The 72,089-nt window shown below is 38.4% G+C and overlaps 3 protein-coding genes across 3 annotated transcripts; 1 reads left to right on the forward strand and 2 right to left on the reverse strand.

Moving 5' to 3' along the window:
- Positions 1–15,623: 15,623 nt before the first annotated feature.
- On the reverse strand, positions 15,624–16,562 carry LOC133261098 (olfactory receptor 9G4). The gene has a single exon (XM_061439663.1). It carries the CDS (start codon positions 16,560–16,562, stop codon positions 15,624–15,626), a length of 939 nt encoding a protein of 312 aa, XP_061295647.1.
- A 14,194-nt stretch (positions 16,563–30,756) lies between these two features.
- LOC133261099 (olfactory receptor 9G19-like) lies at positions 30,757–53,833 on the reverse strand. Its single transcript, XM_061439664.1, has 3 exons — positions 53,514–53,833; positions 33,162–33,288; positions 30,757–31,662 (listed from the first exon to the last, which is right to left on the reverse strand). Exons 1-3 carry the CDS (start codon positions 53,831–53,833, stop codon positions 30,757–30,759), a joined length of 1,353 nt encoding a protein of 450 aa, XP_061295648.1.
- Positions 53,834–70,194: 16,361 nt separating this feature from the next.
- On the forward strand, positions 70,195–71,064 carry LOC133261479 (olfactory receptor 8K3-like). The gene has a single exon (XM_061439957.1). It carries the CDS (start codon positions 70,195–70,197, stop codon positions 71,062–71,064), a length of 870 nt encoding a protein of 289 aa, XP_061295941.1.
- The last annotated feature ends 1,025 nt before the right edge of the window (positions 71,065–72,089 follow it).

Below are 72,089 nucleotides of genomic sequence, written 5' to 3' on the forward strand. Positions count from 1 at the left end.
TTCTCCCCCAGGTCACCTCTATCTCCTCCCTCCCCTTCTCTTCTCTACCCAACTCTATAAATCTGTTTGGGTATTCAGTGCTGTGGATAACATTTAGGAAATGGATTACTGGCAAGATCTGTCTCTCTCCTTTTGACTCCCCCTCTTCTCCTCTTGGTCACCTCTATCTCCTTCCTCCCTCTTCTCTTCTCCATGTTACTCTGTGAACCTCTCTCAGTGTCCCTCACTGTGGAGAATCTTTTCACCATTAACCTAGATGTTTTATCATTGGTGCTGTATGGATGGAGAAGTCTTGAGACAACTGTAAGAATAAGACTGAAAGCCAGAGGCAGGAGGCTTAAATCCAAAACTTGAGAACTCCAGAAAACCCCTGACTCCAAGGAACATTAATAAACAAGAGCTCATCCAAAAGCCTCCAAACACTGAAACCAAGCTCCACCCAAGAGCCAACAAGTTTCAGAGCAAGACATACCAAACTAACTCTCCAACAACGCAGGAACATAACCCTGAGCATTAAGATACAAGCAGCCAAAAGTCACACACACCTCAAAACTCACTCCTGGACACTTCATTGCACTCCAGAGAGAATAGATCCCTCTCCACCCACAAGAACACTGACACAAATGTCCCTAACCAGAAAACCTTGACAAGCCACTCATCCAACCCCACCCACAGGGAGGAACCTCCACAATAAAAAGGAACCACAAACTTCCAACATACATAAAGGCCACCCCAAAAACAGCAATCTAAACATAATAAAAATATTATTCAGCAGGAAAAGGAACATGATAAATGCTCACCAAACCAAACAAAAGAGGAGGAGATAGGGAGTCTACCTGAAAAAGAATTCAGAATAATGATAGTAAAAATGATCCAAAATCTTGAAAACAAAATGGAGTTGCAGATAAATAATCTAGAGACAAGGATTGAGAAGATGCAAGAAATGTTTAACAACGACCTAGAAGAAATAAAAAAGAGTCAATCAATAATGAATAATGGAATAAATGAGATCAAAACACTCTGGAGGGAACCAACAGTAGAATAACTGAGTCAGAAGATAGGATAAGTGAAGTGGAAGATAGAGTGATGGAAATAAATGAAGCAGAGAGAAAAAAGAAGAAAAGAATTAAAAGAAATGAGGACAACCTCAGAGACTTCTGGGACAATGTCAAATGCCCCAACATTCTAATCATAGGCATTCCAGAAGAAGAAGACAAAAATAAAGGCCATGAGAAAATATTTGAGATAATAGTTGAAAACTTTCTAAAATGGGGAAGGAAATAGCAACCCAAGTCCAAGAAACCCAGAGAGTCCCAAACAGGATAAACCTAAAGCGAAACACCCCAAGACATGTATTAATCAAATTGACAAAGATCAAACACAAAGAACAAATATTAAAAGCAGCAAGGGAAAAGCAGCAAATAACACACAAGGGGATTTCCATAAGGATAACAAGTGATTTTTCAATGGAAGCTCTTAAGGCCAGAAGGGAATGGCAGGACATACTTAAAGTGATGAAAGAGAAAAACCTACAACCCAGATTACTGCACCCAGCAAGGATCTCATTCAAATATGGAGAAATCAAAAGCTTTATAGACAAGCAAAAGCTGAGAGAATACAGTACCACCAAACCAGCTCTTCAACAAATGCAAAAGAATCTTCTCTAGACAGGAAACACACAAAAGGTTTGTAAACTCGAATCAAAAACAACAAAGTAAATGGCAACGGGATCATCCTCATCAATAATTACCTTAAATGTAAATAGGTTGAATGCCCAAACCAAAAGACAAAGATTGGCTGAATGGACACAAAAACAAGACCCTTATATATGCTGTCTAAAAAAGACCCACTTCAAACCTAGGGAAATATACAAAATGAAAGTGAAGGGCTGGAAAAACATATTTAATGTAAATGGAGACCAAAAGAAAGCAGGAATAGCAATACTCATATCAGATAAAATAGACCTTGAAATAAAGGCCTTGAAAAGAGACAAAGAAGGACACTACATAATGATCAAAGGATCAATCCAAGAAGAAGACATAACAATTATAAATATATATCCACCCAACATAGAAACACCGCAATATGTAAGGCAAATGCTAACAAGAATGAAAAGGGAAATTAACAGTAACACAATCATATTGGGAGATTTTAATACCCCACTCACACCTATGGATAGATCAGTCAAACAAAAAATTAGCAAGGAATCACAAACTTTAAATGATACAATGGACCAGTTAGACCTAATTGATATCTATAGGACATTTACCACAAAACAATGAATTTCACCTTTTTCTCAAGTGCACACGGAACATTCTTCAGGATAGATCACATCCTGGGTCATAAATCTAGCCTTGGTAAATAAAAAAAAAGAAAGAAAGAAATCATTCCAAGCATTTTTTCTGATAACAATGTGGTAAGATTAGATGTCCACTACAGGGAAAAAAAATAAAAAATAAAAATACAAACATATGGAAGCTAAACAACACACTTCTTAATAACCAAAAAATCTCAGAAGAAATCAAAAAATAAATCAAAATATGCATAGAAACGAATGAAAATGAAAACACAACAACACAAAACCTATGCAATTCAGTAAAAGCAGTGCTAAGGGGAAGGTTCATAGCAATACAAGCTTACCTCAAGAAACAAGAGAAAAATCAAATAAATAACCTAACTCTACACCTAACACAACTAGAAAAAGAAGAATTGAAGAATCCCAGGGTTAATAGAAGGAAAAAAAATCATAAAAATTAGGGTAGAAATAAATGAAAAAGAAAGGAGACCATAGAAAAAATCAACAAAACTAAAAGCTGGTTCTTTGAGAAGATAAATAAAATAGACAAACCATTAGCCAGACTCATTAAGAAAAAATGGGAGAAGAATCAAATGAACAAAATTAGAAATTAAAATGGAGAAATTACAACAGACAACACAGAAATACAAAGGATCATAAGAGACTACTGTCAGCAACTATATGCCAATAAAATAGACAACTTGGAAGAAATGGACAAATTCTTAGAAAAGTATAACTTTCCAAAACTGAACCAGAAAGATTGAAGATCTTAACAGACTAGTCACAAGCACAAAAAAGAAACTGTTATCAGAAAATTTCCAACAAAAGCCCAGGACCAGACGGATTCACAGCTGAATCCTATCAAAATTTTAGAGAGGAGCTAACACCTATCCTACTTAAACTCTTCCAGAAAATTGCAGAGGAAGATAAACTTCCAAACTCATTCTATGAGGGCATCATCACCCTAATACCAAATCCAAACAAAGATGCCACAAAAAAAGAAAACTACAGGTCAATATCACTGATGAACATAGATGCAAAAATCCTTAACAAAATTCTAGCAAACAGAATCCAACAACATATTTAAAAGATTATACATCTTGAGCAAGTGGGCTTTATCCCAGGAGTGCAAGGATTCTTCAACATTTGCAAATCAATCAATGTGATACACCACAGTAACAAATTGAAAGATAAAAACCAAATAGATGCAGAGAAAGCCTTTGACAAAATTCAACATCCATTTATGAGAAAACCCTCCAGAAAGCAGGCATAGAAGTAACATACCTCAACCTAATAAAAGCCATATATGATAAACCCACAGCAAACATTATCCTCAATAATGAAAAATTGAAACCATTTCCCCTAAAGTCAGGAACAAGACAAGGGTGCCCACTCTCACCACTACTATTCAACATATTTTTGGAAGTTTTAGCCACAGCAATCAGAGCAGAAAAAGAAATAAAAGGAATCCAAATTGGAAAAGAAGAAGTAAAACATTTACTGTTTGCAGATGACATGATCCTCTACATAGAAAATCCTAAAGACTCCACCAGAAAATTACTAGAGCTAATCAATGAATACAGTAAATTTGCAGGATATAAAATAAACACACAGAAACCCCTTGCATTCCTATACAGTAATAATGAGAGAACAGAAACAGAAATTAAGGAAACAACTCTATTCACCATTGCAATGAAAACAACAAAATACTTAAGAATAAATCTACCTCATTTATTTGGGAGAATGGCATTGAAATATGTATAATATCATATATGAAACGAGTTGCCAGTCCAGGTTCAATGCTCGATACTGGATGCTTGGGGCTGGTGCACTGAGACGACCCAGAGGAATGGTATAGGGAGGGAGGAGAGAGAAGGGTTCAGGATGGGGAACACATGTATACCTGTGGCAGATCCATTTTGATATATGGCAAAACTGATACAATATTGTAAAGTTAAATAAAATAAAGTAAAAGAATAAATCTACCTCAGCAGTGGCCACAGGACTGGAAAAGGTCAGTTTTCATTCCAATCCCAAAGAAAGGCAATGCCAAAGAATGCTCAAACTACCACACAATTGCACTCATCTCACATGCTAGTAAAGTAATGCTCAAAATTCTCCAAGCCAGGCTTCAGCAACACGTGAACTGTGAACTTCCAGATGTTCAAGCTGGTTTTAGAAAAGGCAGAGGAACCAGAGATCAAATTGCCAACATCTGATGGGTCATGGAAAAAACAAGGTAGTTCCAGAAAAACATTTATTTCTGCTTTATTGACTATGCCAAAGCCTTTGACTGTGTGGATCACAATAAACTGTGGAAAATTCTGAAAGAGATGGGAATATTGGACCACTTGATCTGCCTCTTGAGAAACCTATATGCAGGTCAGGAAGCAACAGTTAGAACTGGACATGGAACAACAGACTGGTTCCAAATAGGAAAAGGAGGACGTCAAGTCTGTATATTGCCACCCTGCTTATTTAACTTATATGCAAAGTACATTATGAGAAACGCTGGGCTGGAAGAAGCACAAGCTGTAATTAAGATTGCCAGGAGAAATATCAATAACCTCAGATATGCAGATGACACCACCCTTATGGCAGAAAGTGAAGAAGGACTAAACAGCCTCTTGGTGAAAGTGAAACAGGAGAGTGAAAAAGTTGGCTTAAAGCTCAACATTCAGAAAACTAAGATCATGGCATCTGGTCCCATTACTTCATGGCAAATAGATGGGAAACAGTGGTTGACTTTATTTTTTGGAGCTCCAAAATCACTGCAGATGGTGACTGCAGCCATGAAATTTAAAGATGTTTACTCCTTGGAAGGAAAGTTATGACCAACATAGACAGCATATTCAAAAGCAGAGACATTACTTTGCCAACCAAGGCCCATTTTTCCAGTGGTCATGTATGGATGTGAAAGTTGGACTATAAAGAAAGTTGAGCATGGAAGGATTGATGCTTTTGAACTACTGTGTTGGAGAAGACTCTTGAGAGACCCTTGGACTGCAAGGAGATCCAACCAGTCCATCCTAAAGGAGATAAGTCCTGGGTGTTCATTGAAAAGACTGATGTTGAAGCTGAAACTCCAACACTTTGGCCACCTGATGTGAAGAGCTGATTCATTGGGAAATCCCTGATGCTGGAAAAGGTTTAGGGCAGGAGAAGAAGGGGACGACAGAGGGTGAGATGGTTGGATGCCATCACCGACTCAATGGACAAGGGTTTCAGTGGAATACAGGAGTTGGTGATGGACAGGGAGGCCTGGCGTGCTGCAGTTCCTGTGATCTCAAAGAGTCGGACATGACTGAGTGACTGAACTGAAATCTACCTAAAGAAACAAAAGACTTATATATAGAAAAGTATAAAACACTGACGAAAGAAATCAAAGACGAAACAAATAGATGGAGAAATATACCATGTTCATAGATTGGAAGAATCAATATAGTGAAAATGAGTATATCACCCAAAGCAATCTATAGATTCAATGCAATCCCTATCAAGCTACCAATGGTATTTTTCACAGAACTAGAACAAATAATTTCACAATTTGTATGGAAATACAAAAAAACTCAAAAAGCCAAAGCAATCTTGAGAAAGAAGAATGGAACTGGAGGATTCAACCTGCCTGACTTCAACTATATTACAAGCTACAGTCATCAAGACAGTATGGTACTGGCACAAAAACAGAAAAATAGATCAATGGAACAAAATTGGAAGCCCAGAGATTAATCCATACATCTATGGAAACCTTATCTTTGACAAAGGGAGCAAGACTATACAATGGAGAAAAGATAAGCTCTTTAAGAAATGGTGCTGGGAAAACTTGTCAACAACCCCTCGTAAAAGAATGAAACTAGAACACTTTCTAATGCCATACACAAAAATAAACTCAAAATGGATTACAGATCTGAACATAAGACCAGAAACTATAAAACTCCTAGAGGGATACATAGGCAAACAGTCTTTGACATAAGTCACAGCAGGATCCTCTATGACCCACCTCCCAGAGTAATGGAAATAAATGCAAAAATAAACAAATGGGGCCTAATTAAAATTAAAAGCTTTTGCACACTGAAGGAAACTATAAGCAAGGTGAAAAGACAGCCTTCAGAATGGGAGAAAATAATAGCAAACGAAGCAACTGACAAATAATTAATCTTAAAAATATACAAGTAACTCCTGCAGCTCAATTCCAGAAAAATGAATGACCCAATCAAAAAATGGACCAAAGAACTAAACAGACATTTCTCCAAAGAAGACATACAGATGGCTAACAAACACATGAAAAGATGCTCACCATCACTCATTGCCAGAGAAATGCAAATCAAAACCACAATGAGGTACCATCTCATGCCAGTCACAATGGATAGTATCCAAAAGTCTACAAACAATAAATGTTGGAGAGGGCACGGAGAAAAGGGAACCCTCTTACACTGTTGGTGGGAATGCAAACTAGTACAGCCACTATGGAGAACAGTGTGGAGATTCCTTTAAAAAAAAATGGAAATAGAACTGCCATAGGACCCAGCAATCCCACTGCTGGGCATACACACCGAGGAAACCAGAACTGAAAGAGACACATGTACCCCAATGTTCATCACAGCACTGTTTACTATAGCTAGGACATGGAAGCAATCTAGATGTCCATCGGCAGATGAATGGATAAGAAAGCAGTGGTACATATACACAATGGAATATTGTTCAGCTATTAAAAAGAATGAATTTTAATCAGTTCTAATGAGGTGGATGAAACTGGAGCCTATTATACAGAGTGAAGTAAGTCAGAAAGAAAAACACCAATACAGTCTATTAACACATATATATGGAATTTAGAAAGATGGTAACAATGACCCTGTATATGAGATAGCAAAAGAGACACAGATGTAAAGAACAGACTTTTGGACTCTATAAGAGAAAGCGAGGGTGGGATGATTTGGGAGAATAGCATTGAATCATGTATATTATCATATGTGAAATAGATCACCAGTCCAGGTTCGATGCATGAAACAGGGTGTTCAGGGCTTGTGCTTTGGGATAACCATGAGGGAGGTGGGAGGGGCGTTCAAGATGGGGAACACATGTCCACCTATGGCTGATTCATGTTAATGTATGGTAAAAACCACTACAATATTTTAAAGTAATTAGCCTCCAATTAAAATAAATTTGAAAAAAGAAGAAAAGCTTCTGTTCAAGGGAAACATTTCCCTGTTCAGTTTTACTGACAGGCACCCAAGGCAAAAGAGATTCCATGTTGGGGCTAATAATTTATTTCAAGTCTTTCCACTCAATTTTTCTGGGATACAAAAATTCTTTAAAAAACAAAAGAGTCTATTTAAAAATTTAAGAGGCAAGATTGTTACTCATGAGAAGAAAGGTGTATTTGAGTATTACGAAATAAAAGGTTAAAGGGGGTTTTCATCATTTTTTGTCTTTATATTTCAGCATGACTTAATTCCTTTTAGTAGCAAGCAGGCATGAATTACCATATTACCTATGTCAATAAAAAATTAGTGAGTCTGAGAAAGAAATGGAAAATTTTATTCAAGCCAAATTGAGAACTATAACATCTCAGAAAACTCTGAGAAGCCTTCTGCACTTTAGAAGTCAGGTTGTTGTTATTTGTTGTTCAGTTGCTAAATTGTGTTCAACTCTTTGCAACCCCATTAGCTACAGCAAGAAGTTAAGGCACAGTTATAGAAGTTTTTTGATACAGAGGGATGTACATTAAATAATGGATTATTGACAGGTTGAAAAAAGTGAAAGTCACTCAGTCGTGTCCAACTCTTTGTGACCCCATGGACTGTATAGTCCATGGGATTCTCCAGGCCAGAATATTGGAGTGGGTACTCTTTCCCTTCTCCAGGGGATCGTCGGAACCCAGGGACTGAGCCCAGGTCTCCCGCGTTGCAGGTAGATTCTTTACCAACTGAGCAATCAGGGAAGCCCATTGACAGGTTACACAATCCAAATCTAAATATGCCCATGGCCCCTTACAAGATCAAGAAGCAAGGTTTTCTTTTAAGGAGCTGTTGACGCTGGGAGAGGGTTGGTCTTTACGATTGAGCACGTGTTTCTGTTGACGGGTCAATTCGTAATGCTGATACACGATGCACAGCACAGAGGAGCGAGGAGACCAGAGGACATCAGAACTCTTTTTTTATCTCTAAATTTTTCTTGTGTCATCATAAAATATGAATTTTATTTCACATATATGAAATAGAACTTTAAAAAGATTTAATGTGGTTTTGCAAGTGTTTATAAATATATTGTATATAAATATTGACATTTATAATATACTTAAAACTTCTGCATTTTTATATTACCATTTATCCATATGTGAACTGTCAAACAATATATTCTGAACTGAGCTTAGTAGGGAAAGTTATCTTTCTTTTTTTTTATTTTTTTTTCTTTAATAGAAAATTATTTAATTAGTATACATAGTTATCTTTCTTGAAGAATTTTTACCAAATGTGTATGAAAGCAACAGCATCTGTTTATAGAGGTATGTGCTCAACAAGAAGCACTTTGCGGGGATTTCCCTGATTTCCCAGTTGTTAAGACTTTGTCTTCCAATGCAGAGGGTGTGGGTTCAATCCCTGGTGAGATAGCTAAGATCCCACACACCACATGGCCAAAAAAACAAAACATAAAACAGAAGCAATATTGCAACAAGTTCAGTAAAGATTTTAAAAAGAGTCCACATCAAAAGAAAACAAGCTCTTTAAAACAGAAAGAAAAGAGGACAAAGTAAATGTAAAGGAGACCAAGTGTCATTATTTCCCTGAGTGCTCAACACTATTTCCTTCCCTTTAAAGCTTCATCAGAAAGTATCAGAAAACACTGACTCTCTGTAAAAATAAATGAATAAAGGGTAAAATTCCCAGGCTACTTCATTGTGATTTCTAAAATCCCACAAAAATGCAATTATCTTCTTTTTTCTTTAATGGAAGGTCTTTGGGGAAGCATCATGAGTTAATGGATTATTACAATGCTTAATATTCCCTTTCAGTGTGATAGCTATTGAAGCTTTTTTTCCTTCATTTCTCCCTTCTGTCTTTCTTTTTGTCCTTTTTCTATGAACAGATATCATGGTACTCTAGAATCTGTCAGGAGGACCAGGTTCTTGACAGAGTTGTGCTTTACCTATGTGACTTTGAGCACATCAGGTTTCCACTATAGTTGCTAGTTCCTTCATCTGACAAGGAACAGAGCCCATTCACCTCTAAGGTGGTTTTTATATATAACATCTCTGTAAGTAAAAAAAAAATATGTGCATACGTGTGTCTTGACCCTCAGCAATTGGTAGCTAACTGTTCAGACAAACCATGACAGAAAAACATCCACTTAAGCCATTCTTTCTAGGGTGAGAGTGACAGCTATGCACTGCAACCTGGCATACTCTAGTGTTTTGGAGTCCAATCCCACAGCAGCTTCTCTTGCCATCACCCATAGCATACTGATGGTAGCTCCTGCCGAGCTTTACAAGGGTGCTAATGACTCCCTAAACAATGTGTTTCTTCAGTTCAGTTCAGTTCAGTCGTTCAGACGTGTCTGACTCTGAGACGCCATGGACTGCAGCACGCCAGGCCTCCCTGTCATCCCCAACTCCCGGAGTTTACTCATATGCATGTCCACTGAGTCGGTGATGCCATCCAACCATCTCATCCTCTGTCATCCCCTTCTCCTCCTGCCTTCAATCTTTCCCAGCATCGGGGTCTTTTCAAATGAGTCAACTCTTTGCATGAGGTGGCCAAAGTATTGGAGTTTCAGCTTCAGCATCAGACCTTCCAATGAATACCTTGGAAAAGTAAATGTTCTCGAAGCCCTTGGAGAAGCCAGGTGAGAGGTGAGGAGGGTGGCCTTTAGGCAGCAGTGGAGTAGATCACATCTAATAGGTTATTTACAATATTTCTGTCATCCATCTTCAATACTATGCCAGGTTGGTCTGACATTCTGATTTCAAATCCAAACCCTTGCTTAGTGTTCCTGTGTCAATACAGCTAGCCATACTAAAGTTGGAGTTCCATTGTCCTTGGCCTCATGTTCTCAGAATCCATTCCTATATATATTCTCTAGATTCTTGTCAACCTTGATTGGTGATGTCCTGAAATTATTAGCAGATCAGATTTGGCATTTCACCATCTGGGCTATGCGGGTTTTGAAGTTTCACACCAAACACAGAGAAAAGGGAGGATGATGGGGCTGAATGTAAGGGAGACTTGTTTCTGCATGTGTTCAACCCTCCAGGTACAGTCAATAATGAGACAGTACTGGGAAAGTTCTTATTCCCTAGATAAAGGGGGAAATTATTGGTTTTTGAAATGAGACTCAAGGACTTGAGGTGAAAAATTCTCAGATTTTTACTTTTCTGCCCAAATGCCCCTATCCTATGCCTCAGAACGTCACTCCTTTCTGGTCATATTCTTATCTTTCCTTAAATACCAAACAAGTTTATTTAGGGAGGTAACTCTGCACTACTACAATATGGTCATAGCATCAGTCCTCAAATATAGTTTCCCAAGAAGCAGAGGAAGTGAGAGACTTCTCCAAATATATAGTTTAAGCTTGCTGCCACCTGTTTGTTTTTATCAATTGGTTAGTCTAGGGTTTAAACTGCGGCAGAAGCCAACTCCCCTCATGATGTTCATAATCTCCATCTGCATGCTTCTCTGCTACAGGAATCGATCCCTCGGTACTTTGTTTCCACTTATCTTTCACTCCATGATGCCACTGGTGATCACTTAAGTAACTCTGATACTACTGCAGGGGCTTCTCAGGTGGCGCTAGTGGTAAAGAACCCACCTGGGAGTGCAGGAGACATAAGAGACATGGGTTTGATCCCTGGGTCAGGAAGACCCACTGGAGAACGGCATGGTAAACTACTCCAAGATGCTATATGTTACCATTGTGCCATTTCCCACCAGGATAAGTTTAAATGTCTAATCTTCTAATATGTGAACAATTCAATTATATTTGAATGTTTGTCTCCTGAGACTGCTCTAACACCAATATCAGTTATGAACCTGGCAGGTAGCAGAAGGCCACACAAACTGGTTAATTTGGTGAGGGTTAAATAAAGGTATTAATACAAAGGGATATCTAAGGCTTGCAGAATTTCCAGACTACTGTGATAAATCTAGAACTAATAACTTCTGAGAGCTGTTAACCTCCTCTGTTCCTGGAGGAATCAATATAAGAAAAGAAAGAGCCTATGAGCACTGAAGGGGAAGCTTTGAAATGGGCCATCCATCAGGATCTATGGTTTAGGTCCAGGGATGAAGCCAGCTATGATAATTTTGCTAGAAAGGAGGCTGGGAAAAAATACTCTGACCCTACTCTCTTCCCTTCTAGTCACAACCACTGGTTAAACACAACTAAGTATGCAGAGAACAAATGAGCCCACTGATGCAGTTAGTACAGCTGAGCATCCTGGAGCAGAGATGAGATTAAAAGGATGGAGCATGGATTTGGGAGAACAGAGGAAAAGTATTCAACATGTAACAAAGGCAGCAATGGAGACAAAGACATGGAGATCAGACTTTTGGATAGAAGGCATGGAAGGAGACCATGGGACAAATGGAAACAGTAGCACGGGAACATGTACATTATCATATGTAAAACAGATAGCCAGTGGGAATGTGCTGTAAGACTTGGGGAGCCCAAACTGGGGCTCTGTGACAAACCTAGAGATGTGGGACCGGGTGGGAAGTGGAAGGGAGGTTCAGGAGAGAGAGACACATATATATACCTGTGGCTGATTCATGTTGCTGTATGGCAGAAACCAACACAATGCTGGAAAGAAACTCTCCCTCAACTAAAAATAGATAAATTGAAATGTTTAAAAAAATATTTAAATGTTTAAAATATTAAATGTTTAAAAAAATAGATCTGATCGATAGAGTGCCTGATGAACTATGGAATGAGGTTTGTAACATTGTACAGGAGACAGGGATCAAGACCATCCCCATGGAAAAGAAATGTAAAAAAGCAAAATGGCTGTCTGGGGAGGGCTTACAAACAGCTGTGAAAAGAAGAGAAGTGAAAAGCAAAGGAGAAATGAAAAGATATAAGCATCTGAATGCAGAGTTCCAAAGAATAGCAAGGAGAGATAAGAAAGCCTTCCTCAGCGATCAATGCAAAGAAATAGAGGAAAACAACAGAATGGGAAAGACTAGAGATCTCTTCAAGAAAATCAGAGATACCAATGGAGTATTTCATGCAAAGATGGGCTTGATAAAGGACAGAAATGGTATGGACCTAAGAGAAGCAGAAGATATTAAGAAGAGGTGGCAAGAATACACAGAAGAATTGTACAAAAAGATATTCATGTCCCAGATAATCATGATGGTGTGATCACTGACCTAGAGCCAGACATCCTGGAATGTGAAGTCAAGTGGGCCTTAGAAAGCATCACTATGAACAAAGCTAGTGGAGGTGATGGAATTTCAGTTGAGCTATTTCAAATCCTGAAAGATGATGCTGTAAAAGTGCTGCACTCAATATGCCAGCAAATTTGGAAAACTCAGCAGTGGCCACAGGACTGGAAAAGTTTAGTTTTCATTTCAATCCCAAAGAAAGGCAATGCAAAAGAATAATTAAACTAGCAAACAATTGCACTCATCTCACACGCTAGTAAAGTAATGCTCAAAATTCTCCAAGCCAGGCTTCAGCAATACATGAACCATGAACTTCCTGATGTTCAAGCTGGTTTTAGAAAAGGCAGAGGAACCAGAGATCAAATTGCCAACATCTGCTGGATCATCAAAAAAGCAAGAGAGTTCCAGAAAAACATCTATTTCTGCTTTATTGACTAGGCCAAAGCCTTTGACTGTGTGGATCACAATAAACTTTGGAAAATTCTGAAACAGATGGGAATACCAGACCACCTGACCTGCCTCTTTAGAAATCTGTATGCAGGTCAGGAATTAACAGTTAGAACTGGACATGGAACAACAGACTGGTTTCAAATAGGAAAAGGAGTATGTCAAGTCTGCATATTTTCACTCTGCTTATTTAACTTATATGCAGAGTACATCATGAGAAATGCTGGGCTGTAAGAAACACAAGCTGGAATCAAGATTGCTGGGAGAAATATCAGTAACCTCAGATATGCAGATGACACCACCCTTATGGCAGAAAGTGAAGAAGAACTAAAAAGCCTCTTGATGAAAGTGAAAGTGGAGAGTGAAAAAGTTGGCTTAAAGCTCAACATTCAGAAAACGAAGATCATAGCATCTGGTCCCATCACTTCATGGGAAATAGATGGGGAAACAGTGGAAACAGTGGCAGACTTTATTTTTGGGGGCTCCAAAATCACTGCAGATGGTGACTGCAGCCATGAAATTAAAAGACACTTACTCCTTGGAAGGAAAGTTATGACGAACCTAGATAGCATTTTCAAAAGCAGAGAGATTACTTTGCCAACAAAGGTCTGGCTAGTCAAGGCTATGTTTTTTCCTGTGGTCATGTATGGATGTGAGAGTTGGACTGTGAAGAAGGCTGAGCGCTGAAGAATTGATGCTTTTGAACTGTGGTGTTGGAGAAGACTCTTGAAAGTCCCTTGGACTGCAAGGAGATCCAACCAGTCCATCCTGGAGGAGATCAGTCCTGGGTATTCATTAGAAGGAATGATGCTAAAGCTGAAACTCCAGTACTTTGGCCACCTCATGTGAAGAGTTAACTCATTGGAAAAGACTCTGATGCTGGGAGGGATTGGGGGCAGGAGGAAAGGTTGACGACAGAGGATGAGATGACTGGATGTTATCAGTGACTCGATGGACATGAGTCTGAGTGAACTCTGGGAGTTGGTGATGGACAGGGAGGCCTGTCTTGCTGTGATTCATGGGGTTGCAAAGAGTTGGACACGATTGAGCGACTGAAGTGGACTGAACTGATAGAGCTTCTCCCTCTTTGGCTGCAAAGAGTATAATCAATATGATTTTGGTATTGATCATATGGTGATGTCCATGTGTAGAGTCTTCTCTTGTGTTGTTGAAAGAGGGTGTTTGCTATGATCAGTGCGTTCTCTTGGCAAAACTCTATTAGCTTTTGCCCTGCTTCATTCTGTACTCCAAGGCGAAATTTGCTTGTTACTCTAGGTATTTCTTGACTTCCTACTTTTGCATTCCATTCCCCGACAATGAAAAGGACATCTTTTTGGGGTGTTAGTTCTAGAACATATTCTAGGTCTTCAAAGAACCATTCAACTTCAGCTTTTTGAGCATTACTGGTCAGGGCATAGACTTGGATTACTGTGATACTGAATGGTTTGCCCTGGAAACAAACAGAGATCATTCTGTCACTTTTGAAATTGAATCCAAGTACTGCATTTCAGGCTCTTTTGTTGACTATGATGGTTACTCCATTTCTTCTAAGGGATTCTTGCCCACAGTAGTAGATAATGGTCATCTGAGTTAAGTTCACCCATTCCAGTCCATTTTAGTTCGCTGATTCTTAAAATGTCAATGTTCACTTTTGTCATCTCCTGTTTAACCACTTCCAATTTGCCTTGATTCATGGACCTAGCATTTCGTCTACATCAATTTAATACTTTGCCAAATATTTGACCCTATATTAAATTAATGTAGAATACATCAATTTTACAAAGACAAAAATTTACAATGATATTTTCTATGTACCCATTTAGAGCTCTTGAATAAATATGGTGGAGTTACTTCCTAAAAATAAACATGTATAAAATCTTGAGTCAATTTCCAAAAATTCAGCCACTCCAAATATTTTCCCCACAGAATGAAGCTTGTGCACTAAAATTCAAAATCAAACTTTATACAAAAATCCATCAAATTCCTTTATGTCTCTAAGACCTTCCAAAGATAGTCAGGCAGATAAATGTTACGGAAAATATAGTATTGCTAAGAAGCATAGTAAGTTCCCATCGTGGCTCAGTGGTAAAGAATCCACTTGCAGTTTAGGAGATGCGGGTCTGATGCCTGGGTCAGGAAGATCCCCTGCAGAAAGAAATGGCAAACCACTCTAACATTCTTGTCTGGAGAAACCCAAGGACAGAGGGGCCTGGCAGGCTACAGTTCATGGAGTTGCAACACTCCAGCATGACTAAGCAACTAAACCACAACTACAGAATCAAGCATACTACAGTATCTTAAAACATCAAACAAACTAATATCGTATGTTTACAATAGTTAACAATAAAAGAAGTAATAAAAAACAACATGGTTTAATCAGTGTTTCTTCTTTTAAGTACAACATGCTGCATTTACTTGAAATATGGTAATGTTTACAAACATGTTAATAAGCCAATAGCCTAGAAAATGTAATGAGAACATTCTGCAAAAACAGGTCACCATCATCTCTGAGGTCTTATGGTCTTTGCTGCTTTCCAGAAGGCCTCTTTGACATCTTTGTTTCTCAGGCTATAGATGAGAGGGTTGAGCAGTGGATTGACCACAGTGTAGAACAGGGCAGCCACTTTGTCTCTCTTCAGGGAGTAGGTGGAGCTCGGCCTTGAGTACATGAAAAGCAAGGATCCATAGAAGAGCATGACCGAGACCAGGTGTGAGGCACAGGTGGAGAAAGCTTTGTGCCTTCCTGAAGCCGTGCGGATCCGCAGAATAGCGAGAAGGATGTGGAAATAGGAAATGATGATGACAAGAATGCTCGAGAGGACCGTGAAACCCACAAGACCCAGGAGGACCTGCTCATAGACCTTGGTGTCTGTACATGACATCTTCACCAGTGGTGGTGCATCACAGAAAAAGTGGTCAATGATATTTTTGCCACAGAAACTCAGGCGAAAAGTGTTGGCAGTATGGGCTATGGCATTCGAGAAGCCTCCTATATAGGAGCCAGCAACAAGTCTGGAACAGACAGAATGAGACATAGAACTTGAATAAAGTAGCGGGTTACAGATTGCCATGTGGCGGTCATATGCCATGGCTGCTAGGAGATAGCACTCAGTGTAGGCTACAACACAAGAAAAGAATAGCTGGGCTCCACATTCAGCCAAGGAAAAGCGCTTGTCTTCTGAGATACAAGTAGCTAGGATTCTGGGAGTGTACACCGAGGTGTACCAGAAATCCAAGAAAGACAGATTGCCAATGAAAAAATACATAGGTGTGTGCAGGTGGGAATCAATATGAATTAAGATAACCAGGGTCATGTTCCCTGACAAGGTTACCAAATAGACAGTCAGAAATACTCCAAATAGTATTAGTTGCCATTGGGGGTCTGTTGAGAGACCCAGTAAGATGAATTCAGTCAGGATGGTGCGATTTCCAACATCCATGTCCACTAGGAGAAAGATTGATAAGATAATGAGAAAAAAATTGCTGATTTTTCTTTTGGAATAAAGAAGTAAAGGTATCAATAAACTCAACAACTGCTAGGAGGCATATTAATCCCTTACAATGTCGGTAAAATACCGCATCTTCAGTCTGTCACTTGGGAAGACCACTAGAATTGGGGAAAATAGCTGATTTTAGAATTAAGGCTTTCACTTGCTATTTGCTTGATGCAGGGTGAGTATCTGAGTCTCATCAAATGAATGAACAAAATGAGGACACTGACAGGTTGGCTGATTGAGTTAAGCAGATACAAAGGAAAATGTCAGCCAAACATCTGGTACATGATGAGTGGTCAAAATTTTGAGTATTCTGCATGTATTATTAAGAATCTATGTGTCTAGCATGATGCTGATAGTTCAACAAATATCAATACACTGTACTGCTCCTGTCACTATTAGCACACATATAAATACACACACACACACACACACACACACACACACATACACACATACATTTCACTTTGTTTGGACAGAGCCCTAAATCCTATACTTAACCCACTTAATACTTTCCACAGTTTTTAAAGATATTATTATAATCTTGATGTAGTTTAAGAGATGTTTCCAAGGACCTAGAACTGATCAACAGCAGAGATAGTAGTTGAACCTAGAATTTTCTGTACCAAAACCTCATGTTCTCAACTGTTAAGCCATTGACCTCTCTTATAAGTAAATATATTTTTCTCTTCCTCTTCCAGCTAAGGCAATCCTATAATTCTCTGACAACTTGAATTTCTTTGCCTTCAAAGTGAGAAAATTATTCTGCACTTTTCTCTAGTTCATGGGAGATTTATATACATAGTTGAAGCATATTTGGATTCAGTAATGTTGAATATTATGAAGAACCAACTTTTTGGTGTCAAAGCTCTATTGAAAAATTATGAATCATTCCAGGTTTATATCTTGAACTTCCAGAGCTCTCGGAGATTGAACTTGCATCTCTTATATCTCCTGCATTGACAGGCAGATTCTTAACCACTAGCTCCACCTGCAAAGCCCCCATTAGGCAGTGAGAGAAAGCTAAAACAGAGAGAACTATGATTTACTTTAATGTTAAAATACTCATCTTTGAGGCAAACCAGAGATAATTCTATACCTAGAATGCAAATCCAAATGTTCTACCTCAAGGTATATTGGTTCCATTTGTTACTTAGTGAAGTAGCTTAACCTTTTAATGACTTGTTTTCCTAACCTTTCCAATGTAGCTGAGGGTTCAGAGAGGATGTGACTTGACTGATGACATGATGGTAAAAGCAACTTTGGAGTCCTGAAGGCCATTCCATTTCTTTTCAGCATATAATGGATTTCTTCTCAATACCTAAAGCACAGATGCTTTAGTCATATATCCTAGGTTCTGTAAACTTGTTTTAACTTAAATTTTTATAATCCTCCCTCTTACCACTTCTCTTCATCTATTAGAACTTCAACCAAAGTGTATTAGTTACATGACTGATTCTCATGCATCCTGGGAGCTTCACAGTTATAGTGCCATTGTTATTCAGTTGTACAATACAACTTTCTAAATATACTCAAACTTAATAGAATTATCTTGGGTGGAGTTTTTGGTTATTATATTCAGTTCAGTTGCTCAGTCGTGTCCAACTCTTTGTGACCCCATGGACTGCAGCATGTCAGGCCTCCCTGTCCATCACCAACTCCCAGAGTTTACTGAAACTCATATCCATAGAGTCGGTGATGCCATCCAACCATCTCATCTTCTGTCATCCCCTTCTCCTCCTGCCTTCAATCTTTTCCAGCATCACAGTCTTTTCAAATGAGTCAGTCCTTCCACATCAGGTGGTCAAAGTACTGGAGTTTCAGCTTCAGCATCAGTCCTTCCAATGGATATTCAGGACTGATTTCCTCTAGGATAGACTACTTGGATTTCCTTGCAGTCCAAGGGACTGTCAAGAGTCTTCTCCAACACAGTTCAAAAGCATCAATTCTTTGGTGCTCAGCTTTCTTTACATTGATAATGTATAAAAGGGTGCATTATAGGTTCTTCCTTTTAGGTCCAGTGGCTAAGACTCCACTCTCCCAATGCAAGAGGCCCAGGTTCAATCCCTGTTCAGGAAACTAGATCCCATGTGCTGCCACTAAGAGTTGGCATGCTGCAACTAATAGATCCTGCATGCTACAATGAACATCAAAGATGTCTCACAATGAAACTAAGACTTGATGCAGCCAAAAAAATTAATAAGCATAAATGTTAAAAGAAGAAAAAGAAACACAATGCAAAAAATAAATGAATAAGAAGCCTATAGACACCATCTCAATAGTTAATATAAATTTCTCTACTACATTATCACTTAAAGAATAAAAAATATCTGAGACTTATTAAGCCTCATTTTAAAAAAGTTTATATCAGAGTACAGTTCATTTACAATGTTGTGTTAGTTTCAGATATACAGTAAATAAAATTCATTACATATATCTCCACTTTTTCTTAGATTCCTTTCCCATAGGCCATTGTAGAGTATAGAATAGGGTTTCCTGTGCTATACAACATGTTCTCATTATTTATAGATTTTATAATGTTCATGCATGCTTGCTCAGTCCTGTCCAGTTCTTTGTGATCCTATGATCTATAGCCCACCAGACTCCTCTGTCCATGGAATTTTCCAGCAAGAATATTGGAGTGGTTTGCCATTTCCTCCTTCAGGGGATCTTCCCTACCCAGGGATCAAACCCAAGTCTGTTACATCTTCTGCATTGGCAGGAGGATTCTTTACCCCTAGCACCACCTGGGAAGTGCCTAGATCCATCCATGTGGTTGCAAATGCTATTATTTTATATTTTTATGATTGAATAATATTCTACATGTACCACCATAAACATAATATTCATTTTTAATAGAATATAATCTGAGGAACAAAACTAAAATTTCTGCACAGACCAATTACTACCCTTCTATGACTGCCCTCTAAAGAGGAATATAACTGGGAAAACAAACAAACAAACAAACAAACAAAAAAAAAAAACGTTCTGCTATGCCAAAAGTGTTCCCAGAAGAAGAAATATTTATATGACCCTGTAAAATGAATCCAGTTCTGGCCCCTTGTCAAGGGTAATGTGAGAGAGGAGAGGATTTTCACAACCAAAAGAAATATATATATATATATGTGTGTGTGTGTGTGTGTGTGTGCATGATCCTTAACATGAGAGTCTGGTGAACTAAGAAACTAAGAATGGTTAACTTAAGAAAGGGGTGGAGAGAGGAATCAGGAATGAGTCATAAGAGTTATCCATTCACTAAGCTTACTGGAAGCCATATTGGGAATTGGAGTCTTGAAACCAACACAAATGGGAACACTGCCATCATGAGGAAGTAACATGGTCAGAAGTATATTTTCAAGGTTCATTTTGACTGCAAATCAGAGAATGGACTGAAAGAGAGGAAAAGTTCCCTCTAACAGAAATTTCTCTGAAATCCTTTGTTCTTTATTACCTGCTAAGGCTACCCTCTGGAGAAGGCAATGGCACCCCACTCCAGTACTCTTGCCTGGAGAATCCAATGGATGGAGGAACCTGTAGGCTGCAGTCCATGGGTCGCGAAGAGTCGGGCACGACTGAGCAACTTCACTTTCACTTTTCACTTTCATATATTGGAGAAGGCAATGGCAACCCACTCCAGTGTTCTTGCCTGGAGAATCCCAGGGACAGGGGAGCCTGGTGGGCTGCAGTCTATGGAGTCACACATAGTTGGACACGACTGAAGTGACTTAGCAGTAGCAGCAACAAGGCTACCTCTGATAAAGGTAGGAAAGAGGCACTCAGAAGTCTTAGGAAAATTCCTATGGCTTGCAAAAACTGGGAACTTGCGGTAACAAACAAACTCAGCAACTCTCAGTTTCAATTCCTCTTCTAACCAGGAATGTGTATTAATATAGCAATTTAACCTTCAAAGACTAGGAAAGTCTTAAAGACAAGATCTTTTCAAGTTATTAGTTAACAGTGGAAGCATCTTTTCTGTATTTTTACACAAGAAGCTCCAAAATCTTGAAAAGAGTGAATAAATAAATTTGGTGGAACTTTTAGAACATTCTATTAAAAGACCAAATCATGTAGTCATCATTATGAGATCACAGATTAATCATATTATCCGTTGTGCATGTGTGCAGTGTGCTAAGTCACTTCAGTCTGACTCTTTGCAATGCTATGGACTGTAGCCCACGAAATGAACTCTCTAATGGGCTTCCCTGGTGGTTCAGATGGTAAAGAACTCACCGTCAATGCAGGAGACCCAGGGTCAGTCTCTAAATTAGAGAGGTAAATTAACCACAAACCAATGATCTATGTGACTAATATTTTAATGACTTTTTAAAATTGATTTCATGAAATCAAGAGTAGATTCTCTTATTCTACCCTTTGATCTGGGATGACCTTGTGGTTTGCACTGACAAATAGTTTGCCACATTGGCAGCACCATGTAGATGTTAAGCACTGATCTCAAGAAACACTGGGCTTCCCTAGTGGCTCAGACAGTAAAGCATCCATCTGCTACGCAGGAGACCCAGGTTCGATCCCTGGGTCAGGAAGATCCCCTGGAGAAGGGAAGGCTACCCACTCCATCATTCTTGCCTGAAGAGTTCCATGGACAGAGGAGCCTGGCAAGCCACAGTCCATGGGGTCACAAAGAGTCAGGCATGACTGAGTGACACACATACAAGAAACATTACCTGCTTCTGTTCTCACTTTTAAAATTCTGACACCACCATAAAAATAAGCCTCAGCTAGATTGCTGAAAGATGAGACATCTGATTACATTCTCTTTTGGACCTCCTTTCTCACAGCAAGTTAGACCCCAGTCATATGAGCGAGTCCATTCTTCCTCACCTAGCCCTCGCTAACATAACAGCTGAGCAGAGACCATCAGCAAGCCTAGCTGGGAACGGACAGGGCTGGCATAGTCAGCCTTGCATAGCTGCACAGTTGGAATGGCACCTGAGTTCAAATCCTGATTGGGTCCCTTGATGGGTCTGTAATCGTGAGCAAGTCTTTTAATAACCTCCAACCCACACTTTTTCATGTTTAAGAAATGAGAAAAATATCAATGATATGTACATAAAAGTGTCACCAGAAAATATCATAAAGTAACAGCTATTTTCATTCCGAGAAAAATGAGTAATGCTTGACCTATCTTTTAAATCTGACCTCAAGAAAAAACAATGTGGCTAAGTTCCCACAAGGAAACCATTTAAGCCAGAATAATGGTGTCCCCCATAATCTTTCTAAAACCCAGAAAAGTAATATATATACATATATTTGCCTACTCACATGCACTCAGTAAATGATTGGCAGGCTTTGAAATGCACATTTTAGTGCCTTGACTTGATAGGGGCAGAGCCTGATGCTAATCACCTATGTGTGTGTGTCTGTGTATATGTTTTGCATTTTTGTTTCTTTTTTATGGAGGTAGATCTGGTTTGCAGTAATGTGTTAGTTTCAGGTGTATAGCACATTGATTCAGTTCTCTTTCTACCTATATTTCAAGGTTATTACAAGATATAATTTCCTGTTCTGTACAGTGAATCCTTTTGCTTACCTATTAGGACTGTGGGATCAACAGATACAAACATGTGTGCTTTTAAGAATGCCAGTGTCCTCCCTGGAGCACAATTTCACCCCAGTAAAAATTAGTTGATCCTTTTCCAGCATTTAGTTCCTAAGATTCCATTTATTAATATCCCTTATAGAATCTAAAGTTATAAAATAAAATAAATTAAAAAAAAATTAAAAAAAAGAATCTATCATAAAGATCAGAGTAGAAAGGTTGTCTACAATATCATGTATAAGAACAGATTAGAGTTAGTCCTCAGTCATGTCCGACTCTTTTGTGACCCCATGGACAGTAGCCCACCAGGTTCCTCTGTTCATGGAATTCTCTAGGCAAGAACACTGGAATGGGTTGCCATTCCCTTCTCCAGAAGAACAGATTAGCAATCCTTAAATATGCATGTAGTTTGGATACATGGGCCATTCTCATCATCTTGATTGAAGAGAGAGACGCGATGCACCACAGAAAAACAGCACTCCTCTTTTCGCTTTAAAATTTTCACATTCTTATTTCCCTAAAAATCAATCGTTGAGGTTGTTTATTCTAATTGCCACTTCCTGGTTCTTTACCTGACTTGGATTAAATTTGTAGACTTGTGGATCTCTTTGAGAACACATTAAAAGGAGTATTATCTTCTTCCCAGCATCCAAAATTTCCTGTGTTTAAATAAACAACAACTGGGAGCTGACTGTGGCTCAGACCATGAAGCCCTTATTGCCAAATTCAGACTTAAACTGAAGAAAGTAGGGAAAACCACTAGACCATTCAGGTATGACCTAAATCAAGTCTCTTACACTTATACAGTGGAAGTGAGAAATAGATTCAGGGGATTAGATCTGATTGACAGAGTACCTGAAGAACTATGGACAAAGGTTTGTGACATTGTACAGGAGGCAGTGATGAAGACCATCCCCAAGAAAAGGAAACACAAAAAGATAAAATGGTTGTCTGAGGAGGTCTTACAAATATATGTGAAAAGAAGAGAAGCAAAAGGCAATGGGGAAAAGAGAAAAAAAAAAAAATTCCCATTTGAGTGCAAAGTTCCAAAGAATAGCAAAGAGAGATAAGAAAGCCTTCCTCAGTAATCAATTCAAAGAAATAGAGGAAAACAATAGAATGGGAAAGACTAGAGATCTCATCAAGAAAATTAGAGATACAAAGGGAATATTTCATGCAAAGATGGCCACATAAAGGACAGAAATGGCCTGGACCTAACAGAATCAGAAGATATTAAGAAGAGCTGGCAAGAATACACAGAACTGTACAAAAAAGATCTTCATGACCCAGATAATCATGATGGTGTGGTCACTCACCTAGAGCCAGACATCCTGGAATGTGAAGTCAAGTGGGCCTTAGGAAACATCAGTACGAACAAAGCTATTGGAGGTGATGGAATTCCAGTTGAGCTATTTCAAATCCTAAAAGATAATGTGTGAAAGTGCTGCACTCAATATGCCAGCAAATTTGGAAAACTCAGCAGTGGTCACAGGATTGGAAAAGGTCAGTTTTCATTCCAATCCCTAAGAAAGGCAATGTCAAAGAAAGTTCATACTATCGCACAACTGCACTCATCTCACAATGCTATCAAAGTAATGCTCACAATTCTCCAAACCAGACTTCAACAGTACATGGACTGTTAACTTCCAGATGTTCAAGCTGGATTTAGAAAAGGCAGAGGAACCAGAGATCAAAATGCCAACACCCACTGGATCATCAAAAAAGCAAGAGAGTTCCAGAAAAACATCTACTTCTGCTTTATTGACTATGCCAAAGCCTTTGACTGTGTGGATCACAAAAAACTGTGAAAAATTCTTAAAGAGATGGGAATACCAGACCAACTCACTTGCCTCCTAAGAAATCTGTATGCTGGTCAAGAAAGTAACAGTTAGAACTAAAAATGAAGAAAACAGACTGGTTCCAAACTAGGAAAGGAGTATGTCAAGGATGTATATTGTTACTCTGCTTATTCAACTAATATGCAGATTAAATCATGTGAAATGCTGGGATGGATGAAGTGTACGCTGGAATCAAGATCTCTAGGAAAAATATCAGTAGCCTCAGATATGCAGATGACATCACCCTTATGGCAGAAAGAGAAGAACTAAAGAGCCTCTTGATGAAAAGTGAAAGAGGAGAGTAAAAAGTTGGCTTAGAATTCAACCTTCAGAAAACTGAAATAATAGCATCTAATCCCATCCCTTCATGGCAAATAGATGGGGAAACAATGGAATCAATAAGAGATTTTTTTTTTTTTTTTTTTTTTTTGCGGTGGGGCATGGGGCTCCAAATTCACTGCAGATAGTGACTGCAGCCATGAAATTAAAAGACACTTTCTTCTTTGAAGAAAAACTATGACCAACTTGGATAGCAAACTAAAAAGCAGGGATATTACTTTGCCAACAAAGGTCCATAGAGTCAAAGCTATGGTTTTTCCAGTAGTCATGTATGGATGTGAGAGTTGGACTATAAAGAAAGCTGAGCACTGAAGAATTGATGCCTTTGTACTGTGGTGTTGGAGAAGACCCTTGAGAGTCCCATGGACAGCAAGGAGACCCAACCAGTCCCTCTTCAAGGAAATCAGTCTTGAATATTCATTGGAAGGACTGATGTTAAAGCTAAAACTCTAATACTTTGGCTACTTAATGTGAAAAACTGACTCATTGGAAAAGACCCTGGTGCTGGGAAAGATTGAATGCAGGAGGAGAAGGGGAAGACAGAGGATGAGATGGTTGGATGGCATCACTGATTTTATGGACACGACTTTGAGCAAGCTTTAGGAGTTGGTGATGGACGGGGAAGCCTAGTGTGCTGCAGTCCATGAGGTCTCAAAGAGTCAGACACAACTGAGAGACTGAATTGAACTGAAACAATCAAATGTTTTGAGAGATGACAAATCCCTAGATATCTATTTGTCAATTCAGTAGTTATGATTCTTAGGTTAAAAACTCAATTCCTAAAAGATTCCTAAGTTCTTTGCAGTGCTAATATTCTGTAATTATGAGATGAGTGATAACTACTTTGAACTTCACATGTTTTCAGCTGAATTCCTAGCCCTTACTCGCCCAAACAGATTGAACTGCTCATTTCTCTTATTATTAGTAAATTCTACTGAAGCCACACATTTGGAATCAACCTACTCTCCTTCTCTCCTGCCTCCTCTTCACAATTCCAAGGAATCTTCATGTCCCTGCCTTCAAAACATTCCCTGAATCTGAGCCCTTCTCACCACCTCCACTGGCAACATCTTGGTCCAACTACTCCCATTTTTGCCAAAAATATTTCAATATCCTTCAAACTGGTCTACACATTTGTTCCTCTATAGTTTATTTTCAATGTATCAGTCAGTATTGTTGTTTACAAAAATAAGGGAATTCATGTAACTCTTGTTCTTAAAAAAAAAAAAAAAAAAAAACTATGAATTTACTAATTTATTTAAAGTTAAAGTCAAAGTCTGTGCAGTGGTCTCAATGTCCTTCACAAGCAGGCCCTTCATTACCTACAGATCCTTACCTTCTACGACACCCTCCTCCTTTATTTCTGTTTCAACCTCATAGACTTTCTCAATGTTTCTTAAGAATAGCAGCCCCGGCCCAGCATCAGATACATTGGATCTATCTGCTCCCCAGTGTGAACACTATTCCCCAGATGTTTACAAGATTCACACTCTCTTATCTTCTATAAGTTTCTATCAAATGGCACTTTCTGGCATTTCTGCCCATCCTCATCAGTCTATTTTAAATTTTACATTCCCTTCCCATCAACAATCCCCATCCTTCTTATTCTGCTCAGATCCTGCCCTTTGTCCCCAGACATAAGAGTCTGCGGGAAAGACTGAAAGCAAAAGGAGAAGGGGATGGCAGAGGTTGAAATGGCTAGATAGCATCATTGGCTCAATGGACATGGATTTGAGCAAACTCCAGGAGACAGGAGAGGACCTGGGAGTCTGGAGTGCTGCAGTCCATGGGGTCACTTACAGAGTCAGTCAGTGACTGGACAACTGCAATCCTCTCCTTTTGCTTAAGTTTATTGTCCCTCTTTCTTCACCAGAATGTAACAACACAGGTCAGAAAGACTTTTCTGTTTTGTTTACTGCTGTATTCCAAAGTATAGAACAGTTCTTAGCATGTAATTGGCACTTGATTAATATTTCTGAAATTAATTAATGAGTAAGTACCTTTATAATTTAAATGTGTCTCCTTTCTAACCTTGCTCAAACTCCCCAGGACACATCTTCCCTCAAGTGGTCAGTGTATTACATCACATGAAAAGGAAGAGTAAATAAAGAGAAGATTCATAACCACCAAGATGGACTAAAATAATTTCTGAATTTGAGATAATTTGCAATTAAAAAAATGAATAAAATAAGCAACAAAGAAAATGTCATAGCCAGTCCTGTTGAGCCTCCCATATAAAAGGACTTCATATGTTGTGTGATCCCTGAAGCACCTCTGTCCCTTTCCCCCTTCACTGGAGCACTTAAAATTCGAGGGAAGAATGCATCCTTCTAGCACCAGAAAATGAGGACCAAGAAGGAAAATATCACACACTAGCTGTTTGAGCAGCACAGCATTCTCAGAACCACTAGAGTCAAAAAGCATGTCTTTTTTTTGCCTCTTATTTTCTCTACTGTGTACATGAATATATGATGACCCAGCATAGCTACCAGACTGAATTAGAACTCTAAATGAGGGTTACATATAACACGAACGAAATTCAAGTTAGAAGACTCATGTGTGTGTGTGTGTGTGTGTGTGTGTGTGTGTGTTTGCATAAGAATGACCCTTTGAGAGCCAGGCCAGACTCTGTCGAGGTCACAGAAAGCCAGAGCACTTAGCTGCCCCTGACCCTGGTTGCTTACCCTTGATCAGGAAGGACACTCCTGGAAGTGAGACCCTCTTCCCTCTCCTCTGATGCTTTGGGGAGCTGTGTTAGATCTAATATAAGTGTTTCCTAAATGGTCCATTGGGACCTCTTCCGCAGAGCATCCCAGAAATATGTGCCTCCCTCTCCAAAGACACAATAGGAGCTCATTTGGAGCATGGGGATAGTGTATTAATTAGGATATGGTAAAATGAGGAGCTGCCGGGAGCAGGAGCTCCACCCATGACAAAGGTCATGAGGAAGGAGGCTCAGCATACGCAAAGGCGGGATCGAGCCTCAGGAGTCCCCCTGGAAATTCTCGAGCATCTACTCCCAAAACCAGAGTCTGCCTACTTTCTGCTTTGTGCTCTCACCTACACCTCTGAGTTTATGGGGGGCTGTTCCCCACTACCTCTCTGAAAAAAGAGTTAACTTACAGCTCCAGTTAATCAAGTTCCTGGATGTGATAGTGTTTCAACCTACAAACTCCTTTGGAAATCCTCTAGCCTGCCTGAATAGGTTTTTCCCGGCCACATGTGATTGCTCAGAGCCTCCCAACTGTGAGAGGCATGAGATGTTCTTAACTGTCTAAATACAGATTCCTTTGAGCAGTTAAAAGATTGATTAGAAATTGTATTGGTGAAGGGTTTTTCATTTGTCGGGCCAATGTTTGCTGCTAAGTCTCCATATCCCTTACCTGCTGTGTCTGGCAGTGTATTGATTAATATAATTGGTGTAAGTAGTAGCTTTAATGTTTGTAACCTGGGACCCTTGAGTTAATTCTTTTTCTTGTTATAGCACACCACACCTTTGCTCTGTAGGAATGCAACTTTATCTAATGCTTTTGGAGGGTGGTGCCTGACTAATCACCTTTAGAGAAAAATAAGTTTTCTGAAGAAAGGATCTTAAAATGTTAACAGGCCTCCGGGCCAGAAGATGATGCAAATCACCTAAACTTTTGCATATAATAAGTTTGCAGGAAGAAAGCCTGGCTTACTGCATGACTCTACCCCTTCCCCCATTATCCTCTATGCATAACTTAAGGTATAAAAACTACTTTGGGAAATAAAGTGCGAGCCTTGTTCACTGAAACTTGGTCTCCCCATGTCGTTCTTTCTCTCACCTTCTGGCTGAATTATTCCGCCTCTTTTCTCCACTGAATTTCCTCACTGAGCTATCCTCATTCTATTACTCTTTATATCTTTGATGAATATTTAAATAAATAGGTCGGCGATGCCATCTCTCCTTTGAATACCATGGATCAGCCGGGGCTGGACCCTGGTAAGGAGCATTTCATTAAAAGTCCCCTCTCAAAATGAATATGTCAAATGTAATCATACCTGTGTGTGACTGTGTGTGTGGGCTTCCCAGGTGGCGCTAGGGTAAAGAACCTGCCTGCAAATGCAGGAGACCTAGGAGGCGCAGTTTCAGTCCCTGGGTTGGGAAGATTACCTGGAGAGGGGCATGGCAACCCACAGTATTCTTGCCTGGAGCATCACATGGACAGAGGAGCCTGGCAAGCTATGGTCCATAGGGTTGCAGCGTTGGACAGGACTGAATTGACCAGGCACACACAGCATTTGCGTGATTAAAAAAAAAAAAAACTCTCCAAATTGTACTAATTGTATTTTCTAGATATTATCATGTGATTCATAGTGTTTTCCCCTCTCCTATGTTTCACTATCTGTCCAGGCTACACTTCCTTGTCTCATTCATCAGGAAACACTACCTATTCTTGGGGCCATGGTTTGAATCGCAACCCTCTAAAATTCATATATTGAAGATGTAACCTCCAGTAAATTCAAATGTGACTGAATTTGGAGATAGAGCCTTTATAAAGGAAATTCAGTTAAAATGAGATGGTTAGAATGAACCTTAATGCAATCTGACTGGTATCTTTATAAAAACAAACAAAAATGGAAACAGGAAAAGAGATACCAGGGATGCTTTTGCACGCATGCACACACACACACACACGCACACAGATCCAAGCCAGGACAAAGTAAGAAAGTGACCAAGTGCCAGCAAATGAAAAAGACGTCAGAACAAACCAACCATGCTGGCTCATTGATCTTGGCCTTTCAGCCTCCAGAGTTGTGAGAAATATATTTCAATTGTTTATGACAGTCAGTCTCTGGTATTTTGATATGGCAGCCCTGACAAACTCTAAATCCTCTCTTGGATGTAAAGCTTTTGAAATCTTTTTACCTCTCTAATTATCTATCTTTATCTTCTTCTCCATTTCTGTTTCATGGAGCAGCTCTTCTTTTGCCATTCATTCTTTTATTTCTTTGGGAAAATAGTATTTTATTGGAAGCTTGCCATGACTCTAAATATAGTGTTTCTTTCCTATATATGCTGTCAAGGAAACAAAGATGTGAACATCTTTATTTCACAGTAAGCAAAAATATGAAAATCAGAAAAGAAAAATAAATTTATTTTGAATGGCATTTTACAGTAGATATTGTACTTATGAACTTTCAACTAGCACTAACTCATAACAAATGAATAAGTACCTCTGGAATCAAAAAATCTGTGTTTGTGTTATTTTATCTTACCTATGATTTATCTGATTGGAACCAAGAGATTTCATCTGTCTAGTCATAACAGTGATTGCATAACCAATACTATTATACTTACAATTAATTAATAAGCTGTCAATTGTAAAAAAAAAAAAAAAAAACTCTCAGAATTCCAGTACTATAGACTCTGTTCTGAGCTAGCATGCCAAGTAGTTTTTTCCAATTGCCACAGACTGACTTATTTTAAAAAATATTCAAGAACATCAGTGCTGACTTAAAAAGACAAATACAGGCTAGTATTTCTACATTATTCAGTGATTTTATTTTTGCTTAATTTATTTATTTCTGAGATTTACAGACTGTTATCAATAAAATAGAAACTAATCTGCAAAACACAAAACAAGCAAAAAAAAAAAAAAAAACACTCTGTTTACCAAGTTCAGTTCAGTTCAGTTGCTCAGTTGTGTCCGACTCTTTGTGACCCCACGAACTGCAGCACTCCAGGCCTCCCTGTCCATCACCAACTCCCAGAGTTCACTCAAACTCATGTCCATCGAGTTGGTGATGCCATCCAGCCATCTCATCCTCTGTTGTCCCCTTCTCCTCCTGCCCCCAATCCCTCCCAGCATCAGAGTCTTTCCCAATGAGTCAACTCTTCCCATCAGGTGGCCAAAGTATTGGGGTTTCAGCTTCAGCATCAGTCCTTCCAATGAACACCCAGGACTGATCTTCTTTAGGATGGACTGGTTGGATCTCCTTGCAGTCCAAGGGACTCTCAAGAGTCTTCTCCCATGGCAAACCACTTCAGTATTCTTGCCTTGAGAACCCCATGAACAGTATGAAAAGGCAAAATGATAGGATATTGAAAGAGGAACTCCCCAGGTTGGTAGGTTTCCAATATGCTACTGGAGATCAGTGGAGAATTAACTCCAGAAAGAATGAAGGGATGGAGCCAAAGCAAAAACAATACCCAGTTGTGGATGTGACTGGTGATAGAAGCAAGGTCTGATGCTATAAAGAGCAATATTGCATAGGAACCTGGAATGTTAGGTCCATGAATCAGGGCAAATTGGAAGTGGTCAAACAGGAGATGGCAAGAGTGAACGTCGACATTCTGGGAATCAGTGAGCTAAAATGGACTGGAATTGGTGAATTTAACTCAGATGACCATTATACCTACTGTTTACCAAAGCCTTTGCTAAAGAAACTTTGCTCTATCTAACATTTTCCTCAAGGCATCTTTAACATCTTTATTTCTTAAGCTATAGATCAAGGGATTCAACAAGGGAATCACCACTGTGTAGAACACAGACACCACTTTTTCCCTCTCCAGGGCATAGCTCGTACTTGGCCAGGAGTAAATGAAGAGAATTGATACATAGTACAAGGTGACAGCTGTCAAGTGAAAGCCACAGGTGGAGAAGGCCTTCAAGCGGCCTTGGGTGGAGCGGATCTTCAAGAGGGCAGCAATGATGAAGAAATAGGAGGCAAGGATAAGCATGGCAGGAGTGATGACATTGGAAGCAAGTATGAAATAAAGCACAGCCTGGTAGCTTTCCTTCACATCACAGGCCAACTTGACAAGGGGGGGCAGGTCACAGAAGAAATCATCAATGACGTTGTTCCTGCAGAAGCTCAAGGTAAATGTTTCACTGGTGATGACGGTTGAGTTCACAAAGCCACTAAAGTAGGCAGCCGCAACAAGACTGGTACATAAATTTGGGGACATGGCCTGGGAGTAAAGTAACGGGTTAGAGATGGCCACACAGCGGTCATAAGCCATGGCAGCCAACAGGTAACACTCGCTGTCAGCCAGTCCAGCAGATAAAAAGAAATGAGCTAGGCAGCCAGCAAAAGAGATGCGCTTGTCGTCAGAGATGCAGGTCATCAGGATTTGGGGGGCATAGACGGAAGCATACCAGAGATCCAGGAATGAAAGATTCCCAATGAAGAAATACATGGGTGTGTGGAGCCAAGAATCAGCACAGATCAGAGAAATCAGGGTGATGTTCCCTAAAAGACTGCTGATATATATGATGAGGAAGATATAAAAGAGAACTCTCTGTAACCATGGGTCTGTCATAAATCCTAAAAGTATGAACTCCTTCACCGCGGTATATATTTTTTTTCATCCATTGAGTCTGAGTTTTTTTCATTCCTTTCTGTAAAAAAATGATCAATATGTCATGATTTAAGGTATTGATGTTATCAGCTTCCCCATTATATGTCATTTTAGATTGTTTAAATACTCAAATAATGCATATACCATGTTCATTAAAAAAAATTGTTTATGCTGAACTGGAAATTATTCCTGTTAGAAAACTGTTAAATTTTTCTATGCTGCCTTGAAAGACCAGATTATGAACATAATATAGTTTGTCACCATACATTTTTTTCTAATCATTCTCCTTTTGAGAGATGGTGATTTGTTTATCTTCTTTTCTGTTTGCAGCTAGAGTGATTGGGGAGCACGTGGAAGACATAAAAAAGGGAGTTTGCATTTGAGCTCTTAATCTTTGTTTTTGCTAATGAATTACCAGAAGAAGCATATTTTTATTAGTCTGGTCACACTTTGGAATAAACTTGAAAGTGCATTTATGCTAATTTCTTTGAAGGCCATACTTATATTTTAACTCTTTATCCACAAAACCAATAAAATAGCTAAAAATAAAGTTTAAAAATGAATAATAAAATGTATAACTTGAATAATACAATAGGTTTACTTAGAGAATAGGAATTTGAAACCATATCTATGTATGTATGACATTCAAATGCATGCTGAAAGGAAGTGAAAATATTAATCAATGGATAATTGTGTTCAAAATGTGGTTTAATTTCCTATAGAAATGAGAATTAAAAACAAAAACTAAACTTATCAAACTGAATGATTTGGGGGAACGTGGTCAGCAGAATATGGCCCATTAAGATGTTCAAGTTCTTTTTCTTAAAGTTGAAGTTTAGTTGATTTACATTATTACATTAATTTCAAGTGTACAGCATAATGATTCAGCATTTTTACAGATTATACTCTATTAAAGTTATTACAAGATACTTGCTATGATTCTCTGTGCTATACGTTGTATCTTTGTTGCTTATCTATTTATACATAGTAATTTGTATCTCTTAATCCCATATCCCTAATTTGTCCCTTTACCTTCGTTTCCCCATTGGTAGCCACTAGTTTGTTTCTTGTAGCTGTAAGTCTATTTCTGTTTTGCATATATTCATTTGCCTTACTTCTCAAATTCTACATATGTGATGTCATACAGTATTTATCTTCATCTTACTTCACTATTTTCTAGATTAATCTACATTGCTGTAAATGGCAGACTTTCATTAATTTTTGTAGCTCTCAATATTCTGCTATGTACATACGTATATTACATCTTTACCCATTCATCTGTTGATGGGCATTTGCATTGCTTCCATATCTTGTCTTTTGTAGATAGTGCTGCTGGGGACATTGAGATGCACGTATCTTTTCAAATTAGTGTTTTACTAATTGCTGGTACATGGGGATGTACTTTATGGGGAAAGGATAATTAAGTTAAAAATTAAGAATTTTGAAATAAGAAAGTAATCAGGGTGGGCCCTAAATCCAACCACAAATATCCTTGTAGAAAGGAGGTAGAGGGAGGTTTGACTACAGACCCAGCGAAGGAAGAGTGTGACCAGAGAAGCAGAGTTCAGAGTGATACGACCACAGGGAATGCCAGCAACCTCACAAAGCCTAAGAGACAAGAAAGAGAAGCTCCACTAGAGCCTCTGGGTGGATCATGACCCTGACTTTAATCCATTGCCTTTGAGTTCTGAGCTCCAGAACTATGAGAGAATAAATTTTTGCCGCTTTACGCCACCCAGTTTATGATCATTTAATACATGAAATTATAGAAGTCAACCTCTAATAGTCTTCTTCCTTTGAAAGTAGAAGCATTTCTGCCGCCAGCAATGGGGGAAGGACCATCTCGGCTTGTCTATGGTACAACTTGAAAGAAACATAACACCACTTAGCACAATCAAAAAAGGGCTAAATTAGGATTTTCAGGGTTCTGAACAGGCATGGATATATTTCTGCTATTAGAGCCAAGGCTTTCAAAACCTCTTATACCCAAGAAAAAATAAAATATATATTTTTAGGTGATGAGTGCGTGTGTGTGTGTGCATGAGTGTGCATACTCAGTTGCATTTGACTCTTTGTGACCCCATGTACTGTGTAGTCTGCCAGGCTCCTCTGTCCATGGAATCTCCCAGGCAAGAATATTGGAATGGGTTGCCATTTCCTTCTCTAGGGGATCTTCCTGACCCAGGGATGGAACCTGCATATCTTACATCTCCTGCATTGGCAGGCAGATTCGTTACCACTGCACCACCTGGGAAGATTTAGGTAATGGACTTAAGCTTAAAAATATAAATAATTGCTCTTCTGGAACTGTATCTTTTTGATGAATGAAATCCATAATTTTAATTAAAAATGTTAATGCTACATTTATTATCAAAGTAGAATTTATTCAGAAAAAGCAAATGAGGATTGGAGTAAGTAATGTTTCAGTTCTTTTAGAATTTCAGGAGTGCCAGGAGCCATGATCCTTTTTAACAAAGCATCTTCCTGGAAGCTGCTTAAGATCAAGAATCAAGAAATCTGGATTCTGATCTGAGTTGGTTGTTGTCATTTGAAATAAAATGATAACCTCTAAAGCTTTATTTTCTCACCTACCTTCTCAATTCAGTGAGACTTTAGTGAAAGTGTTAGTCACTCAATCGTGTCCAACTCTTTGTGACCCCACAGACTATAGCCTGCCAGGCTCCTCTGTCCATGGAATTCTCCAGGCAAGAATACTGGTGTGGGTTGTTATGTCCCCCTCCAAGGGATCTTCCCAACCCAGGAATCAAACCTGCATCTCCTGCACTGCAGGCCGATTCTTTACCACTGAGCTACCAGGGAAGCCCTCATAATATATTACACAATAGTCTTATATATATAAAGATACAAAAGAGAGATTTTTGAGATACCCTTACTTGCCATTAATTCTTAGACTTAAAGCTGGCTGCATGCCTTGTTAGAAGGGACACTCAGAAACTTTCTTCCCACAAAATATCTCTCCACATCACTCATTATCAGGAGACCGATTTAAGAGGTAGACAGTTTTGGGGCTGGCTATCCAAAAGAAGCTGAGGTCTTTGTGATCTCCCAGTCCTCTTCTGTTTTAATGTGTTTGCAATCTGTGTCATTCAGTTTGATAATTTAATCAGGTACTTCTTGAGTTATAGTTATAATAGCATAATATGATCCCAAAGAAATGCCTAAACATATTCATCTATATCTATATTTTATACATAAATCTTAGATGTCAAAAAAGAAAAGTGAAATATATATAGAACTACAAGTATAGATGGATATATTATATACGGAAATAGATATAAATATAGACAAAGATATAAGTATACATAGAACTAGATTGATAGACATATAAAATTTTGCTCTTTCTCTTAAAGAGCTTCTATCCCATGAACTTCAGAACATATAAAAAGAAACATTTCAAAGTCATGAAAATATTGGCCAATATTAGTATTTCTATACTCTTACCAACATTAAGGATGGATCAGCTTACTACAAGATAAAAGGAGACACTGGGCCACAGAGAGCTGCATGCAGCTACTCAGGGTTTATGAGAAAAAAAAACATCCATAAAGTATACGACTAATTATCTGTTTCACTGAAAAAGAGAAAAAGAATGAAACAAAAGACATTTGAAGGCATTTCAACCTGTCTGCAGTGTGGGAGACCACGTTTTGATCCCTGGGTCGAGAAGATGCCCTGGGGAAGGAAATGGCAACCCACTCCAGTATTCTTGCCTGGAAAATCCCATGAATGGAGGAGCCTGGCAGGCTACAGTCCATGAGATCGCAAAGAGTCAGACACAACCGAGCAACTTCACTTCTTTCTTTCAGTTTTCTTCATCCATTATAACTATAGGAAATAAAACCTTACTGTATTTCATGAAATGGAATTATATTATGATTTGATTATATTGTAAAGTGTTTTGTTTTTACCCATATGGTGATTTACTGACCTTTTTTGCCTGGTCAGCTCAACAAGGTAGTTTCTTTGTGGATTATAAATACTTTCCTCACTTGAATTTCAACTAAAGCCCCAATTTTTTTTTAGATTACCTTAGAACAAAAAGTGCCTTCTATTCACTTCACAGGAATCCTGTTTCCAAAGGTAACAATACTGGGAGAAAATATAAGCCTGAGAATCCCTTTGGGATTTGCTGCTAAAAGCAAAGAACATGCCATGTGCTGTCCTGGTGTCAAGTGACCAATTTTAGTGCCAGTTATCTCTCTGGGATGAAGTAGGAAGAGAACTCTCATCATGAATATAATTTACAGTTGATCTGTAAAACCCTTCAGCTTTGTGACTTCCATTCCTGCATTTGTGATAAAAGAAAGTTTGGCAGAAAGGAATAGACAAAGAATCATCAGCACACAATCAATGCTCGAGAATTGTTTGTAGCCCATGGCTCAGCCAGTTAAGAAACTGCCTGCAAGGCAGAAGACCTGGGTTCCATTCCCGGGTTGGGAAGATCCCCTGGAGAAGGGCATGGCAACCCACTCTGGTATTCTTGCCTGGAGAATCCCATGGACAGAGGAGACTTGCAGGCTACAGTCCATGGGGTCAAAAGAGTCGGACACAACTTAGCAACTCAACCACCACCACAATGACAGAGGATGTGATGGTTGCATGGCAACACCAACTCCATGGGTCTGAGTCTGAGCAAACTCCAGGAGACAGAGAAGGAAAGGGAAGCCTGGCTGCTGCAGTCCATGGGGTTGCAAAGAGTCACACACAAATTAGCTACTGAAGAACAATTACAATAATGAAAGAGACCATACAACATCTTTCCTTGCTTCCAATTACAAGAGATAATATCCAAGCAGGACTCAGAGGGAGAGTACAAGGACTACTCTGGAATACACCTGAAGAGCGGTGGATTATGCAAATTTTCATAGCAAGACCTCGGAAGTTTGCCTGGAAGTTATACTAAGGGAGGTGAACACATGGTGAAGGAGGCTAGCTAGCTAGGAGAGGGTAAAAGTCTTACTCCTTTCTGTTTTCACTCCCTGTCCCTGTCAGTGTCACCTTAGAAATGCTTTTTCATTTAATTAGCAATTGTATTCCAGTAGTTTTACATTTGGTTACAGCTTGCAGCTTTTCCTACCTTGGTTGAAACAGCCTTAATTCAGCACCTCAGAGATACAAAGCCTCAAATATGTGGATTCATGTCAATGTATGGGAAAAACCACTATAATATTGTAAAGTAATTAGCCTCCAATTAAAATAAATAAATTAAAAAAATTAAAGACCATATGGGTCTCAAGATCTGCATGCTAATGTAAGGGACACAAGTTCGATCCCTGAGTTGGGAAGATCCCTGGAGAAGGGGATGGCAACCCGTTCCACTATTCTTGTATGGAGAATCCCATGGACAGGGGAGCCTGGCAGGCTACAGAACATGGAGACTGTTTGTTAGTCTTTGTCTAACAAAGAGTTAGACATGACTGAGCATACACAAGCACACTGTCTGTAGACATTCCAAATTAAAAAAAAAAAAATCTTGCTGGAGATTGCTTTCATAATTTCATAACAGCTTATAATAATATATTAAAAATTTATAAATGGAACTGCTTTTACTTCTATTTCCCCAACTGGAGGGGAGGGTCTGCTTTTTGCCAGCTTATACAATATCCTATATGGAAATCCAAGTAGACTATCTACACGAAAACAGCAGGTTTTGTCTGATTTTTCCCCAGAATTTTCTCTTATATCTATTCTTTCTTTCAGTTTTCAGTTCCTACATCTCTTGTTAAACCTACTGCAACTCATTATCTCAAAAACACCCTCCCCATCTGTCTGCCGCATGCTTCATGCTTAGACTACTGTGCTGGCACTAAACTTCTGGGTCCTGATTGCTCCTGCCTTGAATCCTTCCTCCTCACAGCTGCTCTAATAATTCTCTAGAATCTTGTGTCATATTTTTACTCCAGTGCTTTAAAACATATCACATTGTTTCCTCATTTCCTCCAGAATTGAAACAGGTATGACTATGGGTAAGCTTAGGCTGTGTGCCTATTTTAATTCTTGCTATTTCACGAAGTATACGGATAACACAAATGTGGGCACATAAATGCAAATTTACACAGAGAACTAGAGAGCATCCTTGGACAACACACAACCTTGGAGGGAAAAAGAGATTAATTGTCCAAATCTGATCCCAGAACATGGGAGCAGACAGGGCTGGTTTGTAGAACACTGTGGATCAAGTTTATTATTATTCAGCCATAAGCAAGAGGGAAACCTTGCTATCGGGATAAACCTGGAGAGCATATTGCAAAATGAAAGATCCAGAGGCAGAAAAAAATACTGCAGAATATCACTTATATGTTAAATCAAAACAGTAGAATCCAACGGTGGTTGCCATGGACTGGGCAGTGCTGCAAGTGGGAAGACTTTGGTCCAAGAGGACAGATTTTCAGTTTAAAGATCCAGAAGCTTTGAGGATCCAATGTACAGTATGATGGCTGTAATAAATAATAGTGCAAGTACACACGTAGCCCATGTTCACTGCAGCACAATTTACAATAGCCAGGACATGGAAGCAACCTAGATGTCCATCAACAGATGAATGGATAAAAAAGCTGTGGTACCTATACACAATGGAATATTATTCGGTCACTAAAAGCAATACATTTGAGTTAGTTCTATGGAGGTAAATAAACCTAAAGCCTGCTATACAGAGTGAAGTAAGTCAGAAAGGGAAAACAAGCATTGCATATTGATGCATACATATTGATTATATTCTTTGCAGCCAAAGATGGAGAAGGTCTATACAGTCAGCAAAAACAAGACCAGGAGCTGAATGTGGCTCAGATCATGAACTCCTTATTGCCAAATTAAGACTTAAATTGAAGAAAGTTTGGAAAACCACTAGACCATTCAGGTATGACCTAAATCAAATCCCTTATGATTATACAGTGGAAGTGAGAAATAGATTTAAGGGACTTGATCTGATAGACAATGCCTGATGAACTATGGATGGAGGTTCATGACATTGTACAGGAGACAGGGATCAAGACCATCCCCATGGAAAATAAATGCAAAAAAGCAAAATGGCTGTCTGAGGAGGCCTTACAAATAGCTGTGAAAAGAAGAGAAGTGAAAAGCAAAGGAGAAAAGGAAAGATATAAGCATCTTAATGCACAGTTCCAAAGAATAGCAAGGATAGATAAGAAAGTCTTCCTCAGCTATCAGTGCAAAGAAATAGAGGAAAACAACAGAATGAGAAAGACTAGAGATCTCTTCAAGAAAGTTAGAGATACCAATGGAATATTTCATGCAAAGATGGGCTTGATAAAGGACAGAAATGGTATGGACTTAAGAGAAGCAGAAGATATTAAGAAGAGGTGGCAAGAATACACAGAAGAACTGTACAAAAATGATCTTGATGACCCAGATAATCACGATGGTGTGATCACTGACCTAGAGCCATACATCCTGGAATGTAAAGTCAAGTGGGCCTTAGAAAGCATCACTACGAACAAAGCTAGTGGAGGTGATGGAATTCCAGTTGAGCTCTTTCAAATCCTGAAAGATGATGCTGTGAAAGTGCTGCACTCAATATGCCAGGAAATTTGGAAAACTCAGCAGTGGCCACAGGACTGGAAAAGGTCAGTTTTCATTCCAATCCCAAAGAAAGGCAATATCAAAGGATTCTCAAACTACCACACAATTGCACTCATCTCACATGCTAGTAAAGTAATGCTCAAAATTCTCCAAGCCAGGCTTCAGCAATACATGAACCATGAACTTCCTGATGTTCAAGCTGGTTTTAGAAAAGTCAGAGGAACCAGAGATCAAATTGCCAACCTCCCCTGGATCATCAAAAAGCAACAGAGTTCCAGAAAAATATATATTTCTGCTTTATGGACTATGCCAAAGCCTTTGACTGTGTGGATCACAATAAACTGTGGAAAATTCTGAAAAGCATGGGAATACCAGAACACCTGACCTGCCTGTGAGAAATCTATGTGCACATTAGGAAGCAACAGTTAGAACTGGACATGGAACAACAGACTGGTTCCAAATAGAAAAAGGTGTATGTCAAGGCTGTATATTGTCACCCTGCTTATTTAACTTCTATGCTGAGTACATCATGAGAAATGCTGGACTGGAAGAAACACAAGCTGGAATCAAGATTGCCGGGAGAAATATCAATAACCTCAGATATGCAGATGACACCACTCTTATGGCAGAAAGGGAAGAGAAACTAGAAAGCTTCTTGATGAAGGTGAAAGAGGAGAGTGAAAAAGTTGGCTTAAAGCTCAACATTCAGAAAACGAAGATCATGGCATCTGGTCCCATCACTTCATGTGAAATAGATGGGGAAACTTTGGAAACAGTGACAGACTTTATTTTTGGGGGCTCCAAAATCACTGCAGATGGTGACTTCAGCCATGAAATTAAAAGATGCTTACTCCTTGGAAGGAAAGTTATGACCAACCTAGACAGCATATTCAAAAGCAGAGACATTACTTTGCCAACAAAGGTCCATCTAGTCAAGGCTATGGTTTTTCCAGTGGTCATGTATGGATGTGAGAGTTGGACTGCGAATAAAGATGAGCGCCAAAGAGTTGATGCTTTTGAACTGTGGTGTTGGATAAGACTCTTGAGAGTCCCTTGGACTGCAAGGAGATCCAACCAGTCCATTCTAAAAGAGATCAGCCCTGGGTGTTCTTTGGAAGGACTGATGCTGAAGCTGAAACTCCAATACTTTGGCCACCTCATGCAAAGAGCTGACTCATTGGAAAAGACCCTGGTGCTGGGAGAGATTACGGGCAGGAGGAGAAAGGGACGACGGAGGATGAGATGGCTGGATGGCATCACTGACTCGATGGACATGAGTTTGGGTGGACTCTGGGAGTTGGTGATGGACAGGGAGGCCTGGTGTGCTGTGATTCATGCAGTTGCAAAGAGTCAGACACGACTGAACGACTGAACTGATGGGCTCTAGGAAAATGGTACTGATGAACTTATGTGCTCAGACGCTCAGCCATGTCCAGCTTTTTGTGACTCCATGGACTGGATCCCCCCAGGCTCCTCTGTATCTCTGCAGGCAGCAGCAGAGACACAGGCATCAAGAACAGACCAGTGGACACAGTGTTGGCAGGAGGGGGTGGGGCGAATTGAGAGGGGAGCATGGGAGTATATACATTCCTATATGCATTACCATATGCAAAATAGACAGCCAGTGGGAATCTGTTGTATGACATTGGCAGCTCAACCCAGTGCTCTGTGACAAGATAAAGGGGTGTGGGGCTTTGTGACAACCTACAGGGATGGGGTGGGATGGGATGAGGATTCATGATGGGGTGGCCAGGCGGGATGGTGTGGGGAAGGGAGAGGGAGGTGCAAGAGTAGGGTGATGGAGGCATATCTATGGCTGCTTCATGTCCATTTATGGCAGAAACAAACAACACTGTAAAGCAATCATCCTCCAATTAAAACTAATTTTTAAAAAGTACTGTAGAAAACAAGTATATCATATACTTGAAATTTGCTAAGAGAATAAATCTTCAGTGCTCTTATCACTCATAAAAAAATGGTAACTATATGAAGTAATGAATGGGTTAATTAGCTTGTGATAATCATTTTTCCAGTGTATATGTGTATCAAAGCATCATGTCATACATCTTAAATATATAAAACCTTTTGTCAATTTTTAAAAATTGCCTTTTGATGATGTACTCAAGTATTCATATCTGAGTCCTGGAAAGAAAAAGGAGGAAATAGTACTTGGTCAGAAATGTGCTGTTAGAATCTCTGCAAAACCTATGTGTCACTCCTATGCTGTGACTTGGAGGCTTTCACCACTACAGGTGGGATAGGAGAGCCCTCCTCTATATAAACACCCCCTCAGTGCCATCCACACATGCCTGATCTTGAAGCAAAGGATGAAGGGAAACTAAGGCAAAGGGGCAGAAAATGTCACTGTGCACCTAGGATCCCTAAGGACCACTCAGAGAATGAGGCTTCCCTGGTGGTTCAGATGATAAAGAATCTGCCTGCCAATGCAGGAGATCCAGGTTCTATCCATGGATTAGGAAGATCCCCTGGAGAAGGAAATGGCAACCAGCTCCAGTATTCTTGCCTGGAGAATTCCATGGACGAGGAGCCTGGTGGGCTACAGTCCATGTGATCACAGAGTCAGACACAACTAAGCAAGTAACACTAATATACTCAGAGAATGCAAGAGGGCAAAGCTGCTTAAGTGTAACTATGTCAGGCACAGGGGCCATTTTTTGGAAGGAGAGGAAAAAGGAAAAAGGTCATAATAACTGACTGTGTTCTTAAATTTATGAAATACTCTTGCATAATAGAGGAACGTGAAAGTGACTCAGCCGTGTCAGACTTTTTATGACCCCATAGACTAGTCCATGGAATTCTCTAGGCCAGAACACTGGAGTGGATAGCCTGTCCCTTCTCCAGGGGATCCTCCCAATGCAGGGATTGAACCCAGGTCTCCCACATTGCAGGCAGATTCTTTACCAGCTGAGCCACAAGGGAAGCCTGAGAATACTGGAGTGGGTAGCCTGTCCCTTCTCCAGCAGATCTTCCTGACCCAGAAATCGAACCGGGGTGTCCTGAATTGCAGGTGGATTCTTTACCAACTGAGCTGCATAATAGAGGAGATTCCCGCACAAGGCTGGACAAATTAAGGCTGATTCATTTGCACTTCTATAAACAGAACCTCAATCAAAGAAAAATGTTTCTGTTTATGCTGCTGCTGCTGCTAAGTCACTTCAGTTCTGTTTATGATCCTACTGTAAATCACAGTCCCTCTAAGTAACCTCAGACCAGTCTTGGAACTTGACAAGATAAGAGTTCATGCTTCCCTACATGACACAAAAAGGCTCATAAATTACGGCCTTCCTGCCCAGTCACATCTTCTGCTAGTCATCACAATCGTGCTTTCAATGGTGCAGACCCTTAGAGCTCTGTCTTATTACCTGGAAAAGCCTCCACTATGAGCACCTCTCCTTGGATTTGAGCACGCTGTTCCTTGAGCTTGCAATATTTTTGCAAGCTACTCCACCTTGCATGTTTCTAGTAATGCCACACAATTCAAGTCAAAAATTAGCCTAAAACATTTGGCATTCCCCCACCATCTTGCAAAAATAGTATAAATCACTCACTGTTCTTTGTAATGGTGAGTCCCAATGAGGTGCACTTCCGTACAAGGTAATGACAAGGATTTATCTCCAATATATACAAAGAACTCATGCAACTGACTATCTAAAAACAACCAATCAAAAAATTGGCCAAAGGTCTAAATAAAACACAGATGGCCAAGAGACACAGGAAAAGATGCTCAGCATCACTAATTGTTCAGTTCAGTTCAGTCGCTCAGTCATATCTGACTCTTTGTGAACCCATAGACTGCAGTACGCCAGGCTTCCCTGTCTATCACCAACTCCCAGAGTTTACTTAAACTCATGTCCATTGAGTTGGTGATGCCATCCAACCATTTCATTCTCTGTTGGGAGTCCCCTTCTCCTCCTGCCTTCAACCTTTCCCAGCATCAAGGTCTTTTCAAATGAGTTGGTCCTTTGCATGACATTTCCAAAGTATTGGAGTTTCAGCTCCAACATCAGCACTTCCAATGAACACCCAGGACTGATCTCCTTTAGGATGGACTGGATGAATCTCCTTGCAGTCCAAGGGACTCTCAAGAGTCTTCTCCAGTTCAAAAGCATCAAATCTTCTGAGCTCAACTTTCTTTATAGTCCAACTCTCACATTCATACAGGAGAAAAGCAAATCAAAGCTACAATGAGGTGCCAATCTACACTGATCAGAATGGCCATCATCAAAAAACCTGCAAACAATAAATGCTGGAGAGGGTGTGGAGGAAAGGGAGTTCCCTTGCATTGTTGATGGGAATGTAAATTGATACAGCCACTTGGAGAACAGTATGGAGATTCCTTAAAATTTTTCTAAAAATAGAATCACCAGTACTGAACATATAACTGAGAAAACCATGATTCAGAAAGACACATGTGCAAAGCACCATCAACACCAAGAACTCAGGATTCCCTCCACGTCTGTCCTCCACTCTCAACACTTAATAAAAAGAATGGTTACTATGGCAAGTTCTTGCTGAATTCCAGGCACAGGGTTGATAATTTTATGGATATTATCTCACTCAAACCTCAAACAATTGAAAGAGATAAAAACTTGCCTAGGGCAGTGGGAAACGTTCTTAAACCTCAGATAACTAAAATAAAAAGTGTATAAGATATGCATTTCTCTAAGAAGTAAAATTGTTTTAAAAAACAGCAAATAGCAATGGTATTTAAGCATTCTATGAATAATTTGCAAAATAAGTTAAAACACATAAAGTGTTTAGAACCTTATTTAAAATAGATAATATATAATTTTAGAATTAATATTAATATTGTTTGATTTCTTTATTTTGAACACTGAGGTGCTTTTCGTATCCTTTAGGGAAGATGGCATAAAATCTCATAAATTGCAGTTTTTCTGGTAATGTGAAACTCCTATCTAATTCCATAAATTTTATCAAGTAGTGCTCTGACAAGAATATTAGAGATGTATGACTGGTAAGACAAATAGGCATTGCTGATTTTAAAAATCAAAAGCAAACAAACGTGTAGTCCCTGCCTTCAAGAAAGATAACTTAATGAATCATGGAAATGTAATTGAAAGAAAATATTATAACACCAGCGTTCCCAAGTGGCTCAGTGGTAAAGAATATGCCTGCCAATGCAGAAGACACGGGTTCAATCCCTTGGTCAGAAGATCCCCTGGAGGGGGAAATGGCAACTCACCCCAGAATTCTTGCCTGGACGATCCCATAGACAGAGGAGCCTGGTGGGCTCTCTATATGGGGTCACTAAAGAATCAGACACAGCTGAGTGACTATACAACAACATTATAATACTCTTTTGCAGACAAATATAAAAAGAAAAAAAAATTGTTAAAAGGATTTATCTTCTATACTTTCCAATAAATTTTGTCCTGAAACTAAATTTAACCTTAGTTTAAACTTAGTTTATAACTAATTTATAGACTAAAATTAGTCTATAAAAAGGTGAAAGAAAGTGATTTTTCTTTGTTTGTTTGTTATGTTTTTTAATTTATTTATTTTAATTGGAGGCTAATTACTTTATAGTATTGTAGTGGTTTTTGCCATACATTGACATGAATCAGCCATGTGTGTACATGTGTCCCCCATGCTGAACCCCCCTCCCATCTCCCTCCCCATCCCATCCCTCTGGGTCATCAGTTGAACCTGAAGCAGGTTAAACATAAAGGGGTAGGTTGAATGGAGTTTTCATTGTCCTTCTATATACTTTAAGGATTTTGACTCTTTTTAGTAACAGACATGAATTAATATAGCCTTCTAATAGAAATTTAAAAGAATTATTTCCCTCTATCTATAAACATATTAATATAATTAATGACAGTGTTTATGAATGATTTAATTTTTTTTCTATATTATTATTTGTGTTCATATGTGTATAGTCAAAAAACCCAGTCCAACTTCAGCATTTCAAGGAAAGACGCTTTTGTTGGGTAAATCTTGCCGCCTTGTGGTGTATAAAAATAATACTGTGCTTAAAGTATTCACACATGTGTTCAACAAGAAGCACTGTCCTTTAGCCAGGCTCTCCTGCCCTAGTTACTTACAGAATCCATACCCTTCCGAGTATCTGTAATCTAGAATCCTAACTTTGTAGTATTTATTATGCTGAATAATTTACGTATATTTGTAGTTGTTTATTTTCCTGCCTCTTCTGTAAACCACAAACCCCAAGAACACTGGGTGATTTTTGCCCTGAGTCAGATATGACTGAGCACACATGCAAGAAGTAAAGCACAGTGTTTTCATACATACATATATATATAGTGCAATGAGTACTATATCCAAGCCAATTAACACATCCACCTTCTCACATCATCATCGTGTGTGTGTGAGTGTGTATGTGTGTGTGCGGGCCTGTGTTGAGATCATCTGAGATCTACTCTCTTAGCAAGTTTCCAATATAATATAACCATTAACTATGATCACCATGCAGCACTTTGGGTTTCTCAAACTTATTCAAACCTACATAACTGAAACTTCACACACTTTGACCAACATCTCCCTGTTTCCCACACCTCCCTGTCCCCGGTCTACTCACCATTTCTATGAATTTGACTTTTTGAGATTTCACATGTAAGTGGGGTCCTGCAGTGTTTGTCTTTTTAACGCCTGGCTCATTTGCTTCGGATAATGTCCTCTGGGGGCTTACCAGGTGACACTAGTGATAAAGAATCCACTTTCAATACCAGAGACACAAGAGATATGGGTTCAAGCTCTGGGACGGGAAGATCCCCTGAAGGAGGAAATGTAAGCCACTCCAGTATTCTTGCCTGGGAAATCCCATGGACAGAGGAGCCTGGTGGGCTATGGCTGATGGGGTCCCAATGAGTTGGACACAATTGTGCTCGGTGACTGAGCACACTATCCTCCAAATTCACCCATGTTGTTGCAAAACACAGGATTCCCTTCATTCTAAAATTATAGGTATAGATAAAGATATATTACAATTTCTTTATCCATTCATACATCAATGGACATTTAGAATGTCCAATGTACTGATTTCATTTTCTTTGGATACATATTCAGAAATGAAATTACTGAATCATATGGTAGTTCTGTTTTTAGAGAAACCTCCAAACTGTATTCCATTAAGCCTATGACAATTTTCCTTCGCCAAAATGTATGAGGGTCCTTTTTCTCTACATCTTTGACTGCACTTGTTATCTTTTGTCTTTTTGACAATAGTCATTCCAACAAGTATGAGTCCATACCTCATTATGGTTTTAATTTGCACTTTCCTAATGACAAGTGATGTGGAGTATATTTTTATATTTGTCATTTGTATGTCTTCCTCAGAAAAAAATGTCTATTCAAGTCCTTTGGCCATTTTTTAAATCAACGTCTTTGATATTTTTTACTTCTAGGATGTTTGAGATCTTTAAATGTTTTGGACATTAATTGCTTATCAGATCTATATTTGCAAGTATTTTTCCAAACACAAGTTGTCTTTTCATTATAATAGTTTTCTTTGCTGTGCAGAAAAGCATTTTGATATAGTCCACTTGTATATTTTTGCTTTTGATTCTGGGCTTTTGGTGCCACATTCAAAAAATCATTGCCAATGTCAAGGATATTTCCCTCTATGTTTTCTTCTAGTTTTTACAGTGTAAAGTATTATATTTAAGTCTCTAATCCATTTTGGGTTGACTATTAGGGGCCCACCCATATTTCTTTTTTGCATAATTACTCATGGCTTTTTACTGCAATCCTCTCACTTTTGTCTTAAAACAGCATTGTTATGCCTTGTAATACCTATTCCAAATTACTTCATCAATTAAAGACCTCCCCCTAAACTAGTATAATGTTTGTTCTGTCATACATTTCCTCTGAGTGTGTTTATGTGTGTGTATACAGTATATGCCAAAGCCTTTGACTGTGTGGATCACAATAAACTGTGGAAAATTCTGAAAGAGATGGGAATACCAGACAACCTGACCTGCCTCGTGAGAAATCTGGATGCAACAGTTAGAACTGGACATGGAACAACAGACTGGTTCCAAACAGGGAAGGGAGTACGTCAAGGCTGTATATTGTCACCCTGCTTATTTGACTTATATGCAGAATACATCATGAGAAACGTTGGGCTGGAAAAAGCACAAGCTGGAATCAAGATTGCCAGGAGAAATATCAATAACCTCAGATATGCAGATGACACCACCCTTATGGCAGAAAGTGAAGAGGAACCGAAAAGCCTCTTGATGATTATGAAAGAGAAGAGTGAAAAAGTTGGCTTAAAGCTCAACATTCAGAAAATGAAGATCATGGCATCTGGTCCCATCACTTCATGGCAAATAGATGGGGAAACAGTGGAAGCAGTGTCAGACTTTATCTTTTTGGGCTCCAAAATACGAAGTTTACATGCATTGAAACTATATAAAGTATATTTGCATTTATTTGCTATACCCATTCAGCAGATTATACCAGTCAACTATCTCTCAGAGAAAAGATTCATTTTTAAAAAAAAAAAAGCTGGCCAGAAAAGAAAGCAAAGTTGATTTAATTGAGAGCAAGGGTCATTATTTCCCTGAGTTCTCAAGACTATTTCCTTCCCCTTACTGCCTCTGTCAAAAAGTACTAGGAAGCACTGACTTTCTTTTTTAAAAATTCTCCTTTACTTCTCTATCACATATTTCTAAAATTCCACAAGAATATGATTGTCTTTTTTAATAGAATGCCCTTTGGGAATAGTCATGAGTTAATCATAAAATGTTTAATATTCTCTTTCAGTGTGATTAGTTATTTGAGCTTCATTTTCCTCCCTCCTTGCTTCTTTCCTCTGTTTTTTATAATATCATGGGACCTCACAAGGTGTAACCTCCCTAATCATCATGAGGACCAAGTTCTTAATATTTAACTTCTATCTCCATGACCTTAAGCCAATCAATTCTTTATTAGTTCCCTCATCTCACAAACAGAAGGATCATCCCTGATTATTGCTAAGGTAGTTCTCACTTCTAACATTTCTGGGATTCAAAAAAACTTTGAATGAGTTTCAAACCTGAGCAATCAGTAGTTACATCTTCAGAGAAGCTATTATAGCAAAAAACTAACTTAAGTTTTTCATCCCAGTGTGAGACAGACTCCAAGACCAAACATTTTTACTAATCTCTCTAACAAGATGCTTTGGGCATTATTAAGACTCATTGAGTGTTCAGAGATGGGCGATTACTAACCTTGAAAGAAATTATTTGCCTCACTCCTAAACAAGTTTCAGAGGAACTAATTAATAAAGGCAGTTTTAAATAAGAAAACTTCCTGGTTGATAATTGGTGTTCAACTCTGAAATGTAGCTCTTGAGGCCTGATACAGTGAGGCAGCAGAGAAGAACTGACCCCGGGGAATCACAATGACTTTGTAAATTAACGTAAGGTGCGGGGCGGTTCTTTCTAGCACTATAAGTCTATTGATTGTTATCCTGGTTTCTTTAAAATAGATTGTTTGCCCTACAAAACAAACAAAAGAAAAATTTATTCACATTTAGCAAAAACTGGCAAAGGTGGAAGATTAAATTCCTTTATAAAAATCAGAAGATATAGGAAAGGCTGTAATTCCAAGTCTTTGCTAGTTGAGGAACGTGGGTCCTAGTCTTCAAAAGCTACGTATTTTGTTATTCCCATTACATGACATTATAGAAAAGGCAGAAATATACAGACAGAAAAAGATCACTGATTGTCAGGGGTTTGGAGGAGGGTAGATACGTAAAGTAGGTGAAGCACAGGAGATGTTACATTAGAAAAATTAAGAAAAAAGTGCATAGGATCTCTCTGTATTATTTCTCATACTTACTTCTCATATTTCTCATTATTTCATCTACAATTATCTCAAAATAAAAACTTAATTAAAAACAAAAACAAAATGGTGTGTGTACCTCAGGAGGACACTTTCAGGTTGGAACACCAGCTCTTGATCTTGAGCAAGTTATTTAAAACCCCTGAGTTTCTGTTTCTTCAAGTGTAGCTGCAAGTTAGTGGTACTCACAGTAAGGAATTACATGGGATAGTGCATATAATGTGCCTAGAAGATAGTAAGTGCTCAATAAATATTACTTCTCATTATTGCTTAATTATCACTATTATTCTCATCCAGACTATTGCACTAGCTCCTACCTGGTCTTATCACCTCTAGACACTCTGACCATCCTACACAAAGCCACCTTTCCAACAGGGTAGCCCTAATGTGATATAAATTAGCCTCTTTCTAGAGAATAATGTTACAACTCATTAAACCAATTAGATCATAATATGACTCCATCTATTCTTCTATTCATATCCCATACCACTCAACTTTACTGTTTCCATGCTGCTGCTGCTGCTGCTAAGTCGCTTCAGTCGTGTCCGACTCTGTGCGACCCCATAGACGGCAGCCCACCAGGCTCCACTGTCCCTGGGATTCACCAGGCAAGAACACTGGAATGGTTTGCCATTTCCTTCTCCAATGCATGAAAGTGAAAAGTGAAAGGGAAGTCGCTCAGTCGTGTCCGACTCTTCGCAACACCATGGACTGCAGCCTACCAGGCTCCTCCATCCATGGGATTTTCCAGGCAAGAGTACTGGAGTGGTGTGACATCGCCTTCTCCCATAATCTCAGCTAAATGTGACCCCCTGTTTGTCATATCTCCAGACCCCTCCTTGGGTCATTCCCTTCACCTGCTATTCCTCTCATCACAGCTGGACATCCAAATCCTACCTTCAGTGCCCGTCTCAAAGGTCACCTCCTCCACAATGATTATTTACTGCCTAATCTAATGCACAGTGAATATTCCTTCCTTCTTTCCTTCCTTCCTTTGAGTCTTCATCAAACCCTGTGTTTCCTTCTTATGACTATTAACAATTCTGTCATACATTTTAGCCATTATACTTTAGCCGTGCATTATTCGATTGAGACTTTCCTAAGGATAGAGACTATATTTATCTGGTTATTTTTATTAATAGCAACAATAAAGGCCAAAAAACTATAGTATTTTAACTTTAGTAAATAAGCCCTATTTTGTTGCTCAGAAATAGTTGTAAGTCTATTTTATAAATGTGAAAATGAAGCCCTCCTCAGAGCAAGGTAGCTTCTGGAGGTTAAAGAAAAATTAATGACAAAGTTCAGTCTGATACTCTCCCCTTTGACTTCCTATCCGGTAAGCTTCCCAAACCAATATCTTCTTAATCTTACCTGGACAAGATCACCAGTTCTGTATTGTCAAGATTTTCAACAGTCCATATGCTCTCAGGCTTTCCACATAAACTCTTACACATTTGCCAGGGTATTAGTTTCATCTCAATTTTACAAGTAAAATTATGCAAAGATTATAGTCATTTAACTTCCCCAGTCCTGTCTTCTATTCCTGTTGTTTGTTTCTTTTCCCACCAAAGGGTCCACAAGCCCAGAATCTCCTAAACGTCCTTAGAAGTACTTCATCAAGGGCAAAATCCATGCCACAGAGGCCTCAAGTTTAAAACCAGGTAAATCAAAGTATGAAATGAGAATGGTGAATGTGTGTTTTATACCAAGAAATAGTAAATTAAAAATGGGAAGGCTAATTAAAAAGAATACATTTGAATCAGTTCTAATGAGATGGATGAAACTGGAACCTATTATACAGAGTGAAGTAAGCCAGAAAGAAAAACACCAATACAGTATACTAACTCATATATATGGAATTTAGAAAGATGGTAACAATAACCCTGTGTACGAGACAGCAAAAGAGACACTGATGTATAGATCAGTCTTATGGACTCTGTGGGAGAGGGAGAGGGTGGGGAGATTGGGGAGAATGGCAGTGAAACATGTATAATATCATGTATGAAACGAGTCGCCAGTCCAGGTTCGATGCATGATACCGGATGCTTGGGGCTGGTACACTGGGATGACCCAGAGGGAGGGTATGGGGAGGGAGGAGGGAGGAGGGTTCAGGATGGGGAACACAGGTATACCTGTGGCGGATTCATTTCAATATTTGGCAAAACTAATACAATATTGTAAAGTTTAAAAATAAAATTAAATTTTAAAAAATTGGAAGGCTATAAACTAGCAAGGAAATGCTTAAAGCATTGTTGTTGACTGATACTGAATAATAAATATATTAAACAGGCTTATTTTCAAATCCAAATTTCAGTTAAAAATAAATAAAAGGAGAGTTACTATCCTTGAAAAGGACAGTAAAGAATTAAGTGGACATTCTTAAGGGTATTCTAGGATCCTTTTTAAGTAGACATTATAGAGACATACTCATTATAAAAAGCTTAAACAACACAGAAATATAATTTTTTTTCAATGATCTCATCACACAAATATAACTGCTACTAAGTTAGGTGGTTCATTTCTGATCTTCCTTGTTTGAAAATTTTCCCCCTTGTTTAGTGTTTTGAAAACATCTGTATAACATTTTATTTTTTACTACATATTTAGCCAGAGAATAATATCTTCATGGTTTTTAAACACTTGTTTAAGACTGGTAATAGCTGAAAAATAGTTTTATACATAGGACATAATGTTACAGTTTATTGGGCTTAAATATTCAACAGAGAATTATGATTATTTTAGTAGTTGATCATTCCATCTCTAGCCAGGTGCATCTGAGCCCAAAGCTTGTACTTTTAAGGATTAAATTCATAAAAGCCATTTTAAAATCATTTTGAGGGTCTCATTTTTAATTTTTGATTTTTTTTTAAGAGAAAAGGTAGAGACCTGGATACTTCTTTAAGGCAGAACATACACCCTTATTCTGTACAAATCCTGTCAATCAACTTTTTTAAAAATCATAGTAAAATAACATAAACATATATAAAATTGTCATTTTAACGATTCAATGTATAATTGACATTATACATAATTGACAATGTATAAGTGACATTAAGTAAATAATACCATCATACAACCATTACTCCCATCCAATTCCAGAATTATTTTTTCATCATTCGAAACTAAAACCTGAACCTAACAAACAATAACTCCATGCTGTCCCCTCCCCTACCTGCTGGTGACCACAGTCTATTTTCCATCTCTGTGAATTTGACTGCTCTTAAATCCCATGGACGGAGGAGCCTGGTGGGCTGCAGTCCATGGGGTTGCGGAGAGTCGGACAAGACTGATCGACTTCACTTTCACTTTTCACGCATTGGAGAAGGAAATGGCAACCCACTCCAGTGTTCTTGCCTGGAGAATCCCAGGGACGGGGGAGCCTGATGGGCTGCCATCTATGGGGTCGCACAAAGTCGGACACGACTGAAGCGACTTAGCAGCAGCAGCTTCCCAGGTGGCGCTAATGGTAAAGAACTCGCCTGCCAATGCAGGAGATTTAAGAGATGCGGGTTTGCTTCCTGGATTGGGAAGATCCCCTGGAGAAGGAAATGGCAACCCGCTCCAGTATTCTTGCCTGGAGGGTCCCATATGGACAGAGGGAACCTGACGGGCAACAGTCCATAGGGTTACACAGAGTCAGAAACAACTGAAGCGACTTAGCACAAGTACCTTACCTAAGTGGAATCATACAATATTTGTCCTTTTGTGTCTGGCTTATTTCACTTAGCTGAATATTTTAAATTTCATTCATGTAGCATGTATCAGAATCCCATTCCTTTATAAGGCTGAATAATATTCCACAATATGAATATCCACCTGCAACGCAGGAGACCCCGGTTCGATTCCTGGGTTGGGAAGATCCTCTGGAGAAGGAATAGGCTACTCACTCCAGTATTTTGAGCTTCCGTTGTTTCTCAGCTAGTAAAGAATCCACCTGCAATGTGGGAGACCTGGGTTCAATCCCTGAGTTGGGAAGATCCCCTGGAGAAGGGAAAAGCTCCCCATCCAGCATTCTGACCTGGAGAATTCCATGGACTGTATATTCCATGGGGTTGCAAAGAGTCGGACAGGACTGAGTGAATTTCACTTGCACTTTCACTATATGAATACATCACTTTGATTATCCATTTGTCAATGGGTATTTGGTGTTTTTTCCCCCACATTTTCCACTATGATGAATAGTCCAACTATTGTCAGTAACCTTCTTAGCCATGCAAGGACAAAGAAAAGATTTTATACTGAAGTTAGTATGAATATGATAATATAAAATACTAGCTAGTTTATGAACAAATATTATTTAATAAATATTACTTAGCACCTACTCTGTAGCAGACATTCTGCTAGGGGGACAGTGCTGAATGAAAAGAGCTTTTTGATTAATGTACAACGTACAAGGGTGCCTAGAAATATTGGGACAAAAATGGGGAGCTGGCCACACAGACCTGGCAGCCTCCTCAGGTACAATATGGAAGGCAGTTTGCATAGAGTGCTCTGATGGCCTGCCCCACAGGACAACAAGGAGACTAACCCCGACATCCTCTGCTTCGTTCTCTGCTTTGCCATCATATGCTAATCTGGTTAATCCAGCCACCTGAACAACTGTCTCCATGGCCCCATTGTGGATAAGGGCCATGGTACAGCAGGATAGGTCTGTGGAGAGGCAGTCAGGCAGGAAGGGGTGAATATTGTGTCTGGTGAAATTTCCTGGCAAATACAGGTCCACCTGGGCTCCCAAATCTATCTTCACATTCATCAGAAACATGTGCACCTTTAGCTGACTTGTCGTTTTACTGACATCTAGGCTGCAACATGACTATCTAACTCCACGTGAACTTCCACAGTTTAGATATTCATCAGCTTTTGGAATACGCTATATGTGAACATGAGACTGGATTTGAAATTCATTTGCATTGTAACAAGAAATCTCAACACTGTTTCTCAAAGGGAGAAAATGAAGAATAGCTTTAACATCGTTTATTTAAATTTAATATCAGGCCCTTTAAGTATATGCATATGTAGAGCTGATTCATTTTGCTATATAGCAGAAACTAGCACAACAGTGTAAAGCAACTATACTCCAGAAAGAAAATTAAATATTTTTTTAATTTAAAAGATTATTCTTCAGAAATTTTTCATAGTTACTTCAACTGAAAAGGCTGAGATAAACTGTTGAAAGCAAATTCAAGTTTTCTATTCAAAAATTTGGGAAAAATATTTGTAATTTTTATACAAATTCAAATAACCTTTATTATTATTTTGAATTGTATTTGTTTCATTAAAATATGATATTTGAAAATAATATAATATTCCACTTGGATACCCCAGTCGTTTCCCAGTGTCTTCAGTGTGCTGAACAATTAGCATGTTTCTTTATTTTACCATGACATGAAATCTATTCAGCTCTATGATGATTAATTATATGTGTCAATTTGGCTGGGTCACAATGCCCATCTGTGGTCAAACATTATTCTAGATGATTCTGTGCAGGTGTTTGGGGATAAGAATAACATTCAAATCAGTGAATTTTGAATCAGATTGCCCTCCAGCAAGCACCTGGGCCTCATCGCATCAGCTGAAGGCCTGAATATACTAAAACACTTATCTTTCCTGAACAAGAGAGAATCCTGTGGCAGACTCCTTTCAGATTTGAAAGTCAAAAATTGGCTTTTCCTGTGTCTTCAGCTTGATGGTTGGACTTGAAGTATAACATCAATTCTTTCCTGAATCTCCACCCTGCAGAATGTGTACTTGCTAGCCTCCATAATAAGTGAAAGAGGAGAGTGAAAAAGTTGGCTTAAAGCTCAACATTCAGAAAACGAAGATCGTGGCATCCGGTCCCATCACTTCATGGCAAATAGATGGGGAAACAGTGGAAACAGTGGCTGACTTTGTTTTTCTGGGCTCCAAAATTACTGCAGATGGTGATTGCAGCCATGAAATTAAAAGACACTTACTCCTTGGAAGGAATGTTATGACCAACCTAGACAGCATATTGAAAAGCAGAGACATTACATTGTCAACAAAAGTCCATCTAGTCAAGGCTATGGTTTTTCCAGTAGTCAGGTATGGATATGAGAGATTGACTATAAAGAAAGCTAAGCACTGAAGAATTGATGCTTTTGAATTGTAGTGTTGGATAAACCTCTTGAGAGTCCCTTGGACTGCAAGGAGATCCAACCAGTCCATCCTAAAGGAGATCAGTCCTGGGTGTTGATTGGTAGGTCTGATGTTGAAGCTGAAACTCCACTACTTTGGCTACCTGATGTGAAGTGCTGACTCATTGGAAAAGACCCTGCTGCTGGGAAAGACTAAGGGCAGGAGGAGAAGGGGATGACAGAGGATGAGATGGTTGGATGGAATCAGTGACTTGATGGACATGGGTTTGGGTGGACTCTGGGAGTTAGTGATGGACAGGGAGGCCTGGCGTGTTGTGATTCAAGGGGTCGCAAAGAGTCAGACACGATTGAGCGACTGAACTGAATTGAGCCTCCATAATATCATGAGTCGAATACTTAAAATAAATGTCCTTCTACTTATACACACACATCCTATTGGTTCTGTTTCTCTGGAAGACCCTAATACAAACACAAATGATAATAGAAAACAACTTGTGCTCCTTATGTAACAAGACACTATTCCAATCACTTCACAAAAACTAGCTTTGTAACTATTGTTATTATCAATTTTACTCTATATATGTGGTTACAGAAGCTCAGAGGTATTAAGTAACTTGCCCAGGTTCACACAGCTATTAAGTACAAAGGTAAGAATATAAACTCAAGTTCTGTTTTATTTTACATGATCTTAATTAGTATGTACTAATAATATACTTCATTTTGATATTTGGCAAAACTAATACAATTATGTAAAGTTTAAAAATAAAATAAAATTTTAAAAAATAAATAAAATTTTAAAAAATAAAATAAAAAGCAGAGACATTGCTTTGCCAAAAAAAAAAAAAAAAAGAATAGCACTTTTAAAATTGCAATTTTAGTTCTGTTACTCAGAGTAAAATCACTGTGGATGGAGACTGCAGCCATCAAATTAAAAGAGGCTTGCTCATTGGAAGAAAAGCTATGACCAACCTAGGTAGTATATTAAAAAAAAACAGAAACATCACTTTGCCTACAAATGTTCATAGAGTCAAAGCTATGGTTTTTCCAGTAGTCATGTACAGATGTGAGAGTTGGACCATAAAGAAGGCTGAGCACTGAAGAATTGATGCTTTTGAATTGTGATGCTGGAGAACAGTCTTAAGAGTCCCTTGCACTGCAAGGAGATTAAACCAGTCAATCCTAAAGGAAATCAACTCCAAATATTCATTGGAAGGATTGATACTGAAGCTAAAGCTCCAATACTTTGGCCCTTTGATGTCAAGAACTAACTTATTAGAAAATACCCTGATGCTGGGAAAGATTGAGGGCAGAGGGATAAGGAGGTGACAGAAGATGAAATGATTGGATGTCATCCTGACTCAATGGACATGAGTTTGAGCCAACTCCAGGAGATAGTGAAGGACAGGGAAGCCTGGCATGTTGCAGTACATGGAGTTGCAAAGAGTTGGACACGACTTAGTGACTGAAAAACAACAATGGGAATATTAATAAAATCTGTTTGGTAGGACAGAATATAATAGAATTGTTTAAAAGAATAGAATAGAATAAAGCAGTAATAAAGTTTCACAATATGCAGTCAAATGTATCAGGTTTTTTCCTACGTTATTTTAAGCTTAAAAAAAATGCGCCACTATCCCCATGTATCTTTACTGGTATTATGTTATGCTTATATTTACCCATCATGATTTTTAAACAAAATGCCCACAAAATATCCATTAAATATATGTACCACATCTTCTTTATTCATTCATCTATTTATAGACAATTAGGGTGATTCCATAACTAGGCTATGCAAATAATACTTCTTTGAACTTTAGGGTACATATGTCTTTTCAAATAAGTGTTTTTGTTTTCTTAGGATAGATACCCAGGAGTGGAATTGCCAGACTGTATGGTAGTCCCATTTTTAATCTTTTGAGAAACCTCCAATTATTTATCATAGTGGTTGCTTTAATTTGCATCCCATGCACGTGCAGAAAGGGTTCCCTTTTCTTCACATTTCACCAACACTTATTATTTCTTGTCTTTTTTAATTTGCCCTTCTAACAGGTGTGAGGTGATACTTCACAGAGGTTTTACACAACCACAAAAAAAAAAAAAGATAAAAATTTGCCATTTGTATCAACATGGATGGTGGACCTGTAAAGTACAATGCTTAGTGAGATAAATTAGATAGAAAAAGACAAATATTGTATATTTCCTCACACATACACATGCACATATATATATATATATATATATATATATACACACACACACATACATATATAAATATATTGTAAAAAGGCAAACGGCTGTCAGAAGAGGCCTTACAAATAGCTGAGAAAAGAAGGGAATAAAAAAGCAAAGGAGGAATAGAAAGATATAAGCATCTGAATGCAGAGTTCCAAAGAATAGCAAGAAGAGATAAGAAAGCCTTTCTCAGCAATCAGTGCAAAGAAAGAGAGGAAAACAATAGAATGGGAAAGAGTGACTGATTTTTTTTTTGGGGGGGGTGCTCCAAAATCACTGCAGATGGTTATTGCAGCCATGAAATTAAAAGACGCTTACTCAAAAAAATAAAAATAAAATAAATAAAAGACGCTTACTCTTTGGAAGGAAAGTTATGACCAAGCTAGACAGCATTTATAAAGCAGAGACATTACTCTGCCAAAAAAGGTCCCTCCCATCAAGGTTATGATTTTTCCAGTAGTCATGTACAGGTGTGAAAATTGGACTATAAAGAAAGCTGAGTTCTTAAGAATTGATGGTTTTGAACTGTGGTTTCGGAGAAGACTCTTGAGAGTTACCTGTGGGTCCCACTTGACAGTGGTCACCGTGTTCTATGGAACTTTACTACTTATATATGTGCAACCAGAGTCCAGATACCACTGATAAAGTGGCATCTATATTTTACGCCCTTGTTATCCCCATGTTAAATCCCTGATCTACAGTTTGAGGAACAAAGATGTAAAATATGCCCTATAAAGGATTTGGATGAAATTATGAAATTTTTTTTTTTTTCTTAAAGATCACTATCAATGTGATTCCTGTAAATTAGTTTCAGAACTTTATACTTTGCTGCCTGTGCTTTCAGAAGAAAAAGCCAATGTAAATGAGTTGTTCAAATAGTTTAGAGAATGGCTTTTGCGTGTCACTCACACTTCTAAGGGCTATAAATCCATTCATGTAAGCAAAACATAAGAAAAAAATCTTTGCCATTTCTGAGAAAAAGAAATGAAACATAAGCAAAGTAGTTAAATCAATTTTTAGAGTGTAGTAGAATGAATTAGGAGCTGTATATCATGGAATAGTCAAGGAGATTGGCATGCTATGGGGGAGAGAGAGAGAGAGAATAGTAGGTACAAAAGGGAAATTTAAATGGTTCATTGTATTCTCAAACTTTTAGAATAAACACTGAAGTTATCTTTATGTGCTTGTGTACAGGTGCGGGTGTTTGTTTATTAACATTTATTTTGATTTATCATTCATACTCTTTCATGGTCCATGTTAAAAGCAAACTTATTTGTGGTTTCAAGCAAGCTCCTTGGAGTGGGATGACTTAAACTCAACAGTCATACGAATTTGCTCAAACACCCTCCTTCTACATGGGGAACTTAGGGTCCTGTTTTTTTCTCCTCAGTTTTATTATTATCACATATGAGTTCTACAGAACCTATTCACTCAACATCATGGCATTTCAGCAACTCAGATCAGCACAGCATCTATTTTTGTCTTATTCAGTCTTTTTGTCTACACTTGTGAATATATCAATTAAGACAAATTTCTTAGAGACAAAAATTATTTTAAATAATTCTTGTCTAAGTGTCATTTTGCAAATTGACCATATGAGGGTCATATGCAAACTATATTTGCATAAGAGGTCCACTATATGATAAATTATATTTGTTACTTTTCTTTCATGTTTCTTTTTTCCCTCAAATTTGACTGATTGAGTGTGCATTATATGTTGATAAGGATACATTATCTCACTGCATTGATTTGATAGTTCCTCTTCTAAGAAATATAATGTGTCAGTTCCATGACTTGGTTTATGATGAAAGTATAGCGTGACATGTAACAATTAATGTACATGTTATGATGCCTGTACTAACTTCCTCCAAACTGCCATTCAGGTTCAGTTCAGTTGCTCAGTCATGTCCAGCTCTTTGTGACCCCATGAACTGTAGCACTCCAGGCTTCCTTGTCCATCACCAACTCCAGGAGTTTACTCAAACTCATGTCCATGGAGACAGTGATGCCATCCAACCATCTCATCCTCTGTCATTCCCTTCTTCTCCCACCTTCAATCTTTCCCAGTATCAGGGTCTTTTCAAATGAGTCAGCACTTCACATCAGGTGGCCAAAGTATTGGAGTTTTAGCTTCAGCATCAGTTCTTCCATTGAATATTCAGGACTGATTTCCTTTAGGATGGACTGGTTGGATCTCCTTGCAGTCCAGGGGACTTTCAAGAGTCTTCTCCAACAACACAGTTCAAAAGCATCAATTCTTTGGTACTCAGCTTTCTTCATAGTCCAACTCTCACATCCATACATGACTACTGCTAAAAACATAGCTTTGACTAGATGGACCTTTGTTGGAAAAGTAATGCCTCTGCTTTTTAATATGCTGTCTAGAGAGGTCATAGCTTTTCCTCCAAGGAGCAAGCATCTTTTAATTTTGGCTGCAATCACCATCTGCAGTGATGTTGGTGCCCCTCCTGCCCAAATACTGTTTCCTCATCTATTTGCCATGAAATGATGGGACTGGATACCATGACCTTAGTTTTCTGAATGTTGAGTTTACCCAACTTTTTTACTGTTCTCTCTCTCTTTCATCAAGAGACTCTTAAATCTCTCCACATTTCTGTTTAATTTTCGTATTTTTTAACATTCATGGTTTTTATTTATTTCATAGAGGGACTAGATTCTTTCCTTCAGCCACTGTCAGGGACTAAAATTTTGCATGTGATCAGTACTTCTCTGATGGTCCAGTGCTTAAGAATTTGCCTGCCATTGCCAGGGACACAGGTTTGATCCCTGGTTGCGGAAGATCCCTCATACTCTGGATAAGATAAGCCCTTGGGCCACAGTCTTTGAAGCCAGAATACCTAGAGCCTGTGCTTCACAAAAACAGAAGCTCCCACCTGCTGCAACTACAGAAAGTCTGCATGCAGCAATGAATGCCAAAAACAGCTAAAAATAAATAAATATTTTTAATAAAAATTTTTTTAAATTATTAACATTTTTAATGCAGTCAAATAAATTTGAATAAACAAAATTCATTGGGATTAAAATTATGTTATATTATCTTGTAAAAATAAATATTACTAATAAGTTTTTTATAGTTGATTTTTAATTATGAAAACTAATATAACTAAGAAATATTTACTTATAAACATAAACTATCTTCCTAGAACAGTATATTGGACAGTGATACTGTGAAGTGTTAATTTTAGTTATTGATGGCTGCTGAGATTATCAGTATGCTTAATTTAATAAATTTGCTTATATGTTCTTCCCAAAATATCTTTAATAAATAATTGCAGCTTTTATGATAAAGAAAAGTGTCTAATATCTGGAATTGAAAAAAATCTTGAGTAAGCGTAATGCAATATACCTTTTCTAAAATCAGTCCGTGTGCTTTATATGAAAGTCCCCTTAAAATGATGTACAAAAAGGGAAAAATTCAGATTCACATATGTTTCCAACACATTTCATTCATTCTACAAGTTACTCTCTATTTCAATATTATGTGAATCCATACTTTATTTGGGCTTCCCAAATAGCGTTAGTGGTAAAGAACCCACGGGTTAAAGCAGGTAGATGTAAGAGACAGGTTCAATGCCTGAATCAAGAAGATCCCATGGAGGCAGGCACAACAACCCACTCTAGTATTCTTGCCTGGAAAACCCCATGGACAGAGGAGCCTGGCAGGCTGCAGGCCATAGGTCACACAGAGTCTGACATGATTAAAGAAACTTAGCAAACACACACAAACTTTATTTAAGGAAGTTTTCCCATTTTTAATAGAATATGAATACTTGAAAAAATAGGAGTTGGTAAATGAATGGTTTACCAACATAAATGAATAATTTGATAGAGTATTTTGAATGTCAATTATATTTATTAATTACATAATACAGAAACGATTTTAAAAGATTACTAGAATACTAGAAAAAGACAAATACAAAAGAAACTTGAACAACCCTACTATTGTATTTGAAACAGTAATCTGAGTTTTAAGTCAGAAATATGAGGTGTAATTTAAACATATATATATAACTATATGTATGAATTCATGTGTGTACACTAAGAAACACTTTACAACAAATTGTAGAATAAGGATTATCTCAGATAGAAATGTATATTAAAAATAACTCCCTCAAATCAGGTTCTTGTGCACTGACTACTTGATATTGAGGAAAAAGAAATAACTGATTTTCTTCTTTTCTTTCACTTCAGTTCAGTTTGCGACCCCGTGAACCACAGCACCCCAGGCCTCCCTGGCCATCACCAACTCCTGGAGTTCACCCAAACCCATGTCTATTGAGTCGGTAATGCCATCCAGCCATCTCATCCTCTGTCATCCCCTTCTCCTCCTGTCCCCAGTCCCTCCCAGCATCTGGGTCTTTTCCAATGAGTCAACTCTATGCATGAAGTGGCCAAAGTATTGGAGTTTCAGCTTCAGCATCAGTCCTTCCAATGAACACCCAAGACTGATCTCCTTTAGGATGGACTGGTTGGATCTCCTTGCAGTCCAAGGGACTCTCAAGAGTCTTCTCCAACACCACAGTTCAAAAGCATCAATTCTTCGGTGCTCAGCCTTCTTCACAGTCCAGCTCTCACATCCATACATGACCACAGGAAAAACCATAGCTTTGACTAGATGGACCTTTGTTGATAAAGTAATGTCTCTGCTTTTTAATATGCTTTCTAGGTTGGTGATAACTTTCCTTTCAAGGAGTAAGCGTCTTTTAATTTCATGGCTGCAATCACCATTTGCAGTGATTTTGGAGCCAAACAACAAAAAAATCTATTGCATTTTCCAACTTTTAAATCGATGATTTCCAATAGTATAAAAAACAAGAAAAGATATTAAGAAAAAAATACAAGTCTTAATAGATATTCAAAAATTCTAAACAAAAATTGAACAGATTTAATCTAGCAATATGTATAAATAATAATGCATTAATGATTAGCTAATCCCTGAAAATTATCATAAGTTTAATATTAAAAAAAAATAAATTTACATACATACCATTTAATTCACCTCAAGTAAAATGAAACACTTAGGCAAAAACTAAGCAAACCTGGAAATCACCCAAGTGTAGTGAAATACTTTTGTGGAACAAAGAAAAAAATTAAGAAGATCTGTATACTGAAAAGTACAAAATACTGATTAACAAAATCAAAGATGTTTGGAATGAGATGTTAAACATACTCAGTTTACAGTTGAAAGACTAAATGTGGTAAAGATCCTAGTTCTCTCTAAAGTGATCTATAGATTTAATTCAAAGTCCGTGAAGTTTCAGCAGATATTCTGTAGACACAGATGAGTTTATACTACAATATGTACGACAGACCAAGGACCATAAATAACTAAATTTGAAGAGTGACCTTGCGACCTCATGGGCTGTAGCCCACCAGGCTCCTTTGTCCATGGAATTTTCCAGACAAGAATACGGGACTGGGTTGTCATTCCCTTCTCGAGGGGATCTTCCTGACCTAGGGATTGAACCCTGGTCTCCTGCATTGCAGGCAGATTCTTTACCATCTGAACTTCCAGGGAAGCCCAACACATGTTAAAATGTAGTATAATAAAGAATGACCACTCCTCATTGTGCTAAGACTTACTATCTTACTACGTAGCTACAGTAATAAAAACTGCTGGTACTGGTGGAGAGATGGCCATATAAATCAACAGAACAGAATAAAAACTCACAAATAGCCCTTGAAATCTGATTAATTCTTTACGAATGTGCAAAGGTCATTCAATAAAAGAAAGACAGTCTATTTTAAAATGGGGCTAGATGAATTAGACATTCAAAAGGGAAACAACCTGATGTGAAGAGCTGACTCAGTTGAAAAGACCCTGATGCTGGGAAAGACAGAGGGCAGGAGGAGAAGAGGACAACAGAGGACAAGATGGTTGGATGACATCACCAACTCGATGGACATGGGTTTGGGTGGTCTCCAGGAGTTTGTGATGGACAGGGAGGCCTGGAGTGCTGCAGTCTATGGGGTCACAAAGAGTCAGACATGACTGAGTGACTGAACTGAACTAAAGGGAAACAAACAGCAAATAATGTTTATCTAAACCTTTTGCAAATCAAATTAATTAAAAGTAGAAAAATGCAAAATGTAAGACAGAAAATCTTTAGAGAACAATATAGGGCAAAATCTCTGTCTGGGACCCAGAATTGTTATTTAGCCTAAGCTTGTACTGCAGAATAGGACAATACATCGAGAGAGGAGTTGCTGGTACAAGGAATAGTGAGTTTATTAGGAAAGCCAGCAAATGGAGAAGATGGTAGACTAATGTTCCAAAGAATCATCTTAACAGAGGTAGACTTCAGGCTTCTTTAATAATAAATGGGAAAGGGTTGTGGCTGGTTGTTGCAAACTTTTCAGTGCAGGAATGCTGTGTTCTTGCAGAAGTCCACACAGATCTGGTCATAATGTTCATGCCAACCTCCAGCAAGACAATTGTTACACTCTTTGTACCTTTAAACATCAGAGTTTTAAAAAGGAGCTATTAGATATATTTCAGACTGTATACAAATTCATTTTCAAAAAGGGGTAGGTCCAACATGACTAAGTACAGGCAACAGAGAATATAATTCAAAGCTAAAGGAATATGTGATATGGAGGCAGGTTTGTTCTCTGTTATAGAACTAGAGAAGAGTTTATAGATCATGATATCAAAATTAGTAGCTATCATAGTAAACTTTATAAATTGAACTGCATCAGAGTTAAAAGGGTATATTTAATACCAATTGCTCTTGAGCATTCAGCTGAGGAAATGAAAACTTATTCTTGGGCAATCAACTTTATGAAAATTCAGATAGAGTCGTACACAACTGAAGTGACTGAGCACAGCACAGCAATGAAAAGAGTAATCCCCTATATTAAAAATAAATAAGAAGAAAGAAATATGAAAGAAAACATTTTGCATATGCACAATGTACTATTATTTTTAGTTCGTTTACATGGTTTATGCAACACAATAAGACAGTGATTCAACAGATCCCCTTTGCATCATCCACTTGAGGAGACCATTACAGAATGATAGGAATACTGACAGGCTTGTTGTACAGGTAAATTACATTATTCCAGATCCCTATCTGGTGGGATCAGAGTACACCAGAGAAACAGAATCAACAGGAAGCTAACTAAGAGGAAAAACACACAAATAAATCTTACTCACTTTGCTGCTTCTGCTGCTAAGTCGCTTCAGTCGTGTCTGATTCTGTACGACCCCACAGACGGCAGCCCACCAGGCTCCCCTGTCCCTGGGATTCTCCAGGCAAGAACACTGGAGGGGGTTGCCATTTCCTTCTCCAATGCATGACAGTGAAAATTGAAAGTGAAGTTGCTCAGTAGTGTCCGACCGTTATCAACCCCATGGACTGCAGCCCACCAGGCTCCTCCATGGGAGTTTCCAGGCGAGAGTACTGGAGTGGGGTGCCATTTCCTTCTCCATTACTCACTTTGGGGGAATACAAATCATTGTGGATTAGTAATAAACACACCTGCTCCCTAGGTTCTATTAAGGTTTCCAATGCCTCAGGGACAATCACAAAATTGCTAATCATTTCCTCAGGGAGAGACATAGAGAGTGAAAAAGTTCCCATAAATTGCTCTCGCTATGCATATTCTGAAACACATGGACAGGCCAAGACACACCTTTTGTGACAGGTAAGCAGGTAGTATATTTCATGTGGTACCATATTTTACCAATATACAAGTAGTTTTGCAATTTGTAATACAGCACTTATTCTACAACCAAGCATATCAAAATATCAAGATTTCTGATTGACTTCTGTATGCATCCTGTTATTGATAACAGGTTGTTATCTAATGCACAATCGGAATAGGACGGCTCCCCTTTTTCTTTAGATTAATATACAAATATTTTCACCACTGCTGATGACCACCTTTGAAACATCAGTGCCACAATGCTTATGTAATATTTATGTACTATATCAAGACTTCAATATGTGAATTTGTTGTTTAGTTGCTAAGTTCTATCCAACTCTTTGCTATCCCATGGACTATAGCCTGCCAGGATTCCCTGTCCTTAACTATCTCCTGGAGTTTGCTCAAATTCATGTCCATTGAGATGGTGAAGCTATTCAACTATCTCATACTCTGCCACCCTCTTCTTTTTTTGCCTTCAAGCTTTCCCAGCATCAGCATCTTTTCCAATGAGTCAGCTCTTTGCATCATGTGTCCAAGGTGTTGAAGTTTCAGATTCAGCATCAGTCTTTCCATTGACTATTCAGGGTTGGTTTCCTTTAGGATTGATTCCTTTAGGATTGATTGGTTTGATTTCCATGCAGTCCAAGGGACTCTTAAGAGTTTTTTCAGCATGGCAATTCATATAAGAAAGGACAAAACTGAGAGATAAGACAGCCTAAAGAGTAAGGTGCATCATCACTGCAGATGGTGATTACAGCCATGAAATTAAAAGACACTTACTCCTTGGAAGGAAAGTTATGACCAATCTAGATAGCATATTCAAAAGCAGAGACATTACTTTGCCAACAAAGGTCTGTCTAGTCAAGGCTATGGTTTTTCCAGTGGTCATGTATGGAAGTGAGAGTTGGACTGTGAAGAAAGCTGAGCACTGAAGAATTGATGCTTTTGAACTGTGGTGTTGGAGAAGACTCTTGAGAGTCCCTTGGACTGCAAGGAGATCCAACCAGTCCAACCTAAAGGAGATCAGTCCTGGGTGTTCATTGGAAAGACTGATGCTGAAGCTGAAACTCCAATACTTTGGCCACCTCATGCAAAGAGTTGACTCATTGGAAAAGACTCTGATGCTGGGAGGGATTGAGGGCAGGAGGAGAAGGGGACGACAGAGGATGAGATGACTGGATGGCATCACTGATTCAAAGGACATGGGTTTGAGTGAACTCCGGGAGTTGGTGATGGACAGGGAGGCCTGGTGTGCTGTGGTTCATGGGGTTGCAAAGAGTCAGACATGACTGAGTGACTGAACTGAAAGAGTAAGAAATTTTATATATATATAAATTATGGATGAATTATGAAGTGCCAAGTAATCAACTTCCAGGTTATTGTCTTCCCAAATCTTTAGTTATTGATTCTGAGCTTTTCTTAGTTTTCTCTCAAAAATTGTACATTTAATGAACATTTAAATTAATGCACAATTATTTTCCTGATCTTTTGATGAGAAAAATGGGGATTTCCCCCTTGCATTGAGATGTGAAAAGTAATTTTTGGAGCCTAGGGGACTTTGCCTAATGTTATGGTGATAATATAATGTACAGCATGTCTCCAGTGGAATCAGACACAAAACACACGTAATTTTCTCAAAGACTATGATTTTAAAATGAATCATCAGATAATCAGCACAGATAGCAAATAGGAAAAAGTAATTTGATGCTTTCCATACAATTCTGATGTTGTTAAGAATAAGCTTTTCAGTCCTTAATTATCTTACAGGAAAATCAGCACTTGCCATTGTAATTATTTATTCCTTAGCCTTTCAAAAATTGCACCTAAACAAGACTTATATGCCTTCTTTCATTAATTTAAAAAAATTACTTGTAGCTTAGTATTTCTGACATAAGAAATTAATGCAAGGACATAATATCAGAAGCTCACAGCCTTGTACACAAGATTTATTTGAGGTGTGTTTATTTCCTAAACATATTTATAATTTTTTATTTTTTGCCATTTTGCAAATCTCTTTATTAGGTGTCTTCAGAAATACATGGTTTCTTATATCTACTTCTTTTATTATTTTATTTTTTAACTTTACAATATTGTATTGGTTTTGCAAACATTTTAAAATATTTTTATTTTTTAATAAAATATTTTTTGAATTATTCAGAAACTCCTGACACTACTATTTTGTTTGTAATTAGGAAATTACATGACAAAGGAACCTGGTGGGCTACAGTTCATGGGGCAGCAAAGAGTATATATATAAGGGTAGACCCTGGTTGCTTAGATGGTAAAGAATCTACCAACAATGTGGGAGGCCTGGGTTTGATCCCTGGGTCTGGAAGATCCCCTGGAGAAGGGCATGGTAAACCACTCCAGTCTTCTTGCCTTGAGAATCCCATGGACAGAAGAGCCTGGTGGGCTACAGTCCATGGGGTCACAGAGTCAGACATGGCTGAGCAACTAACACATACATGTATTTTATTTTGCTAGTATCCTATTGTATAATATAGTGATTTAAAACATTTTTTATATAAGGTGGACAATGTCTTTATCCAAAAGTAATGTTTATAAAATTTCATTATATAAAACAAATTCCAGTGACATCACTTTCTCTCGATTTGCTCAGTTTCCTTACAATATCTTTGGTTCCTCCTTGACAAAATATATATTACACGTTACAAACAACTTGGAATATGTCAGGTATACTGAAAATACTCTTGGGGGAAGAAATGTGCAAATTTTTAGGTTAATATACATTACATATATGAGGTAAGATAGTCCATAAATTATTCAAAAGAAGTGACAGTCCCCTTGTAGTCACAGAGTTGGGACCTGTTACCTGAACAAGGTATCAACCTATTAATCATCATGATAATCCTGACAAAAAATTAAGCCACAAAAAATGAATTTATATGTACCTGGGTAAGCATAATCTATTTTAGGTAACCTGCTGTCTCTACTAAGAAGTTGAAAACAAACAACAAAAAATTCCTATGTATTTGATTTTGAGGGTGTTTCAGGTACCATGAATATCTTATTTTATATTTTATTTTTGATTATTTTCACAGCAACCCTTCAAGAAACAGTTGATTTTGCTGATGTATATAAATATATTCACAAAATTTACACTTGTCAAATTATTCCTTTATATATACCAAAATATAGGAATAACAGATTATATCAACCTATGTATATTTCTTAAAATTTTCTTATATGAAGACCAATGTCTAATAGGTTCTGATAGAATTTCATTACTTTTACACCTCTGTCCAGTATTAGTCAAGAATATTAATCATTTCATCTTGTACTATATCAGTAGACATAAGGTCTTTCACATAAATATGTTTGAATACAGGGACTACTAAATGTGTCTACACACAATTGCAAATAGGATTTTAAAAATTCATGCAATTAGAACATGATTATGTTATACTATGTTGTAATTATGTAAGTACAATTATAATTACAGTAAGTCCTCTACATAATAACGGGTTTCCTTCAGAGAGAATGTTCGCAAGTTTGATTTGTCTGTAGGATTCCTTGTGTCTCAGATGGTAAAGAACCTGCCTGTAATGCAGGAGATGGGGGTTCGATCCCTGGGTCTGGAAGATCCCCTGGAGAAGGGAATGGCAATTCATTACAGTATTATTTCCTGGAAAATCCCATGAACAGAGGAGACGGTGGGCCACAGTCTATGGGGTCACAAAGAGTCAGACAAGACTGAGGAGCTAATACTTTCTTTTTTCATCAGCAAAGTTACCCTAGGTCCCCAACTAATGCAATTGACTATACAGTATTGAGCTTTAATAGGTTTATAGCACCCATCACCATTGTTTGTACACTTGCTTCCAGATATCGTGGGATAGAAATAAAGATGCTGTATTATAGTACAAACTACTGTACAGTAAGTACAAAAAAATCACACTACATGGATGCAGGTGCATTATAATGTATGCCAGACACCTGAACTAACTTACATAATTGTACACATGAAAACACGCTTGCATCTTAGAGAGCTTACAAATTAAAGATTTATAGTTACAGAATTGATAGCATATAATATACAATTAAAAAGTTGTTATGTAATAAAGGTTATGTCAATACTTTCCCTTTCTGCTTCCTTTATCTACTTTTATATCAATCTATATATCTACACATGTGTCAGTGTTTGCCAAAAATTAGCCATTTGGCATTTGAGTGAAGGCAAAGTTGCTCAGTTGTGCCCAACTCTTTGCAACCCCATGGACTGTAGCTTGCCAGGTTCCTCTGTTCATGGAATTCTTCAGGCCAAAATACTGGAATGGGTATCTGTTCCCTTCTCCAAGGAATCTTCCCAACCCAGGGATCAAACCCAGGTCTCCTGAATTGCAAGCAGATTCTTTACCATTTGAGGCACCAGGGAAGCTCAAGAAAAGTGGGGTGATTCACCTATACCTTCTCCAGGGATCTTTCCAATCCAGGAATTAAACAAGGGTCTCCTACATTGCAGGCAGATTGTTTATCATCTGAGCTACCAGGAAAGCCTGTAAAAGTGAAAGTATTTGTGTCCCCATGGACTCTAACCACCAGGCGCCTCCATTTATGGAATTCTCCAAGCAAGAATACTGGAGTGGGTAGCCATTCCCTTCTCCAGGAGATCTTTCTGACTCGGATTGAACCCAGGTCTGCTGCATTGCTGGCAGATTCTTTACCATCTGAGCCACAAGGGAAGCATAATAATTCTTTCTGGTTGGGGGATACCATAATACAGTATCATATTTAGAAGTGTCACTGGGCTATAACCATTTGGAGCCAGCAGCACACTTCCTCCATTGGTGACAATCAAACCACCTCAAGATATTATTGAATGCTCTTTGGGGAACTAATTTTTCTCGCTGGAAAATGACAAACCTAGCCCTCTCTCCAACTGTATTGCTATCTCTGTAACCGTTTCTATGTCTTTAAATGTATGCTTTACTTCCAGGAGGCAGTCATTTTAATAGAATCTAAACTTTAAAATTAAATTTATTATATTTATATTAACTTTGAATGCTAAGAAAATCACCAGGATTAAAATCATAACACTATTTACTACTCTGAGGTCTCTATCCAGCCTATGTTTTCTGATAAAATGGAAGAACACAACAGAACAGTGCTGAGTGAATTCATCCTCATGGGAATCACAGACCGCCCTGAACTGCAGGCTCCATTGTTTGTGCTCTTCCTCATCATCTATGTGATCTCAGTGGTGGGCAACTTGGGCATGGTCATCCTCACTAAGGTGGACCCCAGGCTACAGACACCCATGTACTTCTTTCTCAGGCACCTGGCTCTTACTGATCTGGGTTACTCAACAGCTGTGGGCCCCAAAATGTTGGTAAATTTTGTTGTGGGTCAGAATAAAATCTCTTATTATTTGTGTGCTACACAGATGGGTTTTTTCATCATGTTCATTACTAATGAACTTTTTATTCTGGCAACAATGTCTTATGATCGTTATTTGGCCATTTGTAACCCTCTGCTCTACACAGTCATCATGTCACAAAGGGTGTGTAAAGTGCTGGTGGCAATCCCCTATGTCTATAGCACATTCGTATCTCTGTTGATCACCATAAAGCTTTTTAATTCATTCTTCTGTGGCTATAATGTTATCAGTCATTTCTACTGTGACTGTCTCCCCTTGATATCTTTGGTCTGTTCAAATACGCAAGAAATTGAGCTGATCATTCTGATCTTCGCAGGTGTTAATGTGATCCTCTCCCTTCCAATAATTCTTATGTCTTATTTGCTCATCCTTGTAGCCATTCTCAGGATGAACTCTGTTGAAGGTAGGCACAAGGCTTTTTCTACCTGTGGATCCCACCTAACAGTGGTCACAGTGTTCTTTGGGGCTTTGATATTTATGTATGTGCAACCAGAGTCCAGACATTCCTTTGACACTGATAAAATGGCATCTATATTTTACACCCTTGTTATCCCCATGTTAAATCCCTTGATCTAAAGTTTGAGGAACAAAGATGTAAAATATGCACTACAAAACATGTGGAATAAGCTTTATAACATTTCCTCTTAAAGCCTATGTACAATATGATTCCTATCATTTTTATTCTGGGCTTCAAACATTTCTCTGTGTGTCTTTAAATGTAATAGTGAACACAAATAAGTTCAATATACTTTTTAGAGATTGCCTTTTCTGTGCCAGTAACACATTTATGTGCTGTACCTACACTAGCACACAAAGTAAGGAAAAAATCTGCCTTCTTTGAGTGAGAGATATTAATCATAAATACAATTAAGTAAATGTCATTATACAGGAGAATTGATTAGGAAACTACAGAGTATTCAAGCAGGTAAGGAGAGTGGATATGCTGTGTGTGAGAAAGGAAGAATCAGTTCAGTCACTCAGTCATGTCCAACTCTTTGCAACCCCATGAACCACAGCATGCCAGGCCTCTCTGTCCATCACCAACTCCTGGAGTCTACCCAAGTCCATATCCATTGAGTCCATGATGTCATCCAACCATCTCATCCTCTTTCATCTCCTTCTCCTCCTGCCCTCAATCTTTCCCAGCATCGGGGTCTTTTCCAATAAGAAAGGAAGAATAGTAGATAAAAAGTGAGTTTAAATGTTTATTGCTTTTCTCAACTACTAGAATAAACTTCCCCATGACTATGTGTGTGTTTGGGCATGTGCATATGTTTTTGTGTAAGAACATCTATCTGTTTGAGCCTCCATACACTTCTAAGGCATATGAAAAATTAAACTTTCCTGGAAAAGGACATGACAACCCACTCCAGTATTCTTGCCAGAAAATTCTATGGACAGGGGAGCCTGGTGGGCTACACTCCATGGGGTCATAAAGAATTGGACATGACTGAGAACACAACACAAAAGTTAAACATGTTGTGGTTTCAAGGATGCTCAGTGTAGCATAATGATTTGACCTCAGCAATTATCTGAACTTTCACACATGTTTCCGTACCGCATGGAGGAGGTTAGTGTCCTGCTCTGTTCTCATCAGTGAA

Source organism: Bos javanicus, chromosome 15 (assembly GCF_032452875.1).
Source record: "Bos javanicus breed banteng chromosome 15, ARS-OSU_banteng_1.0, whole genome shotgun sequence".
In the NCBI taxonomy this organism is placed as follows: Eukaryota; Metazoa; Chordata; class Mammalia; order Artiodactyla; family Bovidae; genus Bos; species Bos javanicus.

Bases quoted from the DNA above. Each gene is read 5' to 3' on its own strand.
- LOC133261098 (XM_061439663.1), bottom strand. From the start codon at position 16,562: ATGGATGTTGGAAATCGCACCATCCTGACTGAATTCATCTTACTGGGT.
- LOC133261099 (XM_061439664.1), bottom strand. From the start codon at position 53,833: ATGTTTCTGATGAATGTGAAGATAGATTTGGGAGCCCAGGTGGACCTG. The intron at 33,289-53,513 runs GTCTGTGTGGCC...CTTGTCTCTTAG, and splicing joins GTACCTGAGGAGGCTGCCAG to GCTTTGTGAGGTTGCTGGCA. The intron at 31,663-33,161 runs GTTGGATTTAGG...ACCGCGGTGAAG, and splicing joins TTTCTACAAGGATATTTGTG to GAGTTCATACTTTTAGGATT.
- LOC133261479 (XM_061439957.1), top strand. From the start codon at position 70,195: ATGGAAGAACACAACAGAACAGTGCTGAGTGAATTCATCCTCATGGGA.